Source organism: Sinohyriopsis cumingii, chromosome 8 (assembly GCF_028554795.1).
Source record: "Sinohyriopsis cumingii isolate HCF-2022 chromosome 8, ASM2855479v2, whole genome shotgun sequence".
Taxonomy (NCBI): Eukaryota; Metazoa; Mollusca; class Bivalvia; order Unionida; family Unionidae; genus Sinohyriopsis; species Sinohyriopsis cumingii.
In genome coordinates this window covers 116515698-116574410 of record NC_142968.1, presented here as the reverse complement: position 1 = coordinate 116574410, position 58713 = coordinate 116515698, and the positions used below count along the sequence as shown (strand labels likewise).

Genomic DNA, 58713 nt, shown 5'->3' with positions numbered 1-58713 from the left:
AGCTATTTTTAATATTTTCTTGTTACAAGGCTGCTAAAAGAATCAATATGTGTCTTATGCATGAATAAAGTTCACTAGTACAATAACACATTAGCATACTCAACCATCTCGATTTTTTTATATTTATCTCTGTAGCAGAAATACGTAATTACGTAAGCCAAGGCAGCTTCATTTGCAGCCCAAGTTAAGCGTTTGATCTCCAATGCTAGCCTAACTGTGACAGGTAGTCACCAACATTCCAAACTCTTGTTAAGCCTAACTCAAAGTAAATCTAAACCACATTACAGATTTAGCGTCTGTGTGAATTTACAAATGCTAGGCTTATGACAATTAGGTTCATGTCTTTTACCTTGAAAATTAGGTGTCAAAGTACGAAACTATTCAGTGAGACAGAAGTGCGAAAAGTAGAGTAACCAGTCAAATGTAGTGAAAATGGCGGACACGACATCTTTCGTTCAGTTTGAGTATTGTCCACTCTGTAAAATCAGCCATAAGAAGAAAAAGAAACATCTTTATTCCAAAAGACACAAAGAAATATTGCAAAATATTCTAACGAAATTTGAAAACAAGGTTAGATGTTCATGCTAAATTGACTATTTGAAATCGTTGTTTGTTTGGGTTTCTTTTAACACGTTTTCGTTACTCAACTTGTGTAACACATTTTCGGCATAGGATGAAATTATGGAGGATAAGTTAAATAATTATGTAATGCCGGCATATTTATGAACAGATAACATAAGTTCTTGTGAGATATGTTTTACTCATAATACGTAAGCGACGCACATAGGACATTACACAAAAGTAGTAACAACTTTTCTAGTCCCATAATTAGCACGAACCAATCATTTTTTTTTGTTTTGAAAGATAGCTCAGTCACATTTTGCACACATGCAGTGCTAGTCGAAAGAAGCATATAAAAGTTTATTTTATGAAAAATGTCAGAAGTTGTATTTTCATGATTTTTTTTAAACGACGTCGACTTAATGCTGTCTAAGAATTAATTATTTGTATGCCAAAAAGTGGTACCATACCCAGCATTTTTTTTATTTGTAGAGTATCAAAACCAAATGTGGCACATTAATAAAGATTATTTAGTGGTTATAAAATGCTATGTCTTTTTAAATTTGGACCATAAGTAGATTTTCTAGATTTGTTTATATATTATAATTGTAGCAATTTTAAGAACTCTTGGTTAGTTTGGGGGCAAATGTGCTAGAGACACAAAGTTGTAATATAGAGAGGTAACCACATAAATGTTGCTTCACATAAACTTTTTGTGAAGGAACATTTTAATTTACAGGGCCTGTATTCAAAGAATGAGAAAATGATGACAAAAATATTTGACCTTCCATTGTTTCAAAATTCGCAATATTAGTACTTAACAATCCATGGAAAAAGCAAGCAAATGGTGTTCATGACATAGAAATAGTCTCTTGTGTATGTCTCCTTCTTATTTGACAAAAGTTGTTATTTCATACTAAGCATGTCATTATACAAGAAATGCAATATTCAGTAAAACCTGTAAATGGATTTTTGTCTATTTATAGCAGGATACATAAGTAAGGCATTTTTCCTTTCCAAAATACTAAATGTGACAGCTACCAACCATGCTAAGTACTCTTTTAATTTAAATATACCCACACACCAATGGTTAGAATGAAAGTTTCTTTTGTCACCACTGGGGCTTTAAAAAAAAAAAATTTAAACAGCAATGTAAGTGCGGAATGTTCACAGTAATGTTGATTTGTGTCTTCTCAATATGCCACACTTACATATAGAATACTGTGAATTTGTTTAACCTTTTATTCTTTCTGTTATTCGATGCTGAAACATAAAGTCTGTGTCCAAAATACCAAATGTGTTAGGCGGCTGCCATCTTTGAAATATCAAATTCTGGTTTGCATACACATGACACCTCAATTGAAATCAAAGTAAGTGCAAACACTTTACAGTAATTACACATAAAATCCTTGAAGGCATATATTTTTCGTTGATTGCGCTTCAAAGATATGGTAAAATTAAACCAGTGCAGAAGCTATTACTATGGAAATCAAGTTTCTGAAATTTTCAAAACAATCAGAATCCTTGATTCCAGCAGGATTTTGGAACTTAATGTGACTGCACTACAAGTTTAATGTATCAAGAGTTTATATTTGATGTTAATTTTAAACAGCCAATGAAAATAAACATAAGAAATGGTGTAATAGAACACCCATGAGAGGCCAGCCAACGTAGACATGAAAGTGAGGCTGTTTTTTTTTAGTGTGGATGGAGTTGTGTCCCAAGTTGGTTCATGCTGCTATAATGTGTACTCCAACACTGTATTATCTTGGACTCAATATTATCACGGCAAACAGAATTTTTGGATTAATTTTGGACACGCACCATCTAGCAGTTGTTAATAGATTTAAAGCTGTAGCCAGTAAGGATGCAAATATCTTACAGCACAATTTCTTCAAAAATGTCAACATTTTTATAAGTTTACAATGAAAAAGAATGTACTTAACTTGTTTGTAAAGTGCATGCATTTATGTTGATCATCATATAAAAGACTCCAGTCAAACTTGCTGTGCCTGCATTGGCTTAGATTACAAAATATATTCAGTGTATCGTCTGATGTTTGATGATTATAGGTCATATACTGATGGTGACATACATGTCCTTAGCCAACATGGACCAAAATTTACAAAATGTTGCTTATGATCATACTTCTTGTATGTAAATAAGAATATTAACAGTTAAACTTTCTTGAAATCAGTAATACTTCAATAATATTAATAATAGTTATATATTTACATTTCTTTGCCCTCTGCATTTAAAATTCATATACAGTTAAGTAATAATTGCTTTTAATTTGTAATGTTGTTATTCATGGATTTACATTTGAATTACATTTGTGTTCAATTTTATCATTGGATCATTTCGTTTATTGTGGAAATATTATACCAGTACAAGCGTGGACATTTCTTCTCATAGATAAATTGTATTTTGTGCTTATTATAATACCTCCGAGCTACCATATGTAAGTTAGGCAAATATCCTTGATAACAGAGAGTTGTTCTCCTATGGTATATTAATCTGGGTCAGCCACCATATGCTGTTTTATTTACATTTACAAGCTTTGATTGACAGTTTTTTTTTTATAGGAATAGACAGGGAAAGCCACTGAAACTTTACAAATTATAAGTACAGTGTAAGTAGCAATAGCAAAACAGTTTTAATATGTACTGATAAGAACATTAAGTACTACGATAATTCAGTGATCTGGGCTAAGACATCGGCCCTGATATTGATGTTTTGGGGTCTTACTGCCTAAATAACGGCAATGTGTAGTGTGTTATGGTGTCAGTTAAAATTGGAACAAGAAAATTTTCAGGAATATCTCGTACACTTGGCTGCCCATATTGACGCTTTTCTACAAATTAAAGTCATGGTTTAGTCTAACTTTACTTATTATGATGTCTTTTCTAGTAAATTCAAATTCTCACACAAAGAAATAGACGTATTTTCAAGTTAAGTTCGCTGGAATGCATTGGAATCTGAAATACTGAAGAAATTGTGTAGATAGCTTCATTTCACTGAAGATACTTATCGTTTTAACCGATTTTGGCATTGCCTGCTTCTGTTGCATTCCAGCCAACTGAAAAGTGGAAAAGTTGGATGTAGCAATGTAATTTAGACTGATTGCAAGAGCGACAATGATGTTGTTCCATGTGGATATACATGTTGTCAGATATTTGATTTGATCCAGAAATATTTTTTACACAGTGCCAAACGGACCCTTCATCTGACAGTCATGAGAAATACCGGTAAATGTGTAAATGCCCACTGATGTGTTGCAGACTGTATGGGTTAATAAGCACGTGAAATGGGACCCAAAACATCCATCAGTATCATTTCAGGTTTGGGGACTAGTTTATTGTATTGGCAGTTTATAATAAATGATATTTGAAAAGTTAATGCCAGATCTTTGGTTAGTATGGTGTGATTGTAATGTGATAAGCCAAATCAGATACTGTGCAAGATGTTTATATAACATGTATGCTGACTTCAGAGCATGCACACGACTTTACAACTTGCACATGGTTTGGTTGAATGTTTTTATGCAGCTGGATTTAAAATGCATTCTGTTTAAAACCTAAATACTTAGATGGGTAAAGTGTTGGTATAATATTTTCTTGCTTGATATTACTGTTATACAGTTCTCCCCATATGTGTACAAACACAACCATTTCTATGAATTTTATCAATCAGATATGCACAGTGATAGGGGTGAAACAAATGATTGATATATTGATACATCAATACTTTTGCTGTAATGATACACATATTGATACAAGAAAAGGAGGATCAGTACAAAACTATACTTACATAAGTCATTTTAGTTTTCAGCAGTCATGAATAATTATTAGTTCGCCTTGTTATTCTTTAAATATAGAATTCATCAGAAATAGTTTTTGCAGTCCTAGGCACTCATTTTGTTAGTAAAATTAAAAACGACTATTGAGAGTACTCACTTTCTGTCTGCAAATTAAAACAAAGTGACATGGTTCTTTATTTGCCCCGCCACCCATTCCATGTTTATTATCTTAACCCAGCAGCATGTTCAGCATATAGGATGCTTTCCAAACGTGTTTGACATGTATAATGAAGTATTTTACTCCTCATTTACTTACCACTTGTGAGCGAAGTTTCTATGTTTAATTTTGTCTTGTCTACTTTGGTCGATTTGAAAGCTACACTACTGGTGTGTCACACCATGAAAAATGTTACATTCAAATCTTATTGGTGGTTATTGCTTGTTCCGGTCCAGGTTAAATAATAAATAACAATCAAGACTTAGTGTATCTTATTCCCTGCATGACAAACAGGAAACACTAGCAAAGCAACAGAGTAACATCTCACATAAGTCATTGATATGTAAAGTACTTAAACAGAGATGCTGTCAGGGTGTGTGATTGAATGAATCATGCAAAATTTGTATGAATGTGCATACTTGGAGAACAGTGATGCACAAGAACTCCCATAACTTAGTTGAAAGTCCCACATATGAAAATATGCTCGACAAAGTATACTGATTTTATGAAACTGATCTTGTCGTGAGATACGTTTTTCTAGTAAACAGCTGTTTTACACGTCTAGGTTCTTCAAGCATGACAAGAATGATGTTAATCTAAATTTGATTGCCACATTTTGCCCAGGAATAAGCATTATGGCATAGTTTGAACCTTCCATGAAGGAAGTTTTACAAATGCATGTAAAAAATACAGGCCACCTAGAAACCAAAAATGTCTGATTCCCATCATGGTTCATTACATTTTTTTTTGCCAAATACTGGCTGGTAATACTGATGATGACAATAATTTTTAAAGTTATGAAGTATATTGGATTATTGGAGCTGGGAAATTAATAATGGAGATGCCAGTGAGTGATTTTGAGCCCGAAAATGGTGTTGTGCATGAGTCAGTATACATGTTGGATGGACAAAAGTAGAGGGCATAACTGTCAGTCTCCCTGTCAGCAGTATTTCAAAATTGAATGTAGAAAGGGCAGAATACTGAGCCTAATTAAAATACAGACAATAAGTAGAATGCAATTTTCATTTTTTTTTTCTTCAATCAATTTAGCCCTGTGAATCATATGCTACATAGCCATATATCCATATCAGAGCTGAGATAAACTGAATAAACAAGGGTGAAAAAAAATGAAATTAAGAAGTAAAGCTATTTATTTGAATACCTCTGTCTGCACAAGCACTAAAAACCCTAATACAGCATTATGAAAAAGATAAGAAATCTGGCATGGTAGTCAGTAAACTACTGATTCAAGGCAGTAAGTTTATGCTAGTGATAAGGCCTATTTTGGAGCAGATATGGCCACAAAGATCAGTTCCCCAAAATCTTCAAGCTGACAAAGCTAGCTATGCATATGCCCTTTCAGAAGGAAGCACAGAAAAATATTCATACATTGATAAGGAACAGAGTATGTTTAGAAATAATTAATAGATTAATACTTATACTGCTAGAGGTGACATCTTTTAAAGATTTTGATTTCATTAGAGCTCTATAAAAGTGTTGCAAGAAGAAAGACAAATATTGAAGTGTGGGGTAAATATTGAACCATGACCATTTCCTCCTCCATCTACTCTCCTCTTCTTTCGGTGAAGTCCCCCTTAAGATAAAATCCTGGCAGCATCTCTCCTTAAATTATAGATGTGGAACAAATTTGGAATTTCTCTTTTTATTCAGAGATATTTAACCAGTGACTGAAGGTGCTGATGGAATGAATGGAATTAACACAGTATCAGCAAAGGAGCAGATCTCAAACTGCTAAAATTTATCACCTTGTGTACAGTGTTTTTATAAATTTAGAATAGTACCAGGTGTTATGAATAATTTTCCTTCTTCACTAGCAGATACAAGTATTTCTGGCCATAACAGTCTTTTACATCTGCAGGAAGTACATTGTAATAGATTTTGCTGGTATTCATCCTCATTCCCATGCCTGGATTTGATCTAGATGAGATCTTCTTTTGCATGAGGAAAATGCTTTATTTCTTTTGTTTTGAAGATAACATTGTAATGTCTGTCCTTGCTTAAGTGAGGCATGAAATTGGTAATCAGATGTTTTCAAAGCATTCATACTGTGCAACACAAAGGGCCTGTTGGCTAAAGTGAGTTAAATGGAACCACCATAAAATGGCTTAAAACATTGAACAGAACTTACTGACAACCAGCAGGTAGTCAGTTTGAAAGTATTTCTGTTTTCTTGTCATCAGTGAGAATTGCATACAAATATATGATAACTATCTCTCTGTCCGTAATCTGCATATTGGAAATACAACCAATATGTCAATACACATAAAGGGGTACCTTCTACCTTCCAAAGATGGAAAGACCATCAAGGTGATATGTGTATTGATATGTATCATATCACAGGGTGTATTGTGAATCATATCGATACACGGCACAGGTGTATCGTTTAACCCCTTCACAGTGCTAATTTAATTGAGTCATGTAATCATGCAGTCCTAATCTGATTTATATGAGTATTTTATATCAGGAATAATAATAATTGTCGAGTTTTATATTTTTGCTTACGTTTAAAGTAGAAGTGTTTGGATAATAGGTACTAGTGACCTATAATTTTACCCATATTCTGTTAACTTGTCAGACACTGGACAGTGAGCAAGTGTACTAGGCAGCGTGGAGTTGTTTGATGAATAAAATATTCCTTTCGGGTGGTTTGTTTTGATTATTGATGATTTAATTTTTAAAAATTCCCTGAATTTGTTAAAGTATTGCAAAGGATCTAGAGACTAACTTGTTGAAATATTGTATGGGCTCTAGAGAGCATCTTCGCTTGCCAAGGTTCCAATATGATAACCCTATCTACACCTTGGCATACCAAGCAGATGTTTCTGTGCTTTGGGCCTTTGAACTTCATTGGATACTGCAAGCCACCGAGCCAATCAAAATTAAGTTTTTCAAATTTGAACACTGTTCCTACATGATTGGGACAAGGGGAACACACAACTTGAAAGGACTAATAAATAAGCAATTTTCCACTGCCAGTCCATGTTAGTACAAATACCTTTCACTCAAATACACCTGTAATGACTTCCTTCTGGTACGTAGTCATACTGTCGATGTTAACTTACAAAGTATCCTTTTTAAGTCAGTTGCCTCCTCCATTTTTGACTGATGACAATGCACAGCTGTTAGACGCTGTTGGTTCATTGGCATTACATACTAAAGGAAGCAGCTCATGAAATCCAATAGATGTCGCTAGGACAAAGCACTAAAATATCTGTTCGATCAGTCAGGGTCTAGGTAGGGTTATCATATCGGAACCTTGGCTAGCAAAGATGCCTGGAGATGAATTGTTGGTGTTATCAATGATCATCTGTAGGCATGTCAGAAATGCACAGGTATTTTATTGAATGGCATGGAGATTTTATTGATCGTTTACTAATTGATTCTTTTCCAGAATTTATTAAAGCAGAGAGGGATTCATTTAAGTATTGTACCAGACTTAGATGGATTGATTAAAATATTGTACAAAACCTAGAGAGGAATTTGTTGAAGTATCCTACTGGACCTACATAGGGATTTGTTGAAATATTCTACGGAATGTGTTGAGGGATTTGTTGAAATGTTGTATGGAATGTAGAGAGGGATTTGTTGAAATGTTGTACGGAATGTAGAGAGGGATTTGTTGAAATGTTGTATGGAATGTAGAGAGGGATTTGTTGAAATATTGTACGGAATGAAGAGAGGGATTTGCTGAAATGTTGTATGGAATGTAGAGAGGGATTTGTTCAACTATCCTACTGGACCTACAGGTAGATAGGAATTTGTTGAAATATTGTATGGAACCTGGACAGGGATTTGGTGAGATTATTGTACAGAATGTAGAGAGGGATTTGTTAAAGTATTGTATTAGACCTAGAAAGGAATTTGTTGAAGTATTGTACAAAACCTTTAGAAAAGGCTCTGTTGAAGTATTGTATGGGACCAAGGGAGGGATTTGTTGAAGTATTGTGCGGGACCTAGGGAGGGATTTGTTGAAATATTGTACAGAACCTTTTGAAAAGGCTCTGTTGAAGTATTGTATGGGACCATTGGAGGGATTTGTTGAAGTATTGTGCAGGACCTAGGGAGGGATTTGTTGAAGTATTGTACAGAACCTTTAGAAAAGGCTCTGTTGAAGTATTGTACAAAACCTTTAGAAAGGACTCTGTTGAAGTATTGTACGGGACCTAGGGAGGGATTTGTTGAAGTATTGTACAGAACCTTTAGAAAAGGCTCTGTTGAAGTATTGTACAGAACCTTTAGAAAAGCTCTGTTGAAGTATTGTACAAAACCTTTTGAAAAGGCTCTGTTGAAGTATTGTACAAAACCTTTAGAAAAGGCTCTGTTGAAGTATTGTACAAAGCCTTTAGAAAAGGCTCTGTTGAAGTATTGTACGGGACCTAGGGAGGAATTTGTTGGAGTGTTGTACAGGATCAAGGGAGGGATTTGTTGAAGTATCGTACTGGACCTAGGGTAGGATTTGTTGAAATAATTGTGTGAGACCAGCAGAGGGATTTGTTGAAGTATTGAGACCTAGGGAGGAATATTTTGAAGTGTTGTATGAAACCTAGGGAGGGATTTGTTGAAATATTGTATGAAATCTAGAGAGGAATTGAAATATCATACGTGACTTATGATGGGATTTCTTGAAGTATTGTATGGAACATAGGGAGGGATTGTACATGTAGGTGTTAACAGTGATCATCAATGGGCATGTCAGACATGCACAAATATTTTATAGAATGGCAGGTAGATTTTCCTCGGCATAAAAAAATTTTTACCTATAAAACTTTTCAATATTATGTGAAAGTGCAGGATAAGTATATTGCTGCAGAACAAGTTTCAAGACACTTTGGACAAGGCCTTAAAACATGCAGATTTATTAATGTTGTAAGAAGTACTTCATGTTGTGTATTAAGAAAATGAGGAAGCTACACATGCATTAGATTCACATCAGAATGGTCTAATTTATAAAGTTCATTATTAATTGACAGATTCAAACAGCAAAGGCAACTCTGTTCAATCCTGAGATACAACCTTTGGAATTTGAGACGGGGGCAAAGTTCTGGTGTTACTTCTGTGCCAAGGAGGTGGAGAAACATACACGAGAGGAGTTTTGTATCATCCAGTATGGTGGCCTGCTGTGTCACATTGCAAGGTATTCCATCTTTGTCATTGTAACCTAATTTTAGGGTACAAATATTTACAGTAAGACACAATTGATATGAGCATTGATAACACAGATTTAAATTTAGTAAGAAAATACAGCACAATAGGGATGAAACAAATTATAGATTTCTAAAAGACTGTTCTGGGTTCCTGAGAGGTTTATTGTAAATATTTTGTTAAAGCATATTTAATAATGCAGACAAGTTATATGAAAGTCCACTGCTTCTTCTACCTACCTGTTGACTTGAGAGCTAACAGCTATTATAACATGCATGCCATGTCTCGCTTCACATGATTGTTTCATTTGCTGCACATATTTTTAATCTTATTATGTCAACACATGTCTTTGTTGAATATATCAGACAATTTAGGTAGAATGTCACAAGGATCCTCATGATCTTGTCTCCAATGATGAATTAAATTGATTTCACTGAATGTACTGTGTCGACATGCACAGAGTATGCTTTTGTAGAATTTACGATGACTAAGAAACTGCATTGGCTGAAAACTTGAAACAGTGTTTGTTTAAAGTAAAATATTACTGATCCAAAGTTCTGTAAACAAATATTCAAAAGTAAATGATGTGGTTTAAAGAACATTTTGTCTATTTTTAGTAGATCAGCCTGTAATTTTGTGTTGTGTGCAATTGGAATAAGTACTATGTATGCGACAGCCACAATCATGTTTGTTTTCACATTTACGATTTGTAATTTTTCATATACCAAAAATATTATTTGTTTCATTGTATGAAAAATGTTTTTTTTTTAAATATAATTTTATTTTGGAGTACTGACCATGTACACAAATAAAAAGATAGGACCCAAACAAGGTCTGTGTGACACACAATACTGACATAACTATTAATGTAAAAAATAAAATGTACAATTTTTGTCTCATTTTGCTATCAGCTTATGAATCTAAATACAATAAATAACTAAAAGCAATCCAAACAATACTATTAAATAATGACATACAAGTGAAATTTTTAGATTAATTTATGCAATGATAAAAGCCCTTGTTCCGGAAGTTTTGAACTTGAATTCTTGCAGCAACAACATCATTAAATTATAATTAAAAAAGATAACTCAAAGGCCAGTTGTTTTTAGTGAAAGTGTGTGTGGGAAATGGATGAAACAGTGTTTTGTCAATGTGTACAGTACTGTTTATTTGGCAGAGTATTTTTTTGAAGATTTTGAAGGAGAAGGAGACAAGGAGCTTGTAATTCTTGTTGCTCAGTTATCAGATTATTGGGCTTTTGAATGTTTGATTGTCACTTGAAACATCTGAATTGAGTGTAAATTATTGTTTAGATTATATTTATTGTCACAAAAAGCACATGGCTATTGAGTTATTTCATGCTAAATGAATATGCCTATAGGTTTAGCAAGCTGACTATAATCAAGGTCAGATTAAGGACGGGATTTCCCAAGTACATATACAAGATCAAATATAATAAAACAATACAACTACTTGACCAGTTGTCTACAGTGGAGGTGGCCATGGTAGTATGGGCACTCGAACGTGCAAGAAGGCGATAGTTGTCTTATCTCGCATTCAGAGGTCCTAGGTTCGATACCAAGCAGAAATCCAGTATGGAGTGAATTACAGAAATTGCTTGTTTAGCGCTAGGGTGGGAATAGTTGTAGTACTATCTGTGGTAATCAATGTCCCTAGATTTGTGAACCTTAGGGATTTTAATATACATCCTCGTAATAATATATATATATATATATATATATAGTCTTAAGAGTAATTCTCCTTAGGCCAGTGCTTGGAGTAATGCTACATTACTCCCTTATATAAATAAAAACATATAGGAAATTAAAAATTGATACAAAGGTCACAAATGAACCCTCCATTGTACACTGTATATAATTTTAATCTATTCTTTCTCTTAAATTTTTTGCAATATTTTTTTTCCCACTAATTCACAGAACCTTTTGTACAAAAATTGAAATGATTTGACAAAATATAAATTTCTATTTACAAAGAAGTATGATACATTTAATTAATAATACTTTTTGTGGATTGATGTTGTACAGAAAATTACATGGTTCAAAAATTTACAAGAAATATGGTAGTAAATACTTTTACACTTTATTTTTAATTTAAAACAGTAAATAAAAACTGAAAAACAGAAAAAATTCCAACCATGAAAAGCATTAAACAAGAAAAAAACTGACAGAAAAAAACAGCAACATTTGAAACAAGGTCTGATGAGGCCTTTCAAAGTCCATACATGGATTGATTCAAGGCGAATAGTCACACCTGGCAGAACTACAGCAAATAATAACTTTGGACTGTCTGACTTGTACATGTACCAGTTATTTACAAACACAGAGATTAAAAAATGAAGAATGCCAGTTTATATTATTGTTCTGTTTCTTTCCTCTGTAAAGAATGGAGATGATTTTCCTTAGATCATTAAGGAGGGTATGACACGTGTAGACTATATATTTAAATTTTACTTTTTATGTTTAAGTTTTAAAATAAATTATACTAGACTTTACAGTAAGAGCACTACAGAGGGTGAGGAAAGTTTAATTATTTATCCCACTGGACCTTCATGACATTATAGAAAACAAGATAATATTTACACAAAACATATCAAATTTAAATACTTGATAAAGATAAAATACATATACACAGTACTTTACATTTATAACAAAATCAGATGTGAGAAATTTCAGATAGTGCATTTATGGTATTTTATATGTTATTATTTCTCAGTTGTAACAAGAATTTTGTTTTGGTCCTTTATGCTTCATTATATCTGGAGTTGACTGGACTCTATTGTCTGTAATTTTCCATAATGTATCATACAGGTGCTTAATAAATTGGGTATCATTATTTTGCTTCCTGGATTGGAACTATTTGCATGTTTTTAAATTTCATTTGATGTTGATGTATTGTTGCAAAATTGAAAAACACCAGACAAGATATTTGTATATTGTATTTTTTATATTTTAGTGATGATCATTTGGAAAAACTTCTGCAGTTTTTTTGGGACAATATTGTGGCAAGATCCTTAAAGTCCAAGTACATTCTTATGCCAAATGAATTGGAAATGTGAGTAATTTGTTATTTTTGAAGATACTTACACATTTGTCATTCAGTCTGCAGGCTGCATACGGTATCAACTGAGTTCCCCATCTGATTTCAGAATTGAAGATGCAGTACAATTGATTTTCAAAATGGAGAGGTTGAAATCTTGAATCTGAGGGTGAACCATCAGATTATAAGAGTTACCCCCCCATGTCCTACGACAATGTCAGATTTATGGAGTTTATTAACTCAATAGGTGAAAGACCAAAAGAGTTTATTTTGATGACCTGTTATCCGTCTGTTTGGCATACACTGATTAGGTCAGGTTGCTATTCATTCTAAACTACAAGGAGGATTGTATTGATTCACATTCATCTCAAGGTCTAGTTTGCCATAAATGAAAATGGAGCCCCTCAGGCATCTAATATGACCCCCACAGAGGTCATATTGAAATAATGTTATTGTAAATCTTTCTGAAGTTATTATCATGTCAGCACAGGATTTTCACTAAAAGACTTTTTATGGTACATAGTGCACTCTAACTGAAGATGGCGCTGGTCTGAACTTCAGTATCATGGTCATCTTGAAAATTGTTGCTACAGCTCTATGAATTGATGGTTATAACATGATAAGAATTAGTGCGATAAGTGGTTAATCCTAAGTACAAATTGTACTGATCAGCTCTCTAACATGACTTGCAAGATGGCCATCTTCAGAAGCTTGATATTGCCACTTCTTTTGAATAGTCATAACTACATAGGATTTTTACGAAAAACAATTCTTACTGTATGTGGTTGGTCCTAAATGAACGGAGGTGATCTGACCTAACAAAATGACCATCTGGTCCTCGTTAAAAACCATTATGTTGCTAATCCTCCTGAACAGATGGTTTAATTGACATAGGCTTTCACTGAAACACTTCTAATATAAAGTTTAAAGTGAAACTGGTGCTGATGTGACGACACAAAATAGTTCTGACTGTAGTCATCATTGAAATATTTTTTATTGCTTCACTTCCTGAATGGATAATTTTATTGACATGGTATTCTAACTGCTACACGTATTGTAATGCATATAGTTGGTCCTAAATGAAGATGGTGCCAAAATCTCCCAATATGGCCACCACATAGAAAAAACAATTTGTGGAATATTTAATTGGTTTTTGAATGAAAATGGTACAGATCTGTTCACCTTCACATCGAGACATCCTTGAAGGAATTTGAAAATCTGACCTGTTTGACCCTGTGATCAAATCCGAGTTCACTGCTTGCAATTCCATTTTGACCTCTTTGTACGATATAAACACCAAGACTTGTACATATATAAATGAATTTTAATTAGGTATCATATTTAGTTGTTTCACATTAAACAAGTTGATTGTCAGCAGGTTGAAAGTCTTGACTTTGGATTTTATTGGTAATGACTTGTGAGCATGATAATGCATAGAAATATGCATGGATTCTAATCAAACCCAGTTTATAGAAATATCTAAGAATCATGAAGGATACCATTTTAATAACTTGGAGGTGTGGTAATTTTATATTTAACCAAACTTAGAATGCAGTTATATCTTGATATATCTATGACAGAGGTCTCGCTAGGATTTTAAAACTAGGAGTCCAGGACTCCCATTTTGGTAAAAATAGGAGTCCCACCATCAAAAGTTGCAGTCCCTTCTTTCCTACAGAATCAACACAGATGTGAGTGCATCTATTTTTAGATGGAGAGGTTTTTGTAATGTAATCACTCACTATAATATAGCTTCATTACAACAGTCCATTGACATGATCGCACATTTATGGTTTATTTATTTGTATACCTACTTGTAGTAATTTTAGGCAAATAAATAGTATCTGATTTGCTGTTTTTTCCTCGTATTTTCGCAAATACTTGTCAAGTCAGAAAACAGCTTAGACCTTAAAGCACATCTCGCGAATTCCACAACATAGCATTGTCCCATACGTTTCTGACCTACATAATTTGCATTTTAAAGTTAAATCTTTAATAAAATAATACCTATGCTTTGGTTTCAATGATTTGTATATTTTTTCTGAATATATTTGCCCGATGATTTAAGAAAACTGACAATCTAATAAACTGGTACAATCCAGACTTAGCGAAGTCCGCCATTATTTCCCATTAGGCCTACTGGTTCACTTACAGTTTCAAACTAATTTTATGACAATATAGTGTATAAGAGGCAGTTAATAAATATCCAGATCACCGATTCTGATCTTAAAACACAAGTTTGTATGTTTTATCTTCAAAGGATATCATGCAGGAAATTGATAGTTGCTACCTTACTCGGAAAAGGGTTAATGGTCAATCAGCTATCAAAACGTAATGCTTGTGAATGGGCAAGAGTTTGTTTGTCCACGTAATTGATATAAAAACTAGGCCTAGCTACTGATGCCTTGATGAATACATTTTGCCTCAACACTAGAACTAACTGGTTTAAGGTGAGGGGCATTTTAAAAAAATATGGTATGGTCAGTCAATATACCTCTTAAATAATCACAGGGCGAAATCATTTACGCTTTCCAAACAGAAGAAGGCGAAGTTTACATTTTTAGGCGACTTGTCACCCACTTACGAATGGCATTTTGTCTAAGTTTTAACATGTCTTGATTCTGAGGTCATGTGCACTGCTTATTCTGCTACATTCAGAAATGAACACAATAATGAAAGCTAAACTTGTTTATTTGATGTACTTTTATAAATGACCACATGTACGTCTCTGGGTCTTTCTGCTTCTGAATTCAATCGCTGTAAATATCAGTACATTTTCCCACCCGCCCACCAGTCAGAGCCTTTTAACTTACTGCCCAGGTATTGCATCATGTTCTTTTTTATGTACTCTTATAAAATGGCAACATGTATGTACATCAAGGGGTCTTTCAGTCACTGAATTCTGTCATTGTAAATATCAGCACAGCTAATTGAACAACACATTTTCCCCACAAAACAGGTGGCTGAAGCAGGACTGGCAAGTCTTTGAATTTTGCCACACACCTATTACATGCGTACGGAGGACTCCCACCTCAGTGATTTTCTGCATCGCAGATAAAAAATTGGCGTCCAAATACGCGTAAATCAGCGTTTCCTAGATCTCTGTATGATATTAGGTTCAAAGTCAAATACTTTTACAAAGAATTTTGTACTGTACTTATCTTGTGATTAACATATATGAAATACTTTGTTGTAAAATTTCATATGTTGGAGTTTCTCCATTGAATATTTCTTGATCACATTGCTGCCTAGAAATACACTCTGCTACCTCCCAAATCCAGCAATCCTGGAAGGATTAAATTTCTTTTCCATCTATAACATGGCATGGACAAAGGGAAACAACTCTTACTCATTCCTCCCTTTCCCATTAAGTACATGTTTAGTAGTTTACGCTTTTGCTCAGTGCTGCAGAAAAACCTTGAGGGTAGGGAGAGATGTGAGAAACACTCAACAGAGTTTAGTGTACAGAATCTTCATACCAAGACATCACTTGCTAGTGTAGTAGAGGACACCATGGTGGTCTCCCCCCTTTGCCCAAAAGATGATGCAGACAATAACAACAACTTAACATCTGGTCAGCCACAAATAGAGAAGCAATAGGCTGGTGGAGATGACAACCCTGCATCTTTCTCAAGTGCCAATGAGAGAGCAGATTCATTGACTAGTTCAGAAAATGAGCGGTCGGAATGCAGTGATTTTGATACCCCCACCCGTACCTCACATGGGACAAGTCTAATGATTGACAATTCAATGGAAAACCCCTATTCATAACCTGCTTTAATAACCAGTCACAGGTGTTTCATCCTTTTCAGGTCAGGCTTATTTATGCCCGTCTCTTGTCAGGAGGAAAATTTCATCCTTCTGTTGTGGAGAGAATCTTGTTTGTTAGAAAGCATTCCACTTTAAAGGCTTACAAGGGACAATGTTGGGTTTTTAGTGACTGGTACAAAGTCATCATCAGTGTCCTTCTGAGTGCAACTGGCTAACCTTTAGGCCTTTTGTTACAGTCAAAAGCTACTACATCACTTTCAGGCATCATGGTACAGCAGATATTGGTTACAATAACTATCTTTCAAACATGCTGGTGTATATATATATATATATATATATATATATAGAGAGAGAGAGAGAGAGAGAGAGAGAGAGAGAGATAATGTGTGTCTGTTTAAATGAAGTTCTCTCAAGCTCAAACATTGTGGTTTAGTATATTCATAGACCATGATGATCTTGGCTTATGAGATTAGAGCAATTTCTGCATGCATTTTATTTTTAACTTTGCATTCCCATATTTTTCTGATTGATTTCCATGCTATTTTATGTGCAGCTACTTCAGAATTGGAACAGTGCACTGTATCTGCTACATGTCACCATCTAAGCAGATAATTAGCAATAATATTTACTTATGTGCTATCTTGGGAGTTTCATAATTAGCAATAATACTTACTCATGTGAGTTTCAGATAATTAACAATAATACTTATTCATGTGGTATCATGGGAGTTTGAGATAATTAGCAATAATACTTGTGTGGTATCATGGGAGTTTCATAATTAGCAATAATACTTATGTGATATTGTGGGAGTTTCAGATAATTAGCAATAATACTTGCTCATGTGGTATCATGGCAGTGTTAGTGCATTATCATTTTGACATTTGATCATAAATTTCTGTTTCAGTTCTTCTTATTTATCATAATTCTGGTAAATAATGCATTTTTAAGATGGCATCCAAGTTTCTTTTATTTCTGTCTTTCATTGTTGAAATTCTCTTGGTTAGGATTCAATACATATCAGATAATTTTCCAGTTGGGATGTCGTCACAGTCATTGTCACCAGTTTATTAAGGTTTTGCTTAAATTGTTTCAGCAATACTTTGGTCATGGACTTTCATGCTGTACTATAGATTTCTCATTATATACATGTTTCATGAGAAATTTTCATGGGTAAATTGCTTAGAACCCTGGGTTATTGAGAAACCCAGTATGGACTCTGATCAAGATGCATCGTTCATAGTTTGCTGACAGTTGAGTCTTAACTGTTCATTCGTTTAACATAAACATGAGGGACACTTATCTGCCAGGGTATTATGATGTTGAAGAGTTCAGTCTATAAGCAGCTGTGTACATGCTATAAGCTAATTTGAAAAATGTTATTGCAGTAATGGTTCTTGTTTTTTACGAGATGATCGTAGATGTATCTACTTCTAGTGGCACTTAACCTCATCCATACAGAAGTTAAAGGGTAAAGTAAACATGTCATTATCCTGAAAGTATATGATCGGCTTATAAACCCCAAAAATCCCTTAGGACAAACTCCAAACCTTATAGCAACATATAAAGCTGATGACAACTGATTTAAAATCAGTTCCATCCATTTTTACATGAAATTTCCAATTAAGATCTTTTTTGTTCATTTCTTTCGACAGAAATTTAGATTTTAATCACATGAAACGCTAGTCTGTAAATTAGGTAAAATGAAAATAAAACATTTCTTTCCTCTCGCTGTCCAGTCTTCTTAGGTTGGTTGTCCCATGTCAGTTCTCACAGTACAACATTCATGGTGCTGCAGGTTATTGATGTGATGGAATACAGGTAACAGTCTATTTTCATTAAACAATGAATATATTAGAAAATAACGTTGACAGTTGGTACAGATTCAGATTTACAAAACTTTGTTAATTGTCTTTTGTGAGATCGAGCTTCACAGAAGACAAATTGTGTAACCCCACAAAATTCCTTTTCTTGATGCCAACATAAACATTGATTAAAATATGAAATATTTAAAGGGTAATATGACTGCGACAGGCTTCTCATGAGGTTACTGACATATTGTGTGAGACCATGGAGATGTGTTGCATTGCAACATGTGACATTCCTAACTCTTGCCAGAGTAAACTTAACTGAATTAGTATTTTACATTTTTGTACTTTAAGAAAAATAATTTTTGTTTATTCCAAACTATCTGGTTTCTGATAAGTTAGACAGTATTACTGTTTAAGAATAAAAATGCAATCAGTACAGTTGAAAATCTTGATTTTTTTCCAACAATTAGTTTTGGTTTTGTGATGAACATTCAGTTAACAAAGAGTTACAAAACATAGATCATGGAAATTCAAATATTGAGACATGCTTTAGTATAATAAATACCTACATGGGGGGGGGGGCAGTTTGCATTGCTTGAGATGGCTTTGCTATTATCCCAGACTGGTTGGTCTGTAAACAAAAACATTAAATTGTAATAAAGCATGTGTTTTTAACCAAGATGTGGAGAAATTATCATCATTTAATTCAGATTGCATTATTTATTGTCAGTTTTATGACAATTTTGTCTGATTTGAATTGTGTGATTGCACTGAAGTCACACTATTATAAATTTGTCTGTTTCATTTCAGATTCAAAAAGACATCATTTTTAGCTGTAAAGAAGTATGAGAAATCATTGGAGATACAGAGAAAACAGGTAAAGTAATACTAAATTCCTTTATATATTGATAGATCTTGGGTAATAGTAGGGTATAGTGATACCACGGCACAATACTTACTATATGGTGCCAATTAGAAATTAAAGTTCTGCAAATGTAAATATAAAGAATTTCCAAAAGACAAAACTCTTGTAAGATGTGCTCTTCCAAAATATAAAATACAAATACATGTGAAGTACTAAATGAATCAAGTTTATTTTTATAGTTGAAAAAGCTTAAATTCTGTTAAAGGTATATGAAATAAAAGATATGGAAATTCCTTAAAATCTGGTGAACATTTACTGAATAAACTGCATTCTTAAAAAAAGTTCCATTATTTTTATCTGGCAATACATCATCATGAAGTTTCTTTAATCAGGTGATACCTTACTATGCTGCTATTAATCAATTTATATTAATGCCAACAACAGCTGAAATGTAAAAATCCATTGGGATAATATAAGCACATTTGTCAGTTTAACATCTGTCACGTCATTTTCAGCTTTAATTTAAGGAACATTTTAAACCAAAATCCCATATTAATGGTAAACCATTTTTTTCTTGCAAGGATTTATTGCAGCCAGTCTCAAAGACATGCTTGTAACACATAAAATGGGCTATTTTAATCATTATTGTTTATACAAAAAATTCATATAGTTACAAAAAAAAGATATAACTTCAGAGGTCGATAGTACATATGTATCAATTTTGATGCAAATTTTTCAAAAGTAGGTATGGTAATAACTTTGTAGCAATGCATTATCAACTGACTGTGCCTTTTTTCCTACAATATTCCAATATTTGTACACAGCAAAAGGCATTTAGGTGGTGATATTTTTTAATTTTAGGAATAATAGATAATAGATACCTTAAAGTAATCTTAACTGATTAAGGATTCATGGCTGGTAGCCTGGAAAGAGCTTTGAATTTTGCTGGGCAAATTTTCTATCAATTGCCCAGAATCTTATGGAGAATATAAGGGAAAACTCTAGATCTGTGTGCATGTTAATGTAAGCTTTGATTCTGAACAAGTAGGTCATTGTGTAATTTTTATGTGTCTTCCATTGCATTCACAAGCCGATGTGTCAGTTATGTAGATAAGTGATATCAGATCCACTTACGTCTCTTATTTGCAGATTAACCTCACTGTAATTCTTCTGTCGAAGCAAATCTCTAACTGTAAGCATAGTATGTAACTGGAAAAAAGTTTGGTTTCCTATCATTCTGATCCATCCCAGTGAAAAGTAGGTCACAGTGACCTTTTTACATTTATTACTTTCATATCTATATTTTCTACCCATTGTAGAGATTTTGCCTTTGTAAAATCTTCATTAGGTATACAGTGTGGAAATTGGTAACAGGGACCTGCTTTGTACACCCATAACATGGTTGTGTCTTCATGGCAATCTCCAGCTGTAGGCATGAGATCTAAATTGAACTTGGTAACGATTTATAGTCCTACTAACCTCTTCCTATAATGGGTAGTTGGTTACACATAATACTGGATGCATGTAACAGATACAGGTTTAACATGCTTTGGTCATGGTGAAGAGGCAGGGGCATGTATATAATAACAAGTGTGATATTTGACAAGGTGAGCAGTGGAATTAGTTATGGTCATTTGTTGTAATTACTGGCTATTATAATTATTGCAATACATTGCCAGTCTTGTTATTATAATCATCTTTGCTATTATCAGTGTTGTCATTGTCATTATCAAGAGCAAGCAGTAACATCAATAACAACAAAAACCTCAGCAACAAACAATTAAGAACATTGTGAATTGATTGCCAGCACTATTTTATGATGCAACATTAACTCATTAACATAGATTCTCATGCCATACAAATAGTATGTCACATTTAAACATAATAGCAAAGTGATATGGAACCTGTATGTCACATTTAAACATAATAGCAAAGTGACATGGAACCTGTATGTCACATTTAAACATAATAGCAAAATGACATGGAACCTGTTTATCACATTTAAACATAATAGCAAAGTGATAATCACTTTGCAACCTGTATGTCACATTTAAACATAATAGCAAAGTGACATGAACCAGTATGTTACATTTAAACATAACAAAGTGACATAGAAATGATATATCACAATTAAACATAAGTTAGAAAAATGACATAGAACATGTATGTCACATTTAAACATAATATCAAAGTGAAATTGAAGTGGTATGTCACATTTAAACAATAGTTGCAAAGTGACATTGAAATGGTTGTCACATTTAAACATGACATCAGAGTGACTGCAGTGGTGTGTCATTTTTGGACATAACAGCAGAGTGATAGAGAAATGGTATGTCACTTTCAAACACAACAGCAGGGTGACTGAGAAATGATGTGTTACATTTTAACATAACAGTTAGCAGTGACAGAAATATTGTGTCACATGTGAACATAACAGCAAGAGTGATATAGAAAAATTGTGTAACATTTAAATGTCAGTTACCAGTGACAGACATGGTGTGTCACTATTAAACATAACAACATAGTGACAGAGAAATTTGGAGTCACTTTTAAACATAACAGCAAGGTGACATTGAAATGCTACTGAGTAATTCAAATAAAATAATGTATATTTATTAAAAAAGAAATGCATAAACCTACGATACAATATGAACTCACTTAAAGCAACTCTTGACATATCTTATTTCTCAACTATCTTTAAATTTCATGTGTAAAAGCGCCTAATTAAACTCATTTGTGATTTACAGATGGCAGAAAAAATCCATTCAGTGGAACAAAAGAGACATCAGCATATCATCCAGTCAATGCAGGAGAAGGTTGGTTCTGCAAGACTGCCATTTCATCACTTCCTGTTCATGGGAACTACTTGACTTGTATCCATGTGTTGGATAAAAAAAACATTTACTTTTTGTCTCACCAGCATTAGCAAATGGTTGGACATTGGTATCACTTTTTCAGTTGGTATCACTTTTTCAGTTGCACTGGCATTTTTGTCAGGAATGTTAAGGTTTTGTGCTAAAAATGTTCCAAAGACTATAACATTAGTATCATTTGCTGTATTCAAGTGAAATTTTCCTTCCATTTTATTGTATAGACCTTTCTGGGTTTTTTTCTTGGGCATGGCGATATTTGTATCACATGTCTGTCCACTGAATCACCTCCATGGTTTGCCTGAGAGATGATTATTTCCTGCTTATTGATTCTGAATACCAGCAATTATCTCAAGCAGTCATGTCAACAAAAAAGCTTATGTGTGTAGATAAGCGATGTTTCACAGTAAAAGGATAAAAGTAATTCCAAATTACAAACAATTAGCATGATCAGAAAGTTAATATGATGACATGATCAGTTGCTTCAAAAACAATCAAATCACTGATCATAAGAGCTGGTTTTGGATAAAAAAAAATAAAACAAAATGATGAAACGTTATATCTGCGAATGTGAAATGCCAAATAGTTTTGACACATGCTCCAAATATTACAATCAGTCAGTTATCATCGTTCAGATAAAGCACACATAACACCTTAAACCTGTGAATGATGCGGTTTTAGCTGACTTGACAAGAGAACGCTTTAAAGTATTTTAAAATCCCCCCCCCCCGAATTACTGCCCTAATAACATCTTGGTGCAGTGAGTGGGAAAGAGGAGATAGTGACTTAGATACCCAATTGTAGGACTGAAGGTCAAAGGACAAAACGTCACAATTCTCATTTTTACAGTTATGAGACAGGTGTAGGATAAAATGTCATAGATTAAATTGTCACATTTATTTTTATTGGAGTTATGAAGAAAGGTCAACAAGTCACAATATGATTTATGTAATTTTTGAAGTCTTACTGCATGAATTCGGACCATGATTTATTGGTCCTATTAAATATAGTACTTGTACAATAATAACTTTTTACCTGCTATATTCTTGTCCAAATCCACCCATTCCTGTGTACAATATAATTTGATAACAAGAGACAAGATATTTGCTTTGGCATGCATATCCGGTAACCTTGTTTACTCAGTAATTAAGGAAACAATCCATGCCACCAATTGAACATTTTTTATCAACATCACCCCTTTCTGGTAAAACACACCTTCTCTAAAAAGCAAACCAAAACTATTGATTGCTAAATTAATGTCAAAACCACTGCATTGTGTCCCACTTGATTATTTAAGTGTTATTTCAGTGTGTAATACTTGTATCAATTGGAATATTGAGTGCATATCAGTATGTCTGTGTAATTATGATTACTGAGGAAAAAGTGAATGGAAGAAAAGAATGAAGCAGATAAAAGTAAATTTTTTATAGTGCAGATATTACATGTAGATAAATCCAGTAAACACACATAATAAAACAATGTTATATTTTATTGATTTATCCATGACAGTTTATGCTATTTATTTTGAGATATCTATTATCAGTATCACACCATAAATATTTAAATTAATTTATTCCTTTTAGATGCACACAGCAAAATGTGAAACTCTTTATAACACTAAGTTAATACAACTACAGAATCTCCAGAGAGGTGGTCTCTCAATAGAGGAAAGAGGGTAATGCATAAAATTGATCAATTTGTGCATTATGAATCTGCTTTTAAATGACACTCAGATTGTATTGGTTGTGTTAGTTACATGAAATGAATTATTAAGTAATTTGAAATAAGTGTGTAAGATTAACAGATCCGTTATCATAACTAGTCAAAAGTACAAAGTTTCCATGCTCTGTAACCAGGCTTCATCAGTACCTTAATGGCCGAATCTATTGCTGACACCTATTGGCTAGGAGGAGATAACTATGTAAGCACTGTCTACAGGAAAGGTCTATACTGCAGTTTTATTACTGGATATGCTTGGCTTCTGTCTTAGACTTTATTTGGTTGGTAGTGAGAGGAATTTGCACTTTTGCTTTAAGTCCTTTTCTAAACTGTTATAGTATATACATTTCTCTGAAACCATGGCATATAAAGTCATCAAACACGATAAGTTCTCTTATCTTGAAGAGAACTACTTGAAACTGACACAAATAGGTCACATTGACCTACTTTCACATTGTAGTGACTACATGAATATTTTGTAACTCCATCCATTTTTCATACATCACTTAGTGTACAGAAATGAATCTTGAGCAGCACTAATCATCATTGGGAAAGTAGATAAAATTTATACAAGTTTTGTGTTGAAGTGTGTGACAGTTAGATGCTATTGGAGTGAATTTTAACATTGGGCACCAATGAGGCATCTCGTTGAAGTCTGCATTCCATTGAGGGTGGGTATTCCATATGCACTGATCTACTGACAAGTCTAGTTTTTGACAGGTTTCATACTTTAAGTAATTTGCTGATGTTTATCATTAAAGCAGGTTGTTTAGAATGATGTCTATGAAATTTATTGACGAAGAAAGCTATGTAAGCAGATTTTTCATTTAGTATTAAAGCATAACATATTGTAGAGTTTGTTAATGCTTGACTTTCGTTGACAGAAGTATTTGACATACTTTTGCCAGATTCATATTTTTTCTCAAATTGTGCAATTCGCAAATAACATGACTTCACCAGGTACATTCTGTCATGTGCAAGTAAGACACCTTGTTTTGCAGATACCTCAGACCTGCCAACTCTTTCGATTTTGCCATAAGTCTTACAAAATTTACCCTTAAAATACAGACTTACGGCATACAAGCAAAAACTACGGAAAAATAATCATTGCTGAAAAATCCTGAAAATTTGTTCATTCTTGTTTTATTTGGATCCGGGTTGCTAATTAGAAGTAGTGAAATTGGTCAGAGAACCAGACTAACTTTACAGCAGCACATCAGACACTTTAAACTGCACATATTTGTTCATGCGAAGCATCTACATGATAAAACTGTTGATAGTAGACTTTTTTAAAAATGGCTTCCAGCAAGTGATGCATGTTTAAGACAAAAGGGGAAATAAGCCTTTCGAAAAGTGTTAGTAATTAATAAAAAGGAATATTCAAATTCTTGTGAATTAAAGCTGGAAGGGACACAATTATGTTTATTGGACATCATGTGCCAATTTGAGTATGACTCATGGCATAAAATATGATTGCTGTCATCATGTGAAATGGAAAAAAGAATTTCCAAGAATTACATCAAGTTGAGAAGTAACAACAAGCCATCGAGTTCCATAGGGTTTGGGACTAAAATTTGTGCAACTGTACTAGTGGTAAATAAAGTCTACATGTAATTTACAAACGTTTCAGTTGAACATAATGTTTATTGTTGCTGCACGTTCCAGATATCGAACTTTTAATTATGTTTTCCAGCTTACAATAACAGTTTATGGTATTTTGTTACACATTGCTGAAAACTGGTCAAACTTATGGAAAAAATCAACTGCCTTACTCTGAGACAGACTCGTCAGGGTTGGCAGGTCTGATACCTCATTTAGGATATCTATTACTTATTCCATTTACTTATCTTATAAAAGGAGTCAGACAAACAGAATTTTAATCAACCAGACCATGTCATGTAATATATATCTTATTCATGCATGCATGCATTATTGATAGGTGAAGGGATTTAGAGAGGGAGATATATTTGTAAATAACTGTTTATATGTAGTGTGTAATGTTGCTGATAACTAACATAAATTGAGAGTATCTTACAAATCAAACAATTTTTATCTTTGCAGATTAACTTGTTTGATTGATTTCATATGAAATGAGCACTTGTATAAGTTTCCATCGATCAAATGATGTAAATTATTGTTTTCAATCAATGAACTACGTAAAAGTGTGGTAGTGTAACTTCTAGGCACATGTGGAAACCTCGGTCATTATGTCTAATGTCAAAAGTATAAATGCATGAAATGTCATTCGCCATATATACTCAGTTATAAGTTGGATCTAACTGCAAACTGCACAGACCCAGGTCTGCTCTCACATAACGCACTCACAGATCTGGGTCTGTGCAGTTTGTTAGGACTACTCAGTTGAACAAACAACATAGATCCTGATCTTTTGGCACATTACACAATGGCAGATTAGGGTCTATGTTGCCAGCAATTGGACCAAACTTACAAGAAATTATATATACAGTATGTGATAAATGTATTTTACCTCTTGTCAGTATCTCAAAAGATATGACTTAGCTGTCTCGGTGTATACATCTTCCATCTGCATTTACCAAGTATATCAATGCCATCATCTCATGCTCCATTTATTTGTATGAATTTAATGTATTTTACATTCATTGTAAAACAAATTCTCGACACTCATATGAATTGTACAGCCCTGGTATTATTATAGGGTGGCCATTGTCGTGAGTTTAATGAGAGAACCCAAAGACAATTCTCAGTCTTGGGTGGACAACCTGTAACACTAACAGTTGTTGTAATTGGGCACTGAACCCAAGACTGCTGAATTAATTAGCAACTTTTATTACCACTGCACTATCCAAGTATATGGTTGTATCTGCAGATGATCATCAGAGTTTGTACTAAACTCATCAGGAGACATAGACTCAGATTTCATGAAGATGACTGGCCAATAGATTTACATCACAAGTCATGCTCTGACTTTACTACTTGTTGTGTACCATGTTTGGGGATTTCATGCCTGCGTGAAGACTCATGGAACAGTTAGTTGGTTTCATGATTGGTGTGTAATAGAATTTTAGCACTTCTTACCCAATCCATTAATTTATTTACTGGCAAAAATGTAATGTTTCACAAAATAATTAGAATTGATACATATGAAAGTTTAAGAATTCACGGCATGCAGGGAGGGGAAGGAGTTCTTCGGGGTGGGGGGTGGGATTTGATGTGGCTGATGCAATAATCATAATTTCTTTACTTGCATTTTGGATATGTATGATACAAGTTTCTGCTCTTTCCTGAACCTGTAATAGTCAGAGACCAGTTTAACCGGACTTAATTCCCGAATGCTGCCACCAAAGGGTAGCAGTACCAGACAAAGGCTTGTTGGGAAGAGAACCATATCAGCCTATGGTGAGGGTCTCACTTGGATACAAGACAAAGTAAGTATCATTTGCATGTTAACACATATTTATGACAAATTGTTACGTATTTAGGCTCGAATAAACAGTAACACAGAAAGAGTGAAAACAAGCTTTTAAAATTTCACAAATAATTTATTTCCCTGGAAAATTCTGTAAAAATGAAAAAAGGAGAAGAACTTAGGGTTTCAAGAATCAAATCCAAAAATAATCTAAGAATAATCCACAAATTAAATTTCAAAAGTCCTAGTAATAAATGTTCTAATAATTTCAAGTTTGAATCCTGATGGAAAATCCAAGAAGGATGATGATGGCGTACTGTGCTTATCTACAGTTCCTTGTAGAAATACAAATAATGGCACTCCAGTGTTGGAAATCCAAATTAAATTTGTAAGCAATGTCTTTCCAAAAGTTCTATATTAGCACTCTTCAGATATTTCTAAAGAATAGAGAATTAATCCTTTTGAAATCCAAATGATCTAAAGATAATTAACTCAAAATCTGGCAACAACAAAGAAAACAACTAGATACCAAGTGTAAAAGCCCAAAAACTGAGATCTCTCTGTCTAAAACAAAGGTTATATTGTATCATAAGACACAGTTTCGAAATTCCCCCAAGTTGTGAAATCAGAAGGGGGGCCACGTGATCATGTTTATATCACGTACACATAATATGGCCTTGATTAGACAAATGATGTTATTCCCAGAATAAAAATTTTAAAAAGTGTTTACTTCTTAACTCACATAGTCCCATGATGACCTTGACAACAACCAACCAGTCATTTAAAAATTAAACAGAACTTTGTTTACTAATTTTGAATCAATGTCAGTATCCAGGCCAACACCTGGTGTTTATGAAAAAAATGATTCAGGTCAACCAATTTTCTGGAAAAATATCATCTCCAGTGAATAAATTTACATTACAATAGCATATAAGAAAAATAAAAAATAAAAATTTAAAACTGACAAACAAACAATTAAATTAAATATACATAACACAAATCATACCTATTAACTATTATTTCTGATTTTTCTTTAATATCAATGTGGTGGCTTGGTCTGACACCCGCCACTGTTTGCTGTCTATTTGTGATGGAATGATTTATCATAATGGAGTTAGTTTGATTAGATTTCAGCTCTGTAGATGATCAGTGTCACCAAGTGTAAAAGGCTTTTTATATATTTATTTCATATTTGCTTGTATGAAAAGAAGGAACATATGCAAGACTGTAAAATACTTACCTGTGTTGGATACTTTATATTTTTGCCATTCAAGTATTATAAATCATATACCTCATCAGTTTTGATTTAAGGACATTTAAAGCGTATTGTTCTTATACACATGCCACAAGGCAAAGTGGATTATGTAATGTTTATTTGTCTGTCTGTTCATCCATCGGTTACCAATCTCATTTCTGCACTATATCATGAATTGTCAGCAACCTACAGCTACCAGTCTTTGCAGATGGCTTGCACTCGGGTTAAGGATGAAAGTTATTTATTCCATGGTCAAAGGTCAGGGTCACTGATTGCAAAAAATCAAATGGTTTCCACACAATAACTTAAATTCTCTACCATCTACAGTTACCAGATCTTTTGGATAGATTACACTTAGGGTAAGGAAGAATCCTATTTATGTATGGGTCAGTAGATTGAGTCTAGGGTTACTGCAACTGAAAAAATAAAAATGGTAAGGTATGGAAGAACCTATTAATTGGGGTTCAGTTGGTCAAAGGTTAGAAGGAATACAAATGCTGTCTGCACAATAACTCAGATTCCCAACTATCCACATTGACCAAACTGTGTGGATAGAATGCTCTTAGGGGTAAAAGTTAAAAGGTCATGGTCACTGCAACTGAAAAAGGAAAAATGTTTTCAGCACAATAACTTCACCTCTCCATATTTGGTTACCAAACATTGCAGATGGCTTGCATTTGTTGTAAGGAATAACCTGTTGATTTTAGAATCGAAAAGATCAAGGTCAAAGGTGAAGATCACTGTGACTTAAAGAATGCAAATGGTTTCTGCACAAGAACATTTGTTCATTCTTACATGGTAATTTTGTGGATGGTTTGCACATGGAATAAGAAAGAAACATATTGATTTGGGGGGAAAGCTCAAGGGTCAAGGTCACTTACCGACACTATAACATTAATTCCACATCACAGACCTGTGTAAATCTTTGTAGATGGCTTGCACCTAGAGTAAGGAATAATACTATTGATTTTGGGGTCAAAATATACAAAAATCAAGGTCACTGTGACTGAAAGAAGGAAACTCCTTTGTGTGTACAAGGTTTAGTGATATACATGGAGAACTATTAAACATGGGGCAGACATATCATATCCATTCCTGATATTCATCTTGCTGAAGAGAAAATTATTTAAAATGAAAGTTTTTAACAGTTAATCATTTTAAGCTACATACATCCTTATTGTCTAGCATATACTTTAAATTACTACAGACCATTTACGGAATTGATTTGATGTTCAATACGGGTTGTTCTTTCGGTATTTTCCAATCACATACTCTGACAAGGGTTTTCATTGATGCCTGTGTATCCATATGGTTTGACTTAGTGAATCAAGTCTTTTATCAATCATAAATTTTCACTGTGATAATTTAGTAAATACAAACTGCATTCATGTTTGTTCCACATTGGGAAAAGACCATTCTTGATATGGCATATGACAGAGAATCTAACCAGCAAGCATTACTGAAATTGACACAATCACCAATTCTCATAATTAATTAATCTCAGTATCGGTTAATATATTAGCTGCAATTGAACATATGCAGTGTATAATTATTATTCTACAAACTGGGTGTATTTATCTTGTTATTTTTCCAGTGTTTTGATGAAGATAAGGGGAACATATTTACTGAAGCAACTCCGCCTTGGCTGTGTGTGGATGAAGAGGATGGAGACAAGCAAGCAGAAATTGGTCCTACTGTGCAGGATTACCAAAAGTATTGTTAGTGTCATATTTTCCTTTGTATGATGTTTAACCAACTGTAAAAATTCAAAACATGATCTGACAGTGTACTGTGATCAGGCAAATCAAGGTCTTTACTTTTCGCTTCAGATAATAAGTTAACAAGTATTGTAGGCCCAGATTTGCAGGCACATCATGAGGGATGGCATTATTGGCACATCATGATAGGTTGCATTTCTGGCACATTATGAGGGATGGCATTACTGGCACATCATGATAGGTTGTATTACTGGCACATCATGATAGGTTGCATTTCTGGCACATTATGAGGGATGGCATTATTGGCACATCATGAGGGATGGCATTATTGGCACATCATGATAGGTTGCATTACTGGCACATCATGATAGGTTGCATTACTGGTACATCATGAGGGATGGCATCACTGGCACATCATGAGAGATGGCATTACAGGCACATCATGAGGGATGGCATTATTGGCACATCATGATAGGTTGCATTACTGGCACATCATGATAGGTTGCATTACTGGCACATCATGAGGAATGGCATTACTGGCACATCATGAGGAATGGTATCACTGGCACATCATGAGGGATGGCATTACAGGCACATGATGAGGGATGGCATTACTGGCACATCATGAGGGATGGCATTACAGGCACATCATGATAGGTTGCATTACTGGCACATCATGAGGGATGGCATTACTGGCACATCATGAGGAATGGTATCACTGGCACATCATGAGGGATGGCATTACAGGCACATCATGAGGGATGGCATTACTGGCACATCATGAGGGATGGCATTACAGGCACATCATGATATGTTGCATTACTGGTACATCATGAGGGATGGCATCACTGGCACATCATGAGGGATGGCATTATTGGCACATCATGATAGGTTGCATTACTGGCACATCATGAGGGATGGCATTACTGGCACATCATGAGGGCCTAGGAAAATGTTTGAGTGGGTTTCATACATATACCCACTGGGGATGAGAAAAGAGAGCTAATTATATATGTACATGTTCTGTAGTTGTTCAGTCTTGCTTAAGTTTTTGTGTTTAGCTCAGGCTTTTTTGCACACTGTGGTTGTGGTTTTGGCTGTTGTAGGGTTTATTGCCATTTTTCAGCACATGATAGGCTATACATGTCGGCCAGTATTAATGGTGTTTACACACTGTATAAATGCTGTTCAAAGCTGGATGAGGGGATGCATCTTGATGAGCAATAAAATCACATCACAGAATTAGGTTAGTGCAACCCATATCTCAGGCTAAAATAATCGAACAAGATTACTGTTTGCAACCCTGTAAGTACCAAAAACAAATGCAGGACCATCTTGACCAAACCTTTTTTGCGTCATATGATTCTCAGTACATTAAAAACAGCTGACACATTAATGCCAGTGAGAATAGAAATATCATCACTTTGTATAGAGCATCCTCATGATCAATTGCCACCTTCACAGCAGCCACTTCCTGCTCACCACTTGCATACAACAGTCTTCTAAAACATAAATCATCTTCCATGGATTCAAGACCATCTGTAAAACAATGAAACCACCTCAAAATTTAGGATATGACAGAGAATTGCATGTGTAAACTTTGTCCAAATCAGCCTTGCTATCAGTGGGAGAGTACCTAAAGTATCAACAATTTACAGTATGTTCTTGGCACTGTTTTTGAATTATTCTCCTTCTGACATTTTGACATCACTATCATTTACCTGTGTTACATCATGCATATAGCTGCAGCTGTCCTGTGTGCTGTGTGTATGGGTCATTTTATACAGGTCATTTTGTAGAATGCTGTTTTGTCTACCAAATGGCCTTACATTTATTTACAGGATTAAAGAAAACGTTGCAACAAAATATTAAGAACCTTGCAAATACCCTTTATATGTGTGAGAAAATTGCTCATAATTTCCTCCAGAATGCACATTATATTGTGTCAGGATTCATAACATTTATCCAGGGTATCATTATTTGATAAGTACTGTACCCTTATCACAAATCTAGGTTACTGTGACACATTTTATGCTTCACTGACTTTGGTAAAGTTTTTTGTTTTAAGCATTTTTTCTGAAAACTTGTCATGATAGAGCTTTTAAATTGCAATTAATGCATCTCTGTTATCATACAAAAAGGTCACTGTGGCATACTTATCTGATTTTACTGGGTTAGATTACATTATTTTATTTAGATTATGTCTAGATAGGTATTTTGCACCCAGTATACATACTGCTATTTCTATATCATGAAACATGTTGAGGAGATGCATCCTGATGAGTACTACACTTTCATCACACAACATAGATACCGTGACCCATATTTCATGTTTTACCACATCCTTACAAGAGAAGGTCACATTGACCTACATTCTACAGGCATAGGTTTAGCTTTGAATTTAGGTTATGAATAAATAGATTTTTTGGATCCTGTGTACTGTTAATACCTAGAATCAAGGAAGTATTGAGGGAAACATCTTGATGAGTACTGCACCTTCATTGCAAAGTAGGTCACTGTGCTTCACTCACTCATTAAATTTGGTACTTTAACTGATCATGCTTGAATCATTAAAACCAGATAACTGTATACACCTCTCAGTACCACATCCACACAGAAAATGTCACTGGTTTGTTTCACATTTTACTGGCTTATGTTAAGTTTTTACAATTTGTTCGTGACCATATAGGTTCTTACATGTTGTCTACATACTGTCCTTTCTATAATCATGACAGTTTGTGCAGTGATGCATCTTCATGAGTTCTACTTCCTCATTTCAGTAGTAGGTCATTATTGTCATACTTTGATGCTTCAATGAATTGGATTAAATTTTATGCTTGATGTTCATTTCTCAGACATTGTTTATGTTATACTTGTGAAATTGATGACATGCATCTGTTGTAGTACACATTCATAACACCATCAGATGCTGATTGTGACCTGTATTTCAGCTTTTTCTGACAGCATGAATTATGGCTTTCTGTATGTATACTATCCTTCCTAGAATCATGGTACTTGGTGAAGGAAGCATGTCAATATAAAGTGTACCATTATATGGAAAAGAGGTCTCAAGGACCTATATTTCATGCTTTAATGACTTTATTGAAATTTTTTGTTTCAAGTTCCTGTATTGAATGCTTTTATGAGTTACAAAACTTGATGACTGAATACATCTAGGTTATTATGAAATCACTGCAATCAGTGGTCACTGTGACCTACATTTATGCATTTCACACATAGTTTAATTGGTGTTTCTTATGGTCACATGTATTCTTCCATGTTGTATAGTGTGACTCATGTTGTATACATTCTACAGGCCCTTTCTGACAGAGCAGTTGGAAGTTAGAATAAATATGTCCATTTAAAATGGTGACTTATCTATATTAATTACTATACACTGTATATTTTCAGTGTTGCACCTTGGATGCCATGGACAGGGGACACTCTGTCCACCTTACTCCAGATTTAGGGGATACACGTCCATTTAAAGGGATAAATGAAAATAATAGTGCTATAAAAATTAGATAATCTTGTTAGCTTCACCAGTTCTGGCACCTTAACTTTGTTGTTGGCACTTTAAAAAAAAAAATTCTTTGAACACTTACATTATTATAATTAAAGGTTTATCATGCATGCAAATAACTCTTGAAAACATTAACTTGTTTGAACATCTAGTTAACTTGAAATGAGCTGCACCATGGAATTTTCCATTTCACATCTTGCTCACATGTAAATTTAGTATACACTCCTTATATACCAGCATTTATTGTAATATCTATCCATGTTTTCTGGGTTAATTTTCTTTCCAAACTAACAGATCATTAATTAAATTAAAATTATGTACATGTATTTGCATAAAGGTAGTCTCTTTTGTTGTAAATTTCTCCTCAAAATAAATCTTTCTAGCTGATGGCGGGACTTGAATCTCAAAAATATGTTACACTGATGGCCCTCAAACACTTTACATTGCATTGGACTACCACAAACATTGAATATTTTCATTGCTAGATACATTGTTTTCAGAATAGATATTCATTGTCATCTTTAAGTTTTTTCACATTTTATGACTTTTTATATCGCATGTACCAGTAGAGAAATAGATGGACATCCAAGAATGAAAAAATGTAGGGATATTTGTTATTTTATATTTTACAACAGAGCACATCTTGGGGGTGGGGGCACACAGGGTCTAGATGTGGGGATATAGGACAAATAATTGCAGGACACCTGCAAACAACAATGATTTTCAAAGATTTCCCTCAACAGGTTAACTATTTGTTGCTCATGTGCATGAGTATAAGAATTAGATGCATGCTTTTCATGTGTTGTTTCAGCTATAGTCAGGTTAATTAGAGTAATTACTGCATCATGAATTGTGCTTCTGATCTGGTCATCACTCTCGGTTTACTCAGTCTGACACTGATCCAGTAAAATCTGGTTTCTATGGGTGGACACTGATAATAGTCTCTGAAACAGTTTTAAGAACAATGATTTTAAAATAAAGAAAAGAAAAACAAAATTGAATTCTTGCTAATGTTTTGCCTTTTATACCCTGTTACAGTATGTATGTATGGTTGTTTGTAGTTAAACAGTATGTCAACTCAATACTGGCTATATAGTACCAATTTAAAGTTAAGATATTAAGATAAAGAATTGCAAAAGCTTTGTTAGTAAAACAACCAGTATTTCATGTCGAGGTAACTTTTGTCTGAATTTGATTTCATCTTGAGGATGAATGTTGACATTTGGAGAATACTAAAAGCGCCATACAAGTGAGATACCTGATCATTGATCAGACCCGGGTTTGAAAAAATATTCATATTTATTTGAAAATCTGTTTATTAATACACTAAATGAAATCTAGATCCAAGGAGTAATTTAAGTAGCGTATCACACCGTCAAAACTCACGCCCAGACAAATAGTGAAACTGTTTATAAAGCAGGTCAGGAGTGGGTTCCATATTTTTATTCTTGGAAATGCTAAAATATTTTACCCCTATTTGTTGATTGTGATGAAAATAGCTATCAAAATAGGTGAATGAACGAGGTCTGAAATATTTAGCTTTTGACTCAAAATTACTTGTGTCCGCATAAGCCATGGATCTGTCTTACAGCTAAGCCTGATGTGAATATTCTACATAAACAAAAGGCAGGAACAAAAATTAATTCAAATTAAAAACTGAGACAACTACTTCATTGTATTTCCTTTTATATAAATAATTTACTAAGCTTAACATTTTAAAATTTTCAAATCATGGGATCATTCCTTGTGTTGGTGGATCATCTCTGAATCTCATTGCTTTAATTAGCTAAAACTTCAAATCTAAGAGTTTTCAACATCAGATAAAAAGAATATCAAACATTAAAATAAAATAGAAGAACACATTTGCCATTCAAAGTTTGTTCAGTGAAACAGATGGGAAAACAACAAATAAAGTCAGTTTTATACAGTCAGTGGCCCCAAAAGTAACATTTCGCTTGGCAGATAGTCAAGTTTCCTCTGAAAATTCCCACCTCATTTTAGATATTTTGACGTTTTTGTTGTTGAATATCTGGTTGTGCACTTGCAATCAGGGTCTTGGTGACTGAGAGGGGTATGTTTTATTTACTAGCAATAACCTGTCTGGTGCAAACTGTTCTCTTCCCTTGTTTCAAATGCAGCCATTGGGTCAGTTATAAAACTGTAAATGCTTTTGAACAGAGCACTTGAATGATTGGCTACTCTGGGTATACCGTACATGCTGAACAAAACAGAAACAACCCCTTAACATAATTCTCAATCCATAGCAAAGTCTCTGTCCATTGATCCTAGAAAGTCGGAATACATTTATGTCTATCCTAATATCCGTCCTTTTTGGACCTGGGACATTTGAAGCCACTTAGTGCAACATTTCTTGTAGGAGACGTATTCTCTGTGGTTGATTCTTGCCTCCTACCATTAAGTCCATACTTAAACGAACTCATAGCATCTAAACATACAGTATACTGTTACTGTTGATGCTTAGTTTTAGCTGTGGCTGAGAACAGACAAATGTCTGATTGTTGAAGATCAAGAATAGACTGGTAATCAGCATATTGCATGCTAAATGTGCAGCATTTCAGCAATATTTTAAACTACTAGTCTCCCACTATCGAGCAACTTCCACTTGTAATAGAACATTTGTATGACTCTTCTTGCATGTTTTAAGGATTAAAAAGTACATTTTCTTCAATTTATAAGAAATATAAATGGTCGGATGGCTAGTGCTGCTTACCTATGATGGGTCTGCAACTAAAAAGAATCTGTCCCAGATCTCAGATCACCGTAATTTTCATGTCCTGATGAAACATTGATTTATTGTTTGTTTTATTGTCAAAAGCATTAGTTAGCGCCTGGAAATTTGATTCAGAATTATGAAATTTGTAACTATTAATACAAGTCATATATTTTGTTTAATTTTCTTTAAAAAAAACAATTATCAGTGCATTGCAAACATCTTTATGATGAAATATGGATCAGTTAAAATGTCATTAATGCCTGCTTTAATAAATACCAATACAATAAATCTTGTTAAGTGAAATTCATTTTTTTTTTTTTAAATTCAGTTCAATGTGATCATCATAAATATGATATGACCTCTTGTATTCAAACATGAAAGTGTCTGTTAACCTTCACAGCGATGCCAGTGTGCTTTTCCATGAGAACTTAATTAGGTACCGACTGTGTTTTCATCTCTGACCTTTGGAAGTTTTGGTCATATTGTTTATAGTAACCTCAAAATTCATGAATTGGCACTTTGGGTATTTGCTGAAACTTGAGCAGAAATGTTGCTGTAACTTGAAAAGAATTCACAGCACCAGTATTTTAGTAATAAAACAGTTTGGATTGTTTTTCTAAATATCACTCCTTTTTAAAATAAAGAATCTTGTTTTATTCTGAACTTAGCAACACTCGAATGTATCCATATTCACATGCAAAATGTGGTAATGTGATACACAGTCTTTTTTGCTGGTATACACATGATGTGTGTTGAAACCACATGGAGTAAGGTTTTAACGATTTTTCAGTGATTGTATATTTTAAAAATAGAAGTGATTTATACAGAAAAGTAAAGAACTTCATTTGAAAGAAACTAGTTATTGAACATATTTCCCAATGCTATGAATGTTTAACCACCTAACACGCTTCTATCCCTTCACCCACTTCTCACTATCATTGTCCTTCCCATAATGTTTTATAGGTCCCTCAAACTTGTGCCCTTGCTTTTGACACAGTCGATGTTTTTTGACCCCATTTTGTGTGAGTTGTCAGGAGAGAGGTGATATTGTGAATATCAAATCATATGCTTTGTACTTAATTGTAACTGTATTTATCATGTATTTAAAGTGTCAAATTTCTTCAAAGCATCAAGCCACAGGCATCAACCATGCCATCACTTAATTGTTTCCAAGTAAAAATACAATATTTCAAAGGAGGTCACAACTTATTTTCCTAGCATACTTGTTAGCAGTTTTAACCTTGACTGGATATTAAGGTTAGGCAACATTTTCACAAGAGGTTAGCTTGGATATAAAATTTTGAACAAGTTGTTTGGTTTCATGCTTTGAGTCAGAAATTTTCAAATTTGTTAGCTTATATTCTGTTTTTCTTTTAAAAGCTTTGAGGAAAGACTTGATTATTAATATGGTAAATGATCAAATTATGCAAGCATTTTTAGTTGTTATTTCCTTGTAGTGGAGCGTGAGAAGAAGAAACGTCTCCCTTCCACTCGAGTTGGTGCTAAGTTTGATCACAAAGCAGAAACTTCTGCACAATGGTTGCCTTCGTTTGGTGGAGTCTGGAACCAAGGGAGACGACTGCAATCCAAGTAAGTTTGATTTGTATGCTCGCATTGGGGGCCTCCCAATTTGCTCTATTCTGTCTGTGCTTCTGTATGTCCTGTTCTTGGTAAATATTTCTGTCTGCTTTTTTGTCCTGAATTCATTATTGTGAGGGTGGTATGCCATTTTTAGCACATGATTGATCATACATGGCAGCAAATAATCTTTATGGAGGAAAAGCCCAGGAATACACCGAGGAAGTTTCTTATATACCCACATTGGTCAAGCCAAGACTCAAACCCACATGGACAGAGTTGACATGTGAATGGTCTGCCAAGGCAGGGGACCACTAGAGTCGTACATAGGTAGGCATGTTGCTAAGCATATGTAAATAACCTTATTATCCCCACAACTTTAAGTCATGTAGGGATATTGTTTAACAGTCCATACCTATGTGCACATATGGGTGTATATGATTTCCTTGACACATTAACCCATAGCAACGAGTTAACATGGCAGGAGGTAGTAGCCTATATGGGCACATATGGGTGTATATGGTTTCCTTGACACATTAACCCATAGCAACGAGTTAACATGGCAGGAGGTAGTAGCCTACTGCCGAGCTCTGTAGCATCATGGTCATTCATCATACACTAAAGTGGGTGGAAAGGTAGACTGATGTACCTCTACAATGATACCAAATAATCTGGAATATCTAGTAGCACTACAAAATACAGATTAAAAACCCTCATTTTTTGAACCCAACTTTTTTCTATCTAAAATTTGCCTGTGGTCAGAATCCAATTTTGTGTCTGGATTTTAGACTTTTTGGTCTCAGATCTAAGGCAACTGGTATGAACTGCAAACAGATAGATGAGCCTTTGCAAAAAGTAGGATAAGATGGGCATTTGGAATAAAGAGTGGTCTAGATACAAAAATAATGGCTCCGTTTAGCAAAAAAAACAAAACAAAGAACTTCAACCTTTACCCTTCTGCTCATGTGCGAGCCAAACAACCAGTGAAAAATGATGTTTCTAACACAACTAGGCAGTATGTTATTGAAAGATCACCTGTGATTTGGTGTTCTCGGATCTATTCAGAAATAGCATTCAAAATGTGTTTCCTACTCGATTTTCAGGCAAAAGTGACACAAACCTCCAGGGGTTAATGTGCTAAACTCTTCCTACACTGTTAAGGTTAGACATATGGAACTTAGGTCAAAGATAATCCTCTGGGTATAGATTGTGCCAAAATTTATGGAATTTTTCAAAGCACCCTTTGGGATGGGTGGAATTTGGGGGAGGGGGCTAGAGATATCACCAAAATGAAGCCATGTATATGCATACTGTCCCTGCAAAATAACATGTATATCTAAAGCTGACATTGGTTTTAAAATGTGGGTCATAGCTTGATATCTGTAAAGATCTTACCATATTGCCATGTGCATTCATATACTTACTTGGCATGAAATGATAAATGCACCATATCCAACAAACACTTATTCCTAAGGATGTCCTTACTAACTGGGACCTTCTCAAAGGCTCAGATTTTGGGGTGAATGTCAAAACAGGGGAGAAAAGGAGATATGTATTTTGCAAACCCAAAATGTTAGATGATTTGTAGATTTTATATCTGACCTTTTTGACCATTGATTTGTATCAGACCTTTTAATTTGATTTGTATTAGAACTTATTTGTCTGTTTTACCTGTTTCAGACCAGTTTCACTCTATGATGAAGAACTTGTATAATCGTGTATTGCCAGAGAACATCATGGACTATTTGCATGAATACAATTTATATAGTACATTTTGACCATATATTTCAAGGATTTTATATTTTTTGCCTTTGTTATTTAGCTTACAGAATTTTAGCATCTTTACCTTTTAACTTCCATTGTTTAATACCTCATGTTAATGTTTATTTGGAAGGCTTAACTTCCTGGATTTTTTATATGCAATTTTTTATATTTAAATTCTGAGAACTTTACTTTTAATGACACTGTATGGCCAGTATTGTTCTGACATGTCATTCAACCCTAGTGCTTCTAATCAGACTGTATAGCCTGTATTGTGCTGACACATCATTCAACCCTACTTCTAATCAGACTATAGCCTGTATTGTGCTGACATGTCATTCAACCCTACTTCTAATCAGACTATAGCGTGTATTGTGCTGACATGTCATTCAACCCTACTTCTAATCAGACTATAGCCTGTATTGTGCTGACATGTCATTCAACCCTTCTACTTTTAATGACAGTATGGCCAGTATTGTGCTGACATGTCATTCAACCCTACTACTTTTAATGACAGTATGGCCAGTATTGTGCTGACATGCCATTCAACCCTACTACTTTTAATGACAGTATGGCCAGTATTGTGCTGACATGCCATTCCATCCTACTACTACTATTACTGTTTGCATTGTTGTACAAATGATGCTGATTGACCTTTATAAATGACTATCATTACTAAATATAGAAAAACCTTTATATGAATTCTTCCAAAGCCACTAAAAACCAGTTGAACTTTTTGATTGAAAGCATCCAGGTATGAAGGTCGTTCTTTCAAGTTTGTACAAAATAGTGCTAATCTAGTATCAGATATTTTCACTGTTAATAAAAAAAAGTAGAAAAACCATAAAATAATTTCACAAAATTTGGATTCTTTGGATTCCAGCATCCTTATTTTTTTTCTCACTGAAAAGCATTATTCATATGAATGAATCGGAACTTTAAAATATGTATGTAAAATCAGCTTCTTCACTACTGAGAACCAAAGCGTGAGTTTGAGAATTTCTCACCTGACTTTTCACTTCTTGAATAGTCCCAGGATAATATATGGAATAACATCCCAACAACATAGATATTATATAAAATAAAATCCCCAAAACATAGATATTATATGGAATAAGATCCAGAGATCTCTCTAGGATTTTAAAACTAGGAGTCCAGGACTCCCATTTTGGTAAAAATAGGAGTCCCACCATCAAAAGTTGCAGTCCCTTCTTTCCTACAGAATCAACACAAACATGAGTGCATCTATTTTTGGAAGGAGAGGTTTTCGTAATGTAATCACTCACTGTAATATAGCTTCATTACAAATAGTCCATTGACAGGATCGCAATTTTTTGGTTTATTTATTTGTCTTCGTCCTTGTAGTAATTTTAGGCAATTGTTAAATAGTATCTTATTTGCTGTTTTTTCCCGTATTTTCGCCAATACGTGTCAGGTCGGAAAACAGATTAGACCTTAAAGCGCATCTTGCGAATTCTACAACAGAGCATTGTCCTATACGTTTCTGACCTACATAATTTGCATTTTAAAGTTAAATCTTTAATAAAATAATACCTTGGCTTTGCTTTCAATGATCTGTATATTTTTCTGAAAATATTTGCCCAATGGTTTACGAAAAAAGACAAGCTAATAAACTGGTACATCCCAGACTTAGCGAAGTCCGCCATTATTTCCCGTTAGGCCTACTGGTTCACTTAGAGTTTCAAACTAATTTTATGACGAAATAGTGTACAAGAGGCAGTTAATAATCACCAATTCTGATCTTAAAACACAAGTTTGTATGCTTTATCATTAAAGGGTATCATGCAGGAAATTGATAGTTGCTACTTTGCTCGGAAAAGGGTTAATGGTCAATCAGCTTTCAAAACATATGCTTGTGAATGGGCAAGAATTTGTTTGTCAACGTAATTGATATAAAAACTAGGCCTAGCTACTGATGTATTGATGAATACATTTTGCTACAACACTAGAACTAACCGGGCTAAGGCGAGCTGCATTTTAAAAAAAGTATGGTCAGTCAATGTACCTCTTAAATAGCTCTTGTTCGTCCATCAGAGTGATACTGAATTTTGTCAATCCAAGTCAGGACTTATTCCAAACACTAAGCTAGGCATCACACACTTTCTTACACTTAGCTACTGTCCTATCTGAACTCTCAATTCTAGCAGCTTTAGCACTCTTCTGAATCTTGTTACAATCTTCGTAAGTTTGCCGTTTAACCCCAAAATACTTATCCAAATTTACGAATGGCATTTTGTCTAAGTCTCAACATGTCTTGATTCTTGTGCACTACCTTTTCCGATACATTTGGAAATGAACACAGTAACAAAAGCTAAAGTTGTTTATTTGCTGTACTTTTATAAATGACCACATGTACAGGGGTCCCGAGTGGCCGAGTGGTCTAAAGCTCTGTCTGTCATGGATCACTGCCATCTCACCTCTGTCTGCGTGGATTCGAGTCCAAGGCTCGGCAGATGTGGTTATGTGAGAAAGCTTGCCGGTAGCTTCTCGTGGGTCAGTGGTTCTTTCCGGGGGTTTTCCTAGTTCTTCCTCCACCATTAATACTGGCCGCCATGTATAGCCTATCTTGTACTGAAAAATGGCATTAAACCCTATAACAACAACCATATGTACATCTCTGGGTCTTTCTGACTCTGAATTCAATCACTGTAAATATCAGTACATTTTCGCATCCGGCCGCCAGTCAAACAAAGCCTTTGATCTTGCCGCCCAGCTATTGCATCATGTTCTTTTTTATGTACTCTTATAATGGCAACATGTATGTACATTAAGGGGTCTTTCAGTCACCGAATTCTGTCATTGTAAATATCAGCACAGCTAATTGATCAACACATTTTCCCACAAAGCAGGTGCCTGAAGCAGGGCTGGCAAGTCTTTGAAATTTGCCACAGACCTATAACATGCATACGGAGGACTCACACCTCAGGGATTTTCTGCATCCCAGATCAAAAATTGGCATCCAAATACGCGTAATTAAGCATTTCTGAGATCCCTACAAAATAGATATTATATGGAATAACATCCCAACAACATAGATGTTATATGAAATAACATCCCAACAACATTGATATTATATGGAATTACATCCCAACAACATAGATATTATATGGAATAACATCCCAACAACATAGATATTATATGGAATTACATCCCAACAACATAGATATTATATGGAATAACATCCCAACAACATAGATATTATATGCAATAACATCCCAACAGAAATAAAATAATCTTCTAGCCATTGTTCTAAATAAGCTGTATGTTGAATATATTACACAAATAAATTGACTGCTAATGCATAAAAAAATATAAATCCCATTCAAATGATGCAAAACATTTTAATTGTAAGCATTTATTTCAAAGGTTACTGCTTATAGCAAGGGTAGTCCATGTTTTATTATGGTGCATTTGATTAATATAAACTACATTCACTCTGTGCACATTGCAAGTGATAGAAGTGATTGTTCTTGTTAATTTTGTGAACACAAGCTCAAACAGAACTGGATCCACACTGAATCACTACGCTGGTTAATACGTATTAAAAGTCATGATCACCTGCTTTATCACTAAGATTCAGTCTGATGTCATAGTGTTGTATTTTTGTAATGGTCGCAAATACTCTAGCAGAATTTCAAAAGAAATGCAGTTAGTCCCAAACCTGGGAATAAAAAAAATTCAGTATATTAAATTTGTATCTTGAGTTCTATCTAATTCAACCTTTCACAATAGATGTGTGGATGCAGTTTGTCCTAATGGTATAGGGCCTGTCTTTTTCCTCCTGGAACATTTAATATGTTAGTATGTATTGCATCATGTGCACAAGTTTATTTTGACTAAAGTACATTGATGGTACTTTAGCCTGTAAGTATGTATACAGTAGTATGGGGTACTTCGTGTGTGTGTGTATGCATGTGTGTTTGTGTTTGTGTGGTATTGATTCATTGCAGTCTGTAATATATCTTACAGGGCCACAAGGTAGTTTAGTTCTTTTATGTATCTAATTAAATTACCTTTTTAAATGTAAGTTTTATTGTTATTATTATTATTTGGAGCTGTCATGTTAGCTTTTACACATTTAGTCATACTCATGAGCAGCTTTAGTAAAGACAGAATCACAGTTAGATAAACCGTCACCATTCACTTTTTGTTTTCTCTTTACATACCAAATTTCAGCAATATCAATGTACTATTTTAAGCTATCTATGCAACAAGAAATGAACAATTTTAAGGGTCCCAAAGCTGATATTATCCTTTACATATAATGCTAGTTGAAGTTTGTAAAAAGCAGGAATAACCAAGTTTTCTTTTCCAAATTATATCGTGAGCATTTTCAATACATACATTTTCATTTTTATGAATCTCACATTAGTGGGAGACAAATCAATCACTTTCTCAGCAGTAGCATTGTCATCATAATGTTATGGTTTCATTTAAAGTTGTTCATTTGCATATATTTCCTAACTCCATCGATAGATTTACTTGATAGACAACTCATCATGTCACATGATCACTTCTCCCATTCACCTTGAGGTCAATGACAGTAATAGAAAATTTATATTGTGGTTTGTTTCAAGTTCTTTCATTCATTTTTATTGCCTAAACCCCATATTAGGTTCTCATCATATTTAGCATGAATTATTATGTAGCTGAGACAATTCGAAAACATGCATACTCAGTCTTGTGACTTGGCGTAAAAGCCACAAATTTTAGTGCTTTGTTTGAAGCTTAATATGATGGTCCCAACTTACCTTTAATCTTAAGTGTTTTGTTCACAGACAAATTTTTATTCAGGGAACATAAATTAGACAACACATCCCTGCAATGTAAACATTCACATTTTATTTTATTATTTTCTTTCTTCAGGCAGTATTTTGGAAGACAGATAAAGAAATCTGGACAATTTCGGACTGCTGATGCAGGACAAAAGACAGCTATTAATAAGTTAAATCGTCAACCTTGGACTGGACAAAGTGCTAGTGGGGACTGCTTGACTGGTCAGTCTGATGCCACAGTTACAGGCTCTTCTTTGCTGTTCCAAGCATCAACTGGTGGTGAAAATCTGATTCTCATGACTCAGCCAGAGGTCAAACCTTACAGAAGAAAAAGAACTTGGACACAGTCTCAGCAAACTCAGTCATCATGGTTGACAGATAACTTTAACTGTGAAATGAACGCAGAGGCAAACTTGAATATTGTGGAAAATACCATGACTCAAAATTCCCATGTTTCATTGTATCATTCAGAAAGGATCGGGAGTGTATATGATCAAAGTTATGCTTTACAGTCTGGCTCTTTTGATAAAAATGAAACAAGCTGTTCAAAAGAGAGATGGAATTTCAGTGCACTCACTTCATTCGGATTTGATACTGGTAATGTGAACTACAGCAAAAATTTCATTGAGGGCCATAGGCAAGACAGTTACAGTAAACCTGTGTCTAATATTCACTCTTATCAGTCAAAGAGAAAGAAACATTTAGTTACTGGATCTAATCCTGGTGGTCACCTCAATAGTCAGACTACAGTAGCAGATGGCTTTTTTATTGAACAAGGTCATGAAGAGAATGGAGTAGATTTGAAAGGCTCTGCATTTGTTGGAAGAATGCATTCTGTATCTTTGATTGATACACCTGTACTAAAGAAATAAATGCTATGTTGTACTTGTCCTCCTAGTTATTATTATCTCCCTTTTGAAGGCTATATGAGCTTGTGATATGGCCGTGCATCATTGATGCTGCTTGTGATATGGCCGTGCATCATTGATGCTAATCTTATTCAGTCAGACTCTTGTGTGCCTCCATGAGATTTTGGAAGATGTTTCGTCGATTGCTTTTACAGATAAAATTTATTTGGTCCAACTTTTTAAAAGTGATATTTCAACATCATTTCTCACTATCCCAAAACTTATCTAGAAAAATTTTTTGCACTCTTTCAAACTAAAGTTCTATAATTAGGCTACAAGGATATCATAAAACATCAATTTTACAATGATGTAGGAGGCAGGTCTTAATCACCGAAACTATTCTTCTTAATATGTCAACATAGTCCTTTCATCATCATAGTGATGTAGTATGGCACCTCATCAGCTGAGGCCCCAAGTGACTAAGTGTTCTAAAGCGCTCACCATTATGGATCACTGCCATCTCAGCTCTGTCTGCATGGGTTCGAGTTGCAGGCTTGGCCAATGTGGGCATGTGAGAAAGCTTGCCACTAGCTTCTCGTGGGTCGGTAGTTCTTTCCAGGGTTTTCCCTGGTTCTTCCTCCATCATGTATACTGACCACCATGTATAGCCTATCTTGTGCTGAAAAATGGCGTTAAACCCCATAACAACTACCTCATCAGCAATCAGATCACTTTAAAAACATTTGGGAAAGCCTCCTTCTGGCTGTAAATGGGAAAAGAATTTTTTTACCATACCCTTATTTGGCAGAGATATCAAAAGTCACACAAGAAGTCTTATTGAATGAGATTCCTTTGATGCCTCATCTTTAAATTAATTTTTTTTTTATAAATTTTCTTCTTCCCAAAAATAGCTGGATTAATTTTGATACAATCTCATTGAATTAAGATCGTTGCAGGGCACCAATCCATAAATCCTCCATGGCTGCTAATGAAAAGAAAGGAAACAAAGCATGAAAGGAAAAGAATGTCGGTGAGCAATAGTTGTTCCTCTTGTTGCATTGGTCTGCTAATATAAACATCACAGTTATCATGCATGGAAGTCAACAGTAAATGCTGCATTATTTTGTTCCAGTAAGAAGCTAACATGTTAAATTACTGTCAAAACTATTGATTGCAGTCACCCATGGGAAAGGTCAAAAGCATGAATTCTGCAAAATTTATTTAAAGACATGCACTTGGAGAGCATTGGTGCACAGTAATTTCAGCAATTTAGTTTAAAGTTACACACACATATAATTACGTACTCTGCACAGTATGCAGTTTGAAATTTAACTTTTAACCATTAAAATGCTTGTCGCAACATGTCATGCCTATGCTCAGTATATTGTGGCACCTGTTGCATCATCTGTTTCATTTAGGCAACTGTTTACACAAATGGATTCTTTGGTTTGACATGATTTGTTAAACTAAATTTGATTGGCACATTGGGCTCTGGAACAATCATTATATTGTCATTTGGGCTTTGTATCAAGGAAGTTATACAAATGCATTTTAAATTACTTGCTACCCAGAAAATCCAAACTGGCATATCCCAAATGTGGTTCATCTTCAGATGACAATTTTGTTTGGCAAATAATGACTGATAATAGTGATGATGACAACGATTTACAAAGTTATAAAGTATGTCAGATTATTGGAGCTGAAAGAGTGTTAATGGATATGCCATTGAGTGATTATGAACTAAAAAAATGTTGAATACGAGTCCGATATACATACTGGATGGACGAAAAACAGCATGCCGACCATCCCTTCCTTTCAGCGGTATTTCGAAATATAGAACAAGCAGAATACCAAGCCTAATTAAAACACAGGCAACAATTTCGACAATGGCCCAACTTAATTTGGCAGCAGGCCCCTCAAGTCCAGAGTCATTTTAATAAAGGGAAAGGAAACTATTTCTCTTTACCCAAGCCTCTTAACAGTCCGACTTCTTCACTACCCTCCCCTTGCACATACAACCTTCTGGGTGGTGCCAGACTTCTTTATTTTTTTACCATGTGGATCGACCTGTTTCCTCAGAATGAAATTAGTGATTCAGGCTGTTTCGGAGAGGCTTAGGATTGAATGTATCCAACCCATCCCGTTTCGATCTCCCCTTCCATGATAAATATGCCGCACAATCTGAAGAAGGATGGCATTTTAGTCAATCTATGACAAGAGATTGGTGGAGATGGATTGCAGACTGAATTCTGGTTGTTTCTGGTATCCAAGGCCAACTGGAATCTAGGACCAGTCGTAGACCTCTGCAGACTCAAGTAGTCCATACCCACGCCGACGAGAAAATGATTAAAACGTTCGGAAAAAAGGACGAATTTGCGGTCAGTTGAGGCTTAACATGCGCATACTTTGATGTCTCTATAGACACATCCTGGAGTCAAATTTTTTGTTGTTGTTTGTTTTTCTTTTTCGGTTTGGTTTAGAAGGAACAACGGGGACCCCGAGTGATCTAAAGCGCTCACCGTTCCAGATCACTGCCATCTCATCTCGGTCTGTGTGTGTTCGAGTCTTCGGCTTGGCTAATGTGGGAACGTGAAAAAGCTTGCCAGTTAACTTTTCGGGGGTTGTTGGTTCTTCCCATGTTTTTTCTCCACTAATCGTATTTGCGCCATGTATAGCCTATTTTGAGCTGAAAAATGGCGTTAAACTCCATAACAACAACAACGAACAACGTTCTCTCGTTCGACCTCAATATCAGGTCATGAGATTTCACAAATATTATCTACTACGTCGTTTCTGTTTTCTGGTTGACCTCGCCAGCAGTGACGGCGACATATCTTGACATTTTCCAAAATTACATGGTAAGTTTATCATTGGACAAGGGTATAAACGATCTTCTTTCCCATTTGAGCCAGGCTTTCTGGTCAATTGGAACAGGTCGACCTTATTCCATTCCAGTAGTTTCTCCATCAGGCGATAAACCAGAACGCATAATTCTGGTGATATCTACCCAAACACTCCAATCACCATCCGAACTGAAAAGGCCGACCACCACCACCACGGAACTGTCATAATGCGGACTACATTTTCATCTAAATGTTGCTTCAAAAATTAAATGCGTTTACTATGGCCTTTATTTCTAGAATGCTGATATGGAGAGGTGACTTCTAGCCCCCATTCGCCACTGACAGTGGTGAAGCTGACCAACATATGGATTCAACAATAGCACGATATGGTGTCCGTGCAGAGCATAACTTCCGGTTGGAATTTTATATAGCAAATCCTACCTGGTGCCATTTTTTGTTGCCCCACTGACGCTGGAAAGAATCCACATCGTTCCAGATCAAGATTTATTGATCGAGTCGACCGGAAAAATGGGGCACCATTGAGCGAGCAAAGGTCGCATGAAATGACGGTAGAGGAAAATCAAATTTGCTGCTGCGTTAAGGAGGCAGTGGAGCTGAAAGAAACTCTGCAAAGCTGAGGTTGGTATAACATTCATTTGGAATTTCTCCATTGGTGCGCACATAAATATAACGGCTCAGGTCAGCTACAGCCTGGCTGGGCTCATTATCCTGATCAATTCATGGTCAATAAGTGGTTGGACCATTCACACAGTGGATGCCTCCACCTCCTTGATCTTGCACCTAATTTAAATATTTGGGCCGCCTGATAATAGATCTGTTCGGGATGAGGTGGTGTTACAAACTGTCTACCTTGATCACTCTAGGCCTTGACCCAGGGATATAGGTCGTGGATGCACTCTGAGGCAGTTAGGAAGTGTTTTGGGTCAATTTCCTTTCCCCGTCTTCATACAGAACATAATTCAAAATGTGAGTGGTCACGAATGCAGAGTGATTCCGTACGAGGGGATGTGACAGCTTTTCAGGGACTGTTACAACATCAATAGCGTTGAGTGTCCCATTTTCCACAAATGGCTGACATTTTTCTCTTATTCGTTACTGTCGTCACGGCTTACGTTGCAATCAGTTGTGCTGATCTCGTATTAGGTGTGCTGGTTACCCTCGGAGAAAAAATCCCCCTCGAGGATGATCATGGTATAGATAGGATGCTCAGCACTGCCCCCTCTTATTAGCTATTCCATCAAAGGCATTATGAGAGGGCAATGTATTCATAGGAGAAAGCAATTTTTTAAATTTTTATTAAATTATTTTTCTTCGAGAATACTTGCTCGATCACGTTACTATTAACCTCTTCCCCTTGTAAAAAAGCTTCTTCCTAACGTTAACGTGATCGAGTAATTTTTATCAGAGAAACAATGTACACCCAAAAATAGCATTGGTCCTCGATTCTGTGATCTTTCAGAATTCGGCTTGGCATTCCTGGAAAATTTTGAACCATCAGAAATACTGTATGAAATCATGACTGATTTGTTGGTCATTCTTGTAGTAAAAAAAGTAACCTAATGATGAGACGCTTTTTAACATTTTCATCGCAAACATACAGTAATATTTAACGAAGATCTATTAGATTCGTTGAGACTATCGGTACATTTTCATTGAACCGTAATACATTTTGCTCAGATAGATTATGCAGACTTCGTCAGACTTATAATTCTCTCTGACTGTTTCCTTTGTTTCTTGAGTTGGTTATATATTGTTCTGTTTTTGTATGCATCTATGCTGGTCATATACCAGAAGAGCTTTGGCGATGGTCTTTTCGCGTCGTCTGTCGTCCGCCTGTTAGTACAAGTTTGTTATCACAACTTCTCTAAAACTATTCAGACGATTCTCACAAAGCTGCACCTTCATCTCAAAGCGTAATTGATCCTAAATGAAAATGATGGAGCTTGGATATCTGGCTTGTCAACCGCAGTAGCCATCCTTAAAATGTTATCTCTTTTCAACAGATGGTCATATGACGTTCGGTTTTACTTAAAAACTTCATATGGTGTCTGTGTTTTTCTTAACATCGTGCAAATTTGACAGTCAATATCGCTACCATGATAGCAACCTTTGAAACTCTTGTTATCGTTACTTCGTTAGCGGAGGCTCACGTCGAAACGGGGCTTATCATCAAAAGATTTTTCTTATCATGTTTAGTCTGCGTTTAATGAAAATGATGCTGAATACGACTCCCATGGCAATCTAGAAAATATTGTTCCTGCTATTCCTCCTGAATGCATGGTCATATAGACATAGGGTTTTCAACAAAAGATTTCTTGTGATATCCAGATGGTCCTATAACTGGCATCATATAGCCACTATTGTTCTAAGGCACCTTCAAACGCTAAAGCATATATACGTACCGCAAAAATATGGTGGCTATCTTTCATTTCATACGACCGCCATGATGGTTTTCTTGACAATCTTGTTCAAGAATGGATGGTCGTATCGTATTGGTTTGTTCACTAAAATACTTTTTATGATGTCTAGTTTCTCAAATATATAAAAATGGAGGCCATCTTGAAAAACTTGTTATCGCTACTCTTGAAGGGATGATCACTAAAACACTTCACACTTAATGTAATTGGATAAAAATCACGACATTGTGGCCTCCCAAAATGTGTGAAATATTTCGTAGAAAGCAACTTCTATTAAACAGGTGCTCCCACCTTCATCAAAAACAGTCCTCTTTATTTTTCCCATTATATAGTTATCCTTGCATGAATATAATGCTGATGTAACCACCACCCAAAAAAAAAAAAAACGGCTGCCTTGAGGGTTATCCTGATAATCTGTAAACGGCTATTTCTCTTGAACAGATGGTCTGACATGGGATTTCTCGCTTCCACACTATTATAGCAATTAATAGCTGATTCTTAATGAAAATGACGTTCATCTGTCATCCAAAATGACACCATAGTGGCTGTCTCAAAAATCTTTTTATTGCTACATGCATAAATGATAACATCGATACTGGGTTTTCACTCAAGCACATCTTGTAATATCTTACTGGTTCTGAATGAAAATGGTGCAGCTCTGACCAGCAATAGATCTATCTGCACGTTTGTGAACGAGTTTTGAATACACTACCCTATTGGCCTAGGAATTATTATCATTATTATTATTATTATTATTATTAATTTATCAACACCAGTAAGCTGGATATTTTTGGGGTGTAGGTGGGGGAGAAATATAGATTGTTCTTTATTTCTCAAAGTATTGTATAAGTATTTATGAGTAGTAGTAGTGAAATCTTGGAATAGTTTCAAAAACGCCCTGCAATGGACAGATCGATATGATTGTGTTTGCCCTAATTTGCTTTGGAACAAAAGAACTAGCCTTGCATAATTTTAAATGCACTTACTTCATGCGTCAATACACTAAGACATATTCATTTGATATGATGAGAAGCCATTACTGTGATCCTCCACAGTAGCATGGTTAAATTCAGAACAGACGGTTAAGTGCAGTATTTTATTTTATTTCTACAAACGTTTCCTTTTTGTTTTTTGTGTGGGTCTTTTCATGTTTTGCAAGTTACTATTCAGATTGCCTATTTTGCTTTTGATAGTGATTTGTATCAAAGGCGATATAATCGTCCCCATGTTTTAGAACTAGGAAGAAAGAAATGGGGTACTATTGAAACCTAATATTATATGTCAGTATTTGTTCGTGCATGCTAAATGACAATAACTTGTACTCCGCTTACGATTGTACAAGTGACTAGTGTAATCGTTAAAATCAACAGAACTGGGGACTGTTCTTTGGGGTTTACATATCGCTTTTAAAAGGGTGATTATTTCGTGTACGTGTGTTGGGGTGCAGTGTAACCAATGGAATCACACACACACACACACACACACACACACATATATATATATATATATATATATATATATATATATATATATATATATATATATATATATATATATATATATATATAATATATATATATATATGTGTGTGTGTGTGTGTGTGTGTGTGTGTGTGTGTGTGTGTGTATTCAGTAGAAATAGCACAATAACCAGTTGTTGTTTCTTATTCAGTTTTTAGAGCTATTCGGAAACGAAAATAACTAGCGGATGCAATGATTAGTAATAAACATTAATTTACTAAGGTAATTTAGATCATGGGTAAAATCCGTACTTTTGACTTTCCATCCAAACATCCGCAATATTGACAAAATATTCGTAATGTATTCAAAAATTCCGCACATGTTGCCTGCCTGTCGAGATAAATTTCCTTGTTTGGTATATGAATAATAAACATTGATTGTCGTCTTTGCAATCATTTATATCACCGTCGTCGTTGTTGCTCTTGTCATGGTCATATTGATGTTCATCGTAATCATTATTTATGTATCATTTATGTCGATAAAGTCAGGATCGGTTTGAAAAGCAAACTTATAATTACCAGCTACTCATGATGGTGCTGACAGTTTAATCGATATATCCACGTTTTATAGGTGAAAAAATGTGTTTTCCGATTTCATAGCCACATCGTTTGGGTATAATTAGGAGTGTGGAAATGGACTCGCTGTACAACTCATCGATGCCAGGTTTGTGCAATGTGAGGTGATTTCCTCCGGGTTTTGCTGTCTCCGCCAACATCATTACTACGTTCATTACTTGTGACGGAATGAAAAACTACCAGAGAGGTTGACCAAATTAATGAATGTTTCCTCAATTTGTGTTTTCTTTTGATTTTTTTTCTTTTCCTGTTTTGCAAATTATATTCAGATTGCCTTTATTACTTAATCTTGATCGTGATTTCTATGAAATACGATATAATCGTCCCCATGTGTTTGAAGTGAGAATGGACACTACTGAAAAGTGATATTACATGTCCATATATGCTCGTGCATGTAAATGATACATAACTTGTATTCAGCTTACGATTGACTCTTGTATGCTAAATGATATATAACAAATGATATATAACTTGTACTCTGCTTACGACTGATTCGAGCATGCTACATGATACATAACGTGTACTCCGCTTACGATTGATTCGAGCATGCTAAATGATACATAAATTGTACCCAGCTTACGACTGACTCGTGTAGCCTTTAAAATCAATACAAATGAGAACTGTTCTTTGGGCTTTGCACAACTCTTTTAAAAGTGTGATTATTCTGTGTACATCTGTTGGTGTAGTCTAAGGTGAGGTGATTTACTCCGGGGTTTTCTGCCTTCCCCACTTTAAAAAGTCACCCCGATGATAGATTTGTTCTCGATGAGGCGGAATCACAAACTGCCCACCTTCATCTGGTCAGGCCCGGACCCCGAGGTATGGGGCAGTGGATGCACTCTCAGGCAGATGGGATGGGTTTTGGGTCAACGACCTCTCACACCCCCACCCCCCGCCACCCTGTCTTGGAACAGAAGAAAATTCAAAATGTCAAGGGTACAAATGCAGAGTGATTCTGTACTAGGGAATGTGGTGGGTTTTCAGGAACAGGTGCAACATCAACAGCGTCGTATCGTCTCGTGCTTGAATTTCACAACTGGCTTAAGTTTTCTTTGGCTGACATTCCATGATTTCAGACACATTCAGGCTTCATGCTAGAACGGATAGTTGTTACGATAGGGGTTTATCAAACCTGTTAGCCACTTTTGACTTTAACAGACCAACCACTTACCTTCACTGTCAAATGGAATTTGCCCAGCATGCTGACATGGCTCAATTCAGATCAGTTCGAGACTTTAGCCGACACCTCCTTCTAGTTATTATCGTGGAAAACGTTTCTTCGCTATGTATGGTGAGCTAGCTGCATGCTCTTAGTGGACCCGTACGATCTCCAGTTTGGATCAGATGGTTCCGTGGTCCTGATGATGTAACCAGGTTTCGTAGCAAAGAGCATTTGCCCTCAGAAGGGCAATCAGAACGCGGTCATCCGTTCCGTCTCCATCGATCTGTAAATGCGTCCAAACACTACGTGCAGCGCACAGACATGTGCAGTGGGACCCAGCAGCGCCTCTTCCTTCTGATCAAGCCGGGGAAAGAGGATATAACTACACAAGTCCTGGCTTAATGGCTATAATGGGTAATACGCTCGACGTATTCCGAGATCTCAAAAGAGCAGGTACACATAATAAAAATTTCAGCTGGTGAGATCAGAGAATTTATTGAAGATTTGCTATGTACGTGTGGACTATAAATTAATTTTCCTTGAACCTCAATATATTTTGCACATATGAATTATGAAGACTTTTCTAGACTATTTTAATTTTTGACCTTGTTTTTGATTTATTTTATCTCCTATGATTTTAGGTCAGAAGGGATGACTATTTCTTGACGTATGTTGCCCGTCTGTCAGCACACGTTTTTTATTACTACTTCTCTACAACTACCCATATGATTTATGAAATTTACACCCACATTCACCCCAATGTCATATTTGGTCCTAAATGAAAATGATGTATCTTGGATATCCAACATGGCCACCACAGTGGTCATCATTAAAGTTTCATCTCTTTTCTCGAATGGATGGTCATATCGAAATTTGGGTTTACCAGAAAGGTTTGTTACTGTGTCTAGTTGGGTTTTGTGGAAATGGTGCCAACCTGTCATCTAATATGGCTGCCATAATTGCCATTTTGAAAATATTGATATCGCTATTGCTTCTGAACAGGAAAGTCATATCGACATGTGATTTTAACCAGAAGACTTCTTATGGTGTCTAGTCCATTCTTAATGAAAATGATGGAAATATGACTCCCTTGATGGTCATCTTGATCATCTTGATATCGCTACTGTTCCTGAATGCATGATCATAAATACATGGAGTTATCACCAAAAGATTTTTTTTCTTCAAATGTCTAGATAGTTTTTTTTATTTTGGTACCATATATCAGCTAATATTCCGAGGCGCCTTAAAATGCTACAGCACACATGATGCTCCTAAATGGATGTCCATATTAAAATGCATTTTCACTGAAAGATTTTTTATTATATCTTGTTTTTCCTATATAAAAATGGTACTTATAAATGGTGGACATCTTAAAAAACGTATCACAACTCTGGAAAGGATGGTCACAAAAGCACTTCACACTTAAAACAACCTTCGTCTTACCATATTATGTAACCCCCCAAAAACGGCTGCCTTGAGGGCTATCATGAAAATCTGTATATGGCTGCTTCTCTTGAACAGATGGTCTTACTGACATGGGATTTCTCGCTCCCACACTAGTATAGCAATACATTGTTGATTCTTAATGAAATGACGTTTATGTAATGTACAACATGGCGCCACAATCGCTGTCTAAATTCTTGCTATCACTACTCGTCTTTCATGAATTTTGGGAGGGTCCCTGGTTGCCGAGTAATCAAAGGCGTTCGACTTACGGATCAATCACACATCTCACCTTTACGGATCAATCACACATGTCACCTCTGTCCGTGCAAGTTAGAGCCTCGGCTTGACTAACGTGGATTTCAGAAAGCTTGCCAGTAGCGTTTCGTGGGTCGGTGGTTCTTTCCGGAATAATATCGGTTACATCCTTCAATAAATATACTGGCCGCCATATATCGTCCACCATGTGTAAAAAATGGCGACAAAATACCTTCATGCAATACATGAATGATGGCACTGACATTGGGTTTCACTCAAAATACTTCTAGCAAAAGTTATTTGGTTTTCAACGAAAATGGTGCAGTTCTGACCACCAACATAGCTAGGCTTTTTTAAAAGGATTTTGATGACAGATATTATTATTATTATTATAATTATTACTATTATTATTATTATTATTATTATTATTATTATTATTATTATTTTGTTTTGTATCAATACAAGCAAGCAAATATTGCTGGGGAGGGGGCATAAATAGCTTTTTAATTTTCAAAAAGTAATGTATTATTAGTATTATTATTATTATTATTATTATTATTAGTAGTAGTAGTAAATCTTGGAATAGTTTCAAAAACTATACAATACACTGACCGAAAAGAATTATTTTGTTCGCCTTTGATTGGGAACAAAAGAAGCGGCCTAAAATAATCATAATGCAGTTACTTCGTAAGTCAAAACATTAAAGACCTAGGCATTTGATCTGGTAAGAAGCCATTACTGTGATCCTCCACAGAGATATGGTTACATTCAGGACAGACTGGTAAGATCACAGTGTTTTTGTACAATGTTGCGACAAAATGTTTCCTTTTGTTGGGGGAAGCGTGTGATGTTTTATTTTCTTTGTTTGTTTTATTGTTTTGCAAATTACTTTTCAAATTGCCTATATTACTTACTCCTGATCGTGATTTCTATCAAATACGATATAATCGTCCCCATGTGTTTGAAGTCAAAAGAAATAAATGGGGCACTGTTGAAAAGTGATTTTTTATATCAATATATTTTTGTGCATGTTAAATGATATATAACTTGTGCCCTACATACGACTGACACGTGCATGCTAAATAATACAAAACTTGTACCCCGCTTACGATTAACTCGTTCATGCTAAATAACTTGTACCCCACTTACGATTGACTCGTGCATGATAAATAATACATAACTTGCACCCCGCTTACGATTGACTCGTGTATGCTAAATAATACAGAAATTGTACACTGCTTACGATTGACTCGTGCATGCTAAATAACTTGTACTCCTCTTACGACTGACTCGTGTATGTTAAATAATACATAAAATGTACTCTGCTTACTGCTGACTCGTGCATGTTAAATGATATATAACTTGTACTCCACTTACCAATGACTCGTGGAGAGTCTACGATAAATCGATACGAGGACGGTTTATTGGAGTTTGTATAACGGTTGTAATAGTGTGATTAATCTGGTGACGGGTTCAGTGCAACGGAGGAAAAAATATAACCTTATTTGATATCTACATCAAACAAGTATCTAAACTAAAAATGTTATTCAGATCGTCCAAACAGTGCGGGGTAAGAAATAATGACAAACTGAATTCTTAAAATACCCCCTTTGTGATAATTTGTTTAGAAAATGTCCCCAGTAAAGTGCAGGAGGAAACAAAAACCCGTTAAACACTTTTTCAGAGTCTTATAACTACTAGGACAGAATTTTTGAGTAAAAGTATTAAGACTGAAATTTTCTCTAAATTGTATTAAAAGTAATTTTCCACTAAAATATATTGAGATTAATTTTATCTTTTTGTACTACAACTGTATACTATTTTAATAAAGATTGCGCTTTACGAGCAAGTGCAAAAACCCATAAAATAAATTTCTCTTTTATCCAAATGTCAGCAATTTAGACTTGGTGGGAAGTTGCTGAACAGGCAAATTCCTAAATCCCTAATGGGTGTGTAAGCTAGATGATTCACTCGTTTCCCGTGGGAAAGGACGAGAGTCTTCTTCTGATTCGAAATGAACATACACAAGTATATACATCGCCGGCAAGAATTCTTCTTGCAGTAACACCTGAAATTACCGATATGTCGAATGAATACAGTTCCTAGGGCAGCCCCGAATTCGAGCTACCTGCAACCCATGCTGAAATACATATATCCATGCCCTAAACAGAGAATTCCATGGGTCCAACAGCGACATGTCCACCAGACTCCAAGTCAACGACAACCCCACTGACAGTTTCCTTTCCAGTGATAGTGACTTTAACTTTTACAATTTGAACTCTTTCTATATTACAGACAATACGTGTATTGTTTACTGTTCATTTAATATATAATTCGTTTCATAGGAAGAATATTTCTGGACTGTGGTAATTCTCACACAGGTATCTTTTTGGTATACCTTATTTTGTTTCTTGAAATACAAAATTGTAAGGTTAGTTCGTTAATTTCGAAATATTTCAAAAAAACTGCTCTAATCTATGCTGTATGTAATTTCTTATTTAGTAACAATAACTTTTTCTATACACACTACAGTAACAATCATCGCAGTTGCTAAGGTTCTACTACAGATAGTGTGAATGAACTGACCGTAACTTGCATTCCATAGACTGAGCATTACATCAAAATTGTTCTTACTGAAATATGAAACCACCGTATGTATGTTTCTCTGCCTGCACATATAACAAAATCTTACCGTATTTACCTATCTTAGAGAGAATTGTAATTTCCGCCTAGCCGTCTCAAACATATTGACGCAGATGCTGTTTTATTTTGTAAGCCCAATGGGGTTCGATAATTTCAAAGAGGTTTTACTCTCACGTTTTTATATATCAGTCATATGAATTTTTACCTTATGGTATTGTGTCTCGGCGATAACGCCATAGAAACGGCTCTAATGCCTTCAAACCAGTCAAAAGAGGTGCTTCCTTCGCTGGTTTGGCAACAATAATCGATGTGTTATTCATTATATATGTATGCTGAAATGATAGGATAGTCGCACAAAAAAAAATGTCGGAGCCATTGCTCGACACCAATTTTTCTGAGT

The 58713-nt window shown here is 35.0% G+C and overlaps 1 protein-coding gene across 1 annotated transcript; it reads left to right on the top strand.

Annotated features, from left to right (window-relative positions):
• Positions 1–427: 427 nt before the first annotated feature.
• On the top strand, positions 428–45468 carry LOC149794467 (centrosomal AT-AC splicing factor-like). Its single transcript, XM_089968709.1, has 9 exons — positions 428–570; positions 9569–9732; positions 12714–12812; positions 19187–19253; positions 21989–22057; positions 27109–27237; positions 30068–30191; positions 37906–38038; positions 44675–45468. Exons 1-9 carry the CDS (start codon positions 433–435, stop codon positions 45453–45455), a joined length of 1704 nt encoding a protein of 567 aa, XP_089824835.1. The 5' UTR covers positions 428–432; the 3' UTR covers positions 45456–45468.
• Positions 45469–58713: the final 13245 nt, after the last annotated feature.

Excerpts from the sequence above, each read along its gene's own strand:
- LOC149794467 (XM_089968709.1), top strand. The coding sequence starts at position 433 with ATGGCGGACACGACATCTTTCGTTCAGTTTGAGTATTGTCCACTCTGT. Across the intron at positions 571-9,568 it reads TAACGAAATTTGAAAACAAG|ATTCAAACAGCAAAGGCAAC; the intron begins GTTAGATGTTCA and ends ATTAATTGACAG. Across the intron at positions 9,733-12,713 it reads CTGCTGTGTCACATTGCAAG|TGATGATCATTTGGAAAAAC; the intron begins GTATTCCATCTT and ends TTTATATTTTAG.